Source organism: Electrona antarctica (genome assembly GCF_951216825.1).
Source record: "Electrona antarctica genome assembly, chromosome: 14".
Lineage (NCBI taxonomy): Eukaryota > Metazoa > Chordata > Actinopteri > Myctophiformes > Myctophidae > Electrona > Electrona antarctica.
This window is the reverse complement of record NC_136795.1, coordinates 33,150,376-33,212,519: the sequence shown is the minus strand read 5'-3', so window position 1 is coordinate 33,212,519 and position 62,144 is coordinate 33,150,376. Positions and strand designations below refer to the sequence as shown.

The 62,144-nt window shown below is 42.2% G+C and overlaps 3 protein-coding genes across 3 annotated transcripts in view; 1 reads left to right on the top strand and 2 right to left on the bottom strand.

Annotated features, from left to right (window-relative positions):
- Nucleotides 1-2,909: 2,909 nt before the first annotated feature.
- On the top strand, nucleotides 2,910-6,339 carry 42sp43 (P43 5S RNA-binding protein). The gene is made up of 9 exons (XM_079521635.1): nucleotides 2,910-3,077; nucleotides 3,228-3,328; nucleotides 3,416-3,512; nucleotides 3,613-3,701; nucleotides 3,908-3,981; nucleotides 4,258-4,338; nucleotides 4,535-4,764; nucleotides 5,065-5,118; nucleotides 5,573-6,339. The coding sequence occupies exons 1-9, from the start codon at nucleotides 2,955-2,957 to the stop codon at nucleotides 5,873-5,875; spliced, it is 1,152 nt and encodes a 383-aa protein (XP_079377761.1). The 5' UTR covers nucleotides 2,910-2,954; the 3' UTR covers nucleotides 5,876-6,339.
- A 15,495-nt stretch (nucleotides 6,340-21,834) lies between these two features.
- On the bottom strand, nucleotides 21,835-49,776 carry LOC306937721 (SH3 and cysteine-rich domain-containing protein 2-like; the record flags this gene model as incomplete). The annotated part of the gene is made up of 11 exons (XM_079521634.1): nucleotides 21,835-22,108; nucleotides 22,452-22,589; nucleotides 24,641-24,692; nucleotides 27,605-27,693; nucleotides 27,889-27,983; nucleotides 28,759-28,819; nucleotides 29,931-30,025; nucleotides 31,881-31,965; nucleotides 34,960-35,054; nucleotides 36,602-36,956; nucleotides 49,690-49,776. 11 exons carry the CDS (start codon nucleotides 49,774-49,776, stop codon nucleotides 22,010-22,012), a joined length of 1,251 nt encoding a protein of 416 aa, XP_079377760.1. The 3' UTR covers nucleotides 21,835-22,009.
- A 9,814-nt stretch (nucleotides 49,777-59,590) lies between these two features.
- The window catches only part of fbxl20 (F-box and leucine-rich repeat protein 20), a 14,608-nt gene continuing 12,054 nt past the window's right edge, over nucleotides 59,591-62,144 (bottom strand). Inside the window, exons 12-15 of the mRNA XM_079521633.1 lie at nucleotides 61,683-61,727; nucleotides 61,538-61,594; nucleotides 61,031-61,243; nucleotides 59,591-60,872 (exon numbers count right to left, since the gene is read on the bottom strand). Of these exons, the coding sequence (XP_079377759.1) occupies nucleotides 60,765-60,872; nucleotides 61,031-61,243; nucleotides 61,538-61,594; nucleotides 61,683-61,727 (423 nt within the window). The 3' untranslated portion in view covers nucleotides 59,591-60,764. The remainder of the gene's footprint in view (nucleotides 60,873-61,030; nucleotides 61,244-61,537; nucleotides 61,595-61,682; nucleotides 61,728-62,144) is intronic.

The following is a 62,144-nucleotide window of genomic DNA, read 5'->3' as shown; positions in this document are numbered from 1 at the left end:
AACCGCTTATCCGTAGTCAGGTCGCAGGGGCAACAGCTCCACCAGGGAGCTCCAGACTTCCCTCTCCAGAGCAACATTAGTAACTTCTTCCTGGGGGATCCCGAGGCGTTCCAAGGCCAGTGAGTCGATGTGATTCCTCCAACTGCGCCTTGGTCTGCCCCGGGGTCTCCTCCCAGTGGTCTCCTCCTAATAACGTTATACTTTCCAAAAGATACAAGATCTACAAGCTCACAAGTTGTGAGCTTGTAGATCTGCTATTTCCACTCATTTAGATTTTCTTTTAATATTTAATATTTTTATCATAGAAACGATTATGCAAACATAGTTGTGATTATCTAAAATAATTGCAATTTGGCAATTATGTAATAATAGTGACAGGCCTATGAATATGACGATGTGTCCTTGAGCAAGACACTGAACCACCTAATTGCTTCCGAGCAGGTGGTTTCTGCTGCCGTTGGGGAGAGACAAGGAAGAGGTGAAAGGGATTACATTTGACAGTTCATTCATTATTTTTGTTTTTCTAAAAGAATTATGAATAGTGTAGGTGTTCTATAATAGCCTAACTGTCTCACCTAAGCTGTCCCATGGTTGCCTCTTCCATCGGTGTGTGAATGGGTAACAGGAAGAGTGGGCAGAGATGCCAACTATGGACATTTTTAAATCTAGACTAAAAACCCATCTTTTCTCCCTGCACTAAGGTTCCCCCTAGTTTCAGTGAAACCATTGTTATGTTCACCTTGTCGGGCCTGTGATTTTAAAATACTGTGCTATAATTTTTATTTAGATGATTTGATGATTTATACTAGCTATGCACATTTTACTAGGTTTTTTTCCCATTTCATTTTTTCATTTTCATTGTCCTAAATGCTGTTGAATTTGAAACATTGTCATTCATATGTATACCACGACTTGTCATAGGACATGATAGAAAATTACTCCAGTTATGAATCTGTTCTTTCACTGTGTTCACTGTTAATGATAACAGTGAACACAGTGACCACAGCCCCTTCTTTCTATACTGTAAATTGTTTTTCCTTTTTCTAACCCTGTATATGATATATAACTGGACCCATTCTATACAAACCGTTAATACAATAATCAATGAATCAGGTACAACTGTTGAGCAGGTGTCAGAATGAGCTATATCTAGCTGAATTACATTCTGGTGGGCTACCAAGATGAGACAAAATTACAATATATTTATTTCATCATAACCACGGCAATGTTATATTTACGTTCTCTTCTCCCAAAATGAAACTTATGGGTCCATTTGGTTCCATTTGTACACTCTCAGAGTTAAATTAACATTGATTTTTACAATATAAATTGGGGGTTCCAGAGACAGAAATGCCATCAAATGGGGGTCCATGGACTAGTGCATGTCACACTGGCGGTCTTTGACACTGCTAGAGCCGTAAAAATCTATGGGGTCCCTGGCATATCTCTTCAAATGGGGGTCTGTGGGCTAATTCGTGTCAATTTGGGGGTCCTTGACATGAAAAAGTTTGGGAACCACTGGCCTAGGTTGTGAATATCACCTATACAGTATGTATGTGTGTGTATATATATATATATATATATATATACACACACACCGTATATATCATATCAATATCACATATCAATATCTACAAGGGTGCACCATTTACGTTCCAATTCCTAGGGGGATGATTTATCCCCCTATTCCTTGACACTCATTATGTAGGGGCAAGGGATGAGGGGTAGGGTTAAAAATAGGATTGAGAAAGTTGTATTCTTGTGAAGTGCACAGAGACCCCTTGGGGTGATTTCGTACTATAAATAAAAAATAAACTGAACTGAAGAGTGGGCAACTAAATGTTAAATTCTTGACTTATTTTTCAGGTTGTAAAGTGATTTGGATAAAGGTACTATAGAAACGAAATGCAGGCCAATCACCATTTAGCTTTCACCACCCCAAAAATCTGGTGATGACCATTTCAATTTAAACAGGGAACACCCTGTCATCCATCACATTTTCTAGTGTTTTAGCCTTTGTGACAATCAATCATGACCGGGCCTTTAGCCAGGCTAGACCGGGCCTACAGAAACAACCTACCTACCAGATATTACAGAGAATATATTTAGGCTTACAGTAGGTAGGCCTAAATATATTCTCTGTAATATCTATCTTCCTAAGAACATGAATGTAATAACTGTTCTCAGTGTGTTTAAGGACAGAGGTGTGAAAGTTTTGTTTCTCAACATTAGTTATATTACAGCCAATATGCAATTCAATTAAAAAGTGGGACCAGGTCGGTAGGGAATATAAATCAGAGTAAAAACAAACAAACAAAGAAAAACTATAGCTGAATTGTGTGCCCCTGTAACTTTACTGTACATGTGTGCAGCTTAACAGAGACACACTGACCTCTGCTGAGCATAAAATTGTATCGCAAGTCGCAACTGTCATTACCTTGTAAATGCACGCTATTTGCATTCAGCAACGAAAATAAAAGCTTGGGTACCGATACTAGCCTACGGTGCCCTACACCTAATCTGATCTGAGTTCCCAGAAGTTTTATTCTTCGCCACTAGTATTGTGGGTATAAAAAAAGGTAAACATTAAAAAAAATAAAAAAAAAAGTTCACATCCTGCACTGTGAGCTTGTGGATTGGCTATTTTTTGCACCACGGCTTTTTACATAATAAAGAATATCGGCTACGTGGTTTAGGATCATGTTAAGATCAGACGGCAACGCGTGCTGCCACTCCTTGTTGTTGTTGGGTGACTTGGGTTATTGATTGATTGATTGATTGATTGATTGATTGGGAAGGTGCCAGGCAGGCAATTAAGAAAATGAGCAACCCCCGCCCAGAGCCATAGAGTAACCCCGCCCAAACCCTATAAAAGAGACATTTCAACACAGACACGCGCTCCCAACTAACGTAAGAAGACGTGTGTTCTTAAAAAGCAACGTTATCGGAGAAAAATGAACGGTGTAACAAGTGGGGAGCCACAAAAACTTGCGCTCCCGTGTAGCCATGCTGGCTGTGCGGCGGTCTTCACTAAACAGTGGAAACTGAAACGACACCTGCTGACGCACACCAAATCGGTAAGGTTATAATTTCTGAAGAACATTGTGAAACAATTAAAATGTGTTCTTCGGTAAATATTAAACTTCCAGAAACACCTCGCGTGGGCCTAACGCGATACTATTACCCGGCCGAGTGGGCCGACTGACTAAAAACCATATTATTCGCAGCGTCCATTTCAATGCAAGTTTGAAGGCTGCGGTCGTCGCTTTCGACAACAGTCGCATTTGACCCGCCACGCTCTTCGGCACAGCGGGATAAAGCAGTGCAGGTAAGTGAAGTTAATGGGTTTTCAGACCATCGTTCGCTCATGTCGCATAATATACTTTAAAGTTTAACTGACTTCTCCTGTGTACAGGTGTACAGTGGCGAGTTGCACGGCCAGCTTCTTTGACCTAAACGCTGTGAAGAGGCACGCGCGTTATGCCCATGGAGATAAAGATGTGTACTTCAAGGTTTGGCCACACGAGGGTGCCGTATTAACGTTGTATGTTTCAGAAGCGTCTGACTGCACAAACGATTGATTCTTGATTAAACTTTTGATGTGTTTTTCAGTGCAATCAACCGAAATGCTCGCTGACCTTCAAGAAACGCAGAACGTTTAAATTGCACTTGACTGCGCATGGGGTGACTGCTCAATTTAAGTAGGTTTCCATTTATTGTCTTTATGATTCATGTTGTAAAATGGTTACCCTAAATGCCTATATAACTAATCTTGTCAAATTGGTGACTTCCCTGTGTTTGTGTAGTTGGGGCTGAGTGGTCTAACATTTAATTTAATTAATACAAAATTATTGCTGGGGGGCAAAGTATGAACTGGACAGATTTATGGTCTCGTTTTTCTATTCAGATGCTCAAAGGCTGGCTGTGGTGCCACATTTGACTCCCATATCACCCGCAAATCCCATGAGAAAAGGCACACAGGTTGGTCAATTTCCAGGGCTGCTCTCATTCTCTACCCTAACACAATTCCTATAAATTAAAGGGTTGTATTGAATGTGACATGTTCCTACTCATGATCCTTTCATTTAGTAACAACTTTAAACTGGGGTCCTGATTTAAGGCATGTCATATTTCAATTGTCAGAAAATGGCAAATCAGCCTTTCACTATCCATCATATGCAAAGTATATGGGGTTAATCGGCAGTTAATCTTTAAGCATAACACTGATCATTTTCTGCTCTCTTTTGGTCTCTGCAGGGTACCGCTGCCCCCATGACGGATGTGAGGTCCTTGAACGCACCTGGACAAAACTACAGAAGCACGCAAAGAAACATCCAGGTAAAAAGGCTTTGTAGCAGTCTATTTAGAGACAACTGTTGCCAAAATTTGCTGGTGAAAGGGGTTAAGATGTGGGTTTTCAGGGAAATGTTTATCTGATTGATTTTCATTGAGGTGAGGTATACATGTGACTTAAGGTTTATCTCAAATTCCTTATGTTGGCCACTCCACTAATACTTAATGATTTGTGTTCCAGTCACTTTCCCCTGCAAGGTGTGTAAGAAGGAGTTTAAGAGAGGGGACTCTCTACGCAGACACAGACGCAGCCATGCCTCTCACAAGCCAGTTCTGCTTTGCCCCAGAACTGACTGCCAGGCGTACTTTTCTACAACCTTCAATCTGCAGCACCACATCCACAAAGTGCACTTTAAGCTGCTCAAATACGGCTGTTCCTTCCCTGACTGCCCACAAAAGTTTGCCATGCGGGTGAGTAAGCTGGCCTTCTCTTGGCTTTCTTGGGCTCCACATAGACACACATTTTTGTATTGGTCCACTTTGGGCAATCACTTTTCTGTGGAATTTAAGTGAAATGCTCAGTCGTTTCTTGTGTTCAATTGGAAGTATGAATTTTGTAGTTAAACTTCACATTTCAACTGCTATGCACTTCATACTGTAAATCTCCCAATTTCCTTTTTGCAATAGGCTACTTGTCCTGTAAACTTGTACTGAGTCTCAGTTTTCACAGATGAATGCAGTAACACCTGTATTACTGGTTCTCTCTAACAGGAGAGCATGACCAGACACCTACGTCACCATGACCCAGGGGCCAATCTTCAGAAGGTGAGAAAGTTATTCAATCGAACTTGAACAGCGGGATACTACTTTAGTGGTGGTGGTGGTGGTATTCTGCAGTGAAAATGGTCACGCTGTGACGCAGCTTGTACATGTGCTTTTTGTTTTTTCATGCAAGACACCAGCATGCAACAAAGTAAAAAGTTGAGCTTTGGTGCCCCAGACTGTCTAGCGGTGCTATTGATTTTGGTCTCCCTTTTGTAGTCGTTCTGGTAAATGCCTCCAGCTTTATTCCACGCAGCAACTATTTGACTGAGTCTTAATGCATCATTTTTCTTGTTCCTTTAGTTTGTTTTTCATCTATCATTGCCAATGTTGCTCTCTGGCATTGGCATTACAATTTCTGCTCTTGGATTTATAGGCAGTGACCATTTAACTTGCCTATTAAAAATTCATGTTGCAAACGGTAATGGTAGCCTTGACTGTAAATGTTTGTTGACAGAAGCGGCAGCGGGCAAAGAAGTCCTGGCAGAAGCGTCTCCATATTGAGCATCGGCAGCCTCTGGTGGAAGATGACTTGCGTCACCTCTTTGCCCTGCGCTTGCGCATCTCCAGACGTGCCAAAGTGGAGGCCAACCTCTCGGGCCTCTTCAATGAGCGCAAGATCCCTCACTTTGTTGACCCAGAGGTCAATCTGCGGAACCTCTTCAGTCTCAAACAGCAGCGCCTTTTGGAGCCCAAACCCGAGGTCAAACTTGAGGTCAAACTTGAGGTCAAACCTGAGGTCTTGCCACTTGCAGTTTAAATTATGATGAGGATTTGAGGATGAATACGTTTTAGTTTTCCTTAGGTTTTGAGAATCTAAAAATATTTATTTTGTAGTAAAAGAAAATTTGTTTTGAGAATCCAAAATATTTCTGAATCATAGGAAATATTGGGTCTTTTGGTTACATTACTACATCTTGACCATAGTCATTGATTAGTTTAAAAGAAGATACCTTCTGAAATGTGTATTCTTGGGTCTTTTGGTTAAATTACTACATTTTGACCGTAGGTAATGGTCATTGATTAGTTTAAAAGAAGAAACCTTTTGAAATGTGTGTTCTTGGGTCTTTTGGTTACATTACAAAATTTTGAACTAAGGTCTTTTTTCCCTTTCAAAGGAGAAACTTTTTTTTGTTTGAATAATGTAAAGCTTAAATGCAGCATTTATAAAAAACTTGTCTAAACTGAGTTTATTACATGACCCAATAAAAAGTTTGAACCCAATTTCATTGAACTGCTTTATTCAAATTCAACAAGTTTTTCATCTCCCAGTTGTAATTGAAATGGGGTTTTAGTCCTAATTCTAAGTTACACAATCAGACTGGTGTATTGTAACTTCTAAAATGGCATTTATTAGACACCCATTTACGGTTCAGTTTGCTTAGTCTGACAGATATAATCGTATACAGTAGTATAAGCTCTTATATGCTCATGACACTGATTGACACATATCGAGGGTAGGGTATGCACATGAGGGTCACATAATCATACCCGGAAATGAAAAGTGGCAAACTACTTTCTGGCCTTGGGAAGCCCATACATCTAAACGGAAAAGTCCTATCGGTGTTGAACTCACTTTGCCACTCATTTTATACATGTGCATACTCTATTCCTTCCCATTTTTGAGGGCCGCTAGCCCCTATGCCCAGCTTTCCGGGCACAAACATTGGCTTGTGATTGACTGATCACCCCCATAGGACACATTGTGATTGGCCGGAATGAGATGTATGATAAGAGCGCCCCTCACTTCACACATGTGTTTTTTTGTTTGTTTTACTTTCTGTGTAAAGTTATCTGCTCACAGTTGAGTTTGACTGGTGATTGTAGTTTAAAGCTTATGTAGTCCTTAAAGGGGAATACCACTCATTTTGTATCATTAATATACCTTCGAGCTGAAATAATAAAAAATGGTGAATCACATCTTTATGACGTCAAGATGTGATTCACCTTGCATGTTCTCCCTGTGTCCCCTAGGGTAGGTACCCTCACAAAAACATGCTGTAATCCTGGTCTCTAAATAAACTGCCTCCCCCTGGCCAGCCGGGGCGCCTGATGGAGGGGAAAGGAACTGGTTGGAATAACGTGTTCCTTCCACGCGCTACGTCCAACCAGGGAAACTACCCCCTTTCACGTGTAAAGGAGCAACTTGGACACTCGGGCAGGAAGGAAGCATGCGTTCAAGTCCGTTGCTCTCCCCATGTCCCCCATATATGGGGACTAGGTTGGCGTAGGGTGTGTAGAGAGCCCAGGATCACATTAGATAATTGGCACAGGGGTGAAAAAATGGGTTACAAAATCGAGGGATAAACGAATGAAAAAAAGATGTGATTCACCATGTTAATGATTTTTTGTCAGACCTCCCAGTGGGGAAACAGAATGGGGACTTTTTTTCATTAATAACCTTTCCAGCTCAAAGGTTATTAATGACCTAGTAAAATGTTACGTTAAGTATTTTTCTGTGATTACTGAATTGGGGTAGGTCAGCTTCTGATGACATGTCCTGGCAAAGATTTATAGCCGGTGATCCAGCACCAAAAATTTGAGAGGACCTGTGATGTCATGACATACTTTTTATTTGTATTTTTGAGTGGTGCAACCACTCCAACGAACAGCAATGTCCGTGTTCAACTGTATGTTTGTGTGTGACTATGTGTGTGTGACCAGTACCAAAAGTGCTGTTGTGCCAGAAAGAGAGAGAGAGAGAGAGAGATAGTGCTGCATGTTGCCTGCTAATAGGCCTATCTCACAGCCCACTTTCCACGCCCACTTCCGGTAAATAGTGGTGTCTTTAACATTAGCATTTACACGTTTTTTTTCTCTGGAGAATCTAAGTACATTTTCTAATGTAAAAATGTGACAGACCAATATTATTATGAAGCAAACAAGATGGTAAATCAGCTCGAACAGATAGAACAAACCATACCTTGAGAAAACAAAAGTTGTAGACTTCTTAAATTACCTCTGTTAACATGTAGCGTCTATGGAGTGACGTCACGCTATCACCACTAACCCCGAAAGGGGGCGTATTAAGGGGGGCGGGGAAATTCTGTGAGATAGGCTTATGAGAGAGAGAGAGAGAGAGAGACAGAGAGGGTGGGGGGTGTATTTGCACCACTCAGTTCACACGGGTGTGATTTTTTTCTATTCATAATGAATTCCATTTTTGTATACCCCCACCAAGTAGCATGTGACATGTCAAACTAGGGGGTTTTCATGATTCTGAATCCATTCCAAGTATTAGTTTTGCACGAAAAACACTCCTTGGCCTAAATTCGGCCATATCAACTTGCCCAAATGTGCTGACCTCATCACATTTGTGCTGACGGCTATCGCCGTCAATGTATGCATACTAGCTCAGTGACCTTGAGGTTAGAGTGTCCGCCCTGAGACTGGGAGGTCGGGGTTTGATCCCTGGCCGGGTCATACCAAAGACTCTAAAAATGGGGCCCAGTGCCTCTCTGCTTGACACTCGGCATCAAGTCCCTGCGACATACTAGCGTCACGTCCAGGGGGTGTACTCACGCTACAGAAATATGAGATAGGCTCCTGCCCTATGGGCATCATGGCTCGCCAAGGCTACTTACTATGCATGCGCTAAACAGTTTTCAACACAAGCTGGCCCTTTGTCAACAGAGATGTCTATTAGGAATTTATCAACATTCATCATGTTTTCTGCTTCTAATGACACAGGACAGTACTTAAAGCCTCATTTAAGCTCACTAACAGTCACTGTCAGTTGAGTTCTATTAGTGTTATCACTGCTCTGCCGAAGGTCATTTTTGAGACCCCGTTTCAGGCCATTACTAGCACCTACACCTGTCCCCTGCTTTGACCTGGCCTGTGTAATTTGCCATGTACCCCACATTGGGCCTCTGTTGATGGGTTTGTGAGTCAGTGCACTTATAGTAACACTGTGAGTAACACAAACAATGGGTTATCAGGAACAGCCATAATTACCATGCCTGTGTGTATCTTTTTAGACTTCTATTTTATTTGATACAGAATGCAATTTGCAAAAAGATTGGATCAGGAGAACAGTATTTTGCCCAGCTGCGTCTAAAGCATAATTGAAATGCATTGCATTATTTAGCAGTGTGAGGACCGAGGATAAAATGATGAGAGTGAATCAGGCAGCGTGGTTCAGAGTAAACGTTTTTGAATAATCGCCTGTAATCAACTTGCTGGCTCAAAGTGCATTTTTAGCACTGCTGCTTTGGGGATTCAGAGGCTCTACCTTGCAGCGGGTTTTAGGAATTTAAGCGATTAGTCTTGTTTCCATGGTTATATGGAAATATGGTAAGGAAATAAGCAGAAGAGTATCTTAAATGTTTACTATCTTTGTTCCACATATTTATCAATGGAGCAATTATGCATATTACAAATAGGACTCATACAGTACTTGATTACTGGTGTTCAAAACCTGTGAAAATGTCTTTCCCAATGATTACTGTCAGGTGTTTTTTTGACAACTGCTGGATTCCTAATTGTATTCTTAAGGGACACTGAGACTGAGCCAGTGGCGTAGACCAGGGGTTCTCAACGTTTTTGGCCGGGGACCCCCGGAAATGCTTTGGCAATGTCTCGGGACCCCCGCCCCGCCCCCTCCCGACCCCCAATATAAATTGACTGCTACAATAACCTTAAAGGGGCATTCCACTCATTTTCAACATTTTACTATGTCATTAATATACCTTAGAGCTGTTGTGTGGAAGTAATAAAAAAGTCCCCCCATTCTGTGTTTCCTAGAACTAGAGGTCTGAAAAAAATCATTAACATGGTGAAACACATCTTGATGATGTCATCAAGATGTGTTTCACCATGTTAATGGTTTTTTTCATAATTACAGTTCTAGGAAACACAAAATGGGGGGACCTTTTTTTATTATTTCCACACAACAGCTCTAAGGTATATTAATGACATAGTAAAATGTTGAAAATGGGTGGTTTTCCCCTTTAACCCATTTTGGGCGGGAACCCCTTTTGGTGTTTTAAGCATTATGTTATAATTTAGCTATTGAAAAATAGCAGATCTACAAGCTCGTAGCGCGCCACCGAGTATTTTTTTGAAAATAATTTGGGGACCCCCTAAAATAATTTGGCGACCCTCCGAGGGGTCGCGACCCACAGGTTGAGAACCCCTGGCGTAGACCGTGCAATCAGAGTGGCCACGCCCCACACAGCCTTGAATGAAAGAGCCTGGTTCAGGACTGAAGACAACAAGAATGTACTGTATTATAGTAAACTTGACCTGTGTTGGCTCTGCACTTGGTCATCTTTTTCCTCCTCTACACCAAAGCTCTTCACCAAAAATAGCACGTAGATCCCCCCCCCCCCCCCCCCCCCCCCAGTTAAGGGATGTTAAGGGTTCAAGTTGACCATATCCCTCTCTCTCACACACTCTCACACACTCTCACACACACACACACACACACACACACACACACACACACACACACACACACACACACACCTATCTCTCTCTGGCCATATCTGAAATGCCACACCAATTATCCATATGCAGTGATGACCTAGCCTCGCGTTGCGATACTAATATACCACTGCGCTGGGCTGCGTGGGCATATATGCAATAGGGGCGGGTTTAGTGTGGCTGCGCCAGGCTAGTGATGACCTTTGGAATGGTATGCTGAACTTCATTCAGAGACACAGAGCAAAAGAGCAAATTATAATATATCCATCCAGGGTAAATAGGAAGGCGGTGGGAGAAATTCATTCAACATCACAATGCAGTTGCAGCGAGGAACTTGGATGGGTGGGTGGATTGCCAGTTGTTTTTCTATCAATACATACCGTATAAATGCATGGTATTATTGTTTTAATGATCTGACATTGTATTCAGAAAATCATTAATTTCATCCTGTCTATAGGGAACTCAAAATGATACCTGTCTGATTTAAGGTGGGATGGTTGGAACGAGTGTAGTAGCATTTCTCCATTTAATTTCTTGATTGATTGATTGAATACTTTATTGACAAGTTTGATAACAGTACAGGTAGTACAGTCAAAGGTAATGCTAAAATATTAAATAACAAAACGCTTGTTTCCATTGTGGTCCAGTGTGGCTACTCAATATTAGTAATACACATACTACTAATACAATACAATATGTGCGGTGGATAGCCTCTTCCCACAATGCTAAATCACCTCTGCTGCACTGACCGGAGGGCCGCTGGGCCGGGCCATGTTTTTACATGTCAAATAGCTGTGTAACCTTCATGCCGTCTAATTTGCAGAAGGAAGGAGTGTAATTAAGCTCAAAGGGCGACAGTCATGCACAGTAACATTTTTTAATTTACCTCTGAGATATGTTGTGTGTGCGGCGTGCACGCACACACACACACACACACACACACACACACACACACACACACACACACACACACACACACACACACACACACACACACACACACACACAAACAGGGAGATAAAATTAAGTAGGTTAACCACAACACTGTCATGCCCCGATTTAGTCTGCTTCTTCTCCAGTCCAGAATAGATGACCCAAAACATCTTCCCCTCCTCTTTCTCACACTTCCCCTGGCCCTGTTTAATTCAAGGTTTTTTCTGACGTCAGTGACATGACTCAACTAATCCCAGTTGATTCAAACATTTGTGAAGTAGGCTACTGGTAAGACACACGTGCAGGAAAAGTCTATGGTCTCTCTACTGTTTCACATTAGTTTCCTAAGGTATCTTGACGGTAAAGCGTTAAGGCCTATTCATAGTCTGTATTTTAGGTGGTGAGGTGACCACCGAACTACAACATGACGTCACAAGCCGCGGTGAAGAGCAAACCACCGCCACCGCCCCTTTCTCTGTTTTTACTCACCACCGCTCAACGTTATTTCAGCTCCAGTGGTCACCTCCACCACCGAAAATCCAGACTATGAATGAGCCTTAAGGATGACTGAACTAATTCAGTTGTTTTACATAGAACATAATAAAGGGATTTGGAGTGCTCAACTCAAGTGCCTTTCAAAAGTCTCTGAAAACTCATTCAGTTGTGCAATAGAAGCCAAGTATAATTATGCCTGCGAGGGCTGTTTGTTTTACATAGACTAGACATCAGCCTATGTCTGCAGCTCTCAATAGTAAAGAGAACGAGAGAACGGCTAATAATTTTTTATAACTGTTTCCGGAAAAATACTGTCCGGTTTTAGCACTATTCCGTTTCTCCTACAGTATATACTTTAAATCAGAAACAGGATTCTTTTTATTGCCCGGTGTATGTTGTATATGAGGAATATTGACATGAACAATATGCCACACAAAGAACTCTATCTCTCCTGCCACCACACACAAACATCAAAATTATTGTTCAACCTTCCATAGACATTTCGAGATAATCTAAAAGGAGCCGTCTGCACTTCCAATCTGTTTTTGATTGATAGCTGAAGTTGTTAACATCAGAACAGTTGTCTAGCCTACCCACAGGGAACCAAGAAGCCTTGCAGAGAAAAAATGGCACAATATTGCCCTTTTATTCTGGCAGAATGTGCGTAGCAGTTATAATCTCTCTCTCTCTTGCTCGCTCCTGCTCTCGTAGTCATACCACTCACAAACATCTAAATTATTGTTCAGCCTTCCATAGATATTTCGGGATAATCTAAAAGGAGCCCTCTGCACTCTCATCCTGTTTATCACATCTGATTGAAGTTGATAGCTGAAGTTGTTATCATCAGAACAGTTGTCTAGCCTCACAGAGAACCAAGAAGCCGTGCAGAGACAGAATGGCACAATATTGCCTTATTGCTGGCAGAATGTGCGTATATAAATCAGTTAATTTGGCTCTCTCCATTTCCATGAAGAAACTGGGGCGGGCACACAGTGGTGGTCAGACTCAGAGCTTTGAAAGTCACCCAAAACTAAATAGAGACTGATAGGGCTTGTGTTGAGGCTCTGTGGGAGTAGCCTGGCGCAGCCAGACTTCACCCGCCCCTATTGCATATGCATATGCCCCGAGACGTAGCCCAGCGCAGTGGTATATTAGTATCGCAACGCAAGGCTACCGTGGGAGATTATTGTAGTTGTTTCAATCACCTGGACCACTGATTAACTAACAGTTTTGTTACTTTCCTCTACCTCTCTCTCTCCTTTTCTCTCTCTCTCTTTCCCTAACTGTCTCTCTGTCTCTGCTCTCCTCCTCATGCCTTCAATATTGTGCTGCCACCTATTTTTCTTCCATCATATTATAATGTAATATACATCATTCATGACTTTATCTTACTTCACTACGATTCATATTCATGGACTAACTCTGTCTCGGATACATTTTGTATTTGGCTGTAAATACAATTTGTCATGTGTTCAGACATGTTTATCATTGTACGGTGAATAACTCAGTGCCGAGATATGATGCAAATTATATAGTGTTTCAAAGGTAAGCGTGCACCATGCACCCACACCACCAGATTAAAGTAGAATAGCAATGAGAATCCAGTGACTGTGGATTCATGTTTTGAGTTGAGAAAACAAACACACTGTGAAAGACAATTGCTCAAGAAGGACTCACATTAGATCCTGTAATAGCCTGTATAAACTGGTTTCCCCAAACAAAACCAAGGGTGTTATAATGTTTGCTTGCTAAACACTAACTTCCTCCAACCCCCCCAAGACCAAGCTATACCATGGCTGACCGGACCTTCTGCTCGGCCGCCCCCCAACTGTGGAATGCCCTCCCTGACCAGTGACCACCTGAGAGCAACCGCAGTCTATTGGTTCCTTTGAGAGTGGAGTAAAAATCTACCTTTTTAACAAAGCCTTTCCTTAGTACACTCGTTTTACCTCTAGGCCTTATGCCCTCATGTTTTTAATGTTTTGTTTTAGCTTTTTTTCGTTCTCGGGTTGCCTAGCCAGGGCCCGCAAATGTAATCATAGCCACTTGGAATGGGATCTGAAAAATCTAATTTATACTTCTTGATCACATGACCCCCCGACATAATCTGTTGGAGTAGTAGCAAAACGTAGAACATGGAATTTGGCACAAACAAGGCCTATAAATTGCGTCATGATCCAAGCAATCCAGAGAAACATGGATAGTGATTTTACACCTTTCAAGAGCCAAAACGTGAAGTTGGCTGTTGTAGCGCCACCATGAGATTAAATATGCACACATACAGGGAGATCAGCAGGGCTGCAGCCATGTTCTCTCAGCGGCCATGACATTCCCTGGAAAAGTGAACGATGTGTTCACATGAACCTCACAACATGGGAATATACCTCTATGTAGTTCTCTGTGAGGACGACATAGTTGAAACATCAGGGTGTGGAGGAGATACTGAGAGAGAGTGAGATGGAGTGAAATCAAGACATCTAGAAGTCTAATCAGTCCTTCTGCTGGATAAGCATCAGTTGTTTTTTCTTGATTGGAGCTGTGTGTGTGTGTGTGTGTGTGTGTGTGTGTGTGTGTGTGTGTGTGTGTGTGTGTGTGTGTGTGTGTGTGTGTGTGTGTGTGTGTGTGTGTGTGTGTGTGTGTGTGTGTGTGTGCGACTGAGTGTGTGTGTGTGCGTGCGACTGAGTGTGTTTGTGTGTGTGCGTGTGTGCGTGCGTGTGTGCATGCATGCGTGTGTGCGCGTGTGTATGTGCGTGCGTGCGTGTGCGTGTGCCTTTGTGCATCTGTCTGTTTACAGTATGTTGTCCATTGTGGATAGCACAGCACTGCATGCTAGGATCACCCGTGGCTGCCCAGAGGGAGAGGAGAACATGAGAGAAAGTACACAGACCGTTGTGAAGCTCATGTTTCATTAATACAATGCAGCACACAGTCAGGAGGGGGCAGGGTCACAGACTAGTTGAGATTAATTAGAGGGAGAATGTAAATATAGGTCAAATCACAGAACCACAAGACTGACATTCATCCACAGAGGACTTTCTAATCAACACTGATCACTAATCAGGCCCAGAGCGCTAAAATCACCCGTCACAAAGACTAAAACTGTTTGAAGCATCATCAGTCATAATAGTGACGAGTCACACTTCATTTCACAAAATGGCTTGCAACAGTAGTCTCTGTGGAAGAAAGTATGTTGCCAAACAAAAAAGACGACAAACTGAAAAGTACTGTATATGGGATGTAAATGGTAAATGGTGCATTTTTATATAGCGCCTTTATCCAAGGCGCTTTACATAGATTGTGCATTACATTCACCCATTCATACACCGATTGCGGCGGAAGCCATGCAAGGTACCAACCAGCACATCGGGAGCAATTTGGGGTTCAGTGTCTTGCCCAAGGACACTTCGACATGTAGACAGGAGGAGCCGGGATTCGAACCGCCGACCCATGGATCATTGGATGACCTGCTCTACCTCCTGAGCCACAGGGGACCCCCCAAAATAATTTGACGACTCCCCCCTAGGGGTCGCGACCCACGGGTTGAGAACCCCTGGCTTATGACACATTTGTCATAAGCATCTCCCTGCCTACTTGTCTGCCTGCCTCATTGTTCACATGGCTGCAGCTGCTTAATGGTCTGCATGTCTCAGTCAACACATTTACACTTTGACAGCTTGTTAGCCTCTGGCTACCTTTTTGTTTTTTACAAAGCGCGTTTTTTACAAAGATGGTCGACGTGCTGCACGTACAATATAGTGTAGAGTGGAAAATCAAGTATTTGGACATGCCCTAAGCTTTGTTGGAAATCGTAATATAAAAGAAATTGTGCACTGAGCGGTGCTGTGTGTGTGTGTGTGTGTGTGTGTGTGTGTGTGTGTGTGTGTGTGTGTGTGTGTGTGTGTGTGTGTGTGTGTGTGTGTGTGTGTGTGTGTGTGTGTGTGTGTGTGTGTGTGTGTGTGTGTGTGTGTGTGTGACCGACCTGAATGCGACCCCAATCAGCTGCAGGGGTCAATGGGTTGTCCTCAGACAAACAGACATAGACACTCGGTCACTCATTGGAGCATTGTTTGCACCGTTAAAAAATGCCTGTGGTCCTGGGCAGACCGGGTGTGTTTTTGTACTCGTCCATTTGTTCTTTTCGTGTGTGACTGTATCAGGACATAAAATGTGTCCTAGCTTGTTTGTGCCCCTTAAGCAACATCTTTGTATGATTGAGTAATGATTGGTTTGGTTTGCAATTATGGTCAGTAGGGGGTCTTCTCAAAAGCTGCTTGTCTGCACTGAAGAAAAATCTGAATAATACTGGGAGAGAACATGGGAAGAGAAATGGAATAAACTCCCAGAATAACATACCCTATTTACACACCCCACGCCTTGTGCAGAATTATACTGGTCCCATTATCTTTTCTCTCACCCACCACCATGTATTTGGTTGCATGAGTGCACATGATATCAAAGACAATGTTGTAATGTATTGCATTTGATGCTGTTGCAAGGTGTTAGTATAATAGCATGTTGTACTCTTTGGTGAAGAAAGAAATCTTTATGCAGCCAGTCAGGGATGATGATCCGTGCGTGCGTGCTTGTGGGCGTGTGTGTGTGCGCGTGTGTGTGTGTGTGTGTGTGTGTGTGTGTGTGTGTGCATGTGCGTGCGTGCGTGCTAAAATAAGTGTGTGCATGTGCGTGTGTGCGTGCATGCGTGTGTGTGTGTGTGTGCGTGCGCGCATGTGTGTGTGTGTGTGCGTGCGCGCGCGCATGTGTGTGTGTGTGCATGCGCGCGTGTGTGTGTGTGTGTGTGCGTGGCGTGCATGCATGCGTGTGCATATTTGCATGTGTTTTAGAAACCTGTGATTACCTGCTATTCATAGAGTGGATGTGCATTTAACCAGCCCCTCTGTCCAATTGAAATCACATGACAGTTAGGACTTTAGTATTTGTTTGCATTGCTTCCCCAGATACAGTGAGTGGGATAATTGCATGCTGGAGGAAGTAGAGTCTGTGCTGAATGGAATGGCCATGTTCTCCTGGGGCTTCACGTGTAGTAATGGCATGTTTTTGTGAGCTTGGCAGAATAGAAGCCCAAAGCACCTCTGGACTTACAGGTTTCAGACAATGCACACCTCTTGACTTGAGTTCCCATACAAAGAAACCTCATTTTGAGTCTTTACTTTGAGATTCAGAATGGAAGAAATTAAATATTGTGTACAGCGGAAAACAAAGACAGATTTGTGAATTAATCACCGTGCCGCATCTCAGAAATAAGGAGATTTTAATGGAACCTTGATTATCTCCCGTTCAGCTAACATTACTGGATGAGTATGAGCAGCCATCTGAAATATGAGCCTTTTTGTTATTGGAAGATATTTTTTTTTGCTTTTTGTTATAATTGCTTTTTGTTTTTGTTATAATGTAATCATTATGCCATTTACCCCCAGATATTTATAATCCCTGTCACTGCAGAACCTTACTGTGTTGTCTGTCTGGGGAGGGTGTTGACCAATGATTCTCAACCTTTTCCAGCAACGACCCCCTCAAAATGATCAATAATGTTTGAGGGGAATGTTTGAGGGATATTTGAAGATTACATCATGTGGCAGCCAAGTCAATGGACTTTTTAACGTTAGTTTAGAACACTTATAACATAAATCGTTTGCCAGCAAAGTCTATGGACTTTATGTTTGTTTAGAGCACTTAATAGAACTAGAAAGGTCGCAATTTTAAAAAATTGCAAAGTGTGGTTGCCGCAGTGGCTTACATATGCCCCTCCCACTAATATTGCCAGCCAATTACAATGTCACGTCACCCCTGCGATCATGCGTAAGAAATTCGGAGGGGAATTATCCCCCAAAAACCATGTTTTTGCGACAAACGGTTACATTTCTCGCATTTGCGGCGCCCCCTATGGATGAAAATAGAATTGCTTTTGGTACTTGGTTGATTCAACCACCCACGACATGTGCTTCAAATTTGGGATGGATTGGACATTCCGTTAGTGATTTATGGCATTTTTTGTAAAATAGGCCCCTCCCACTATCTTCGGACGACGATTACGGCCGAACGATACGCACTACCAAAATTCTGCGGATAGGATAGGTGTGGAGATAATGTGTGCCGATTTTTGTGAGATTTGGACAAAATTTGTAGGAGGAGGAGCCAAAAGTGTGTTTCGGAGAAAATTCAAAATGGCGGAAAATCTATCATGACGCAAATGGGCGTGGCCTATATGGGGAGATGCGTCATAACCCAAGAAATCCAGAGAAAAAATAATTTTGATTTTACAACCTACGGTTCAAGAGTTATAAGCCAAAACGTAAAGTGGGCTGTTATAGCGCCACCATGAGGCCGACCGATAACATTATACGTTGATTAATTTTAGTAATTATTATGAACCTAACCTCCAAGTTTTGTAACTATAGTGCTTACAGTCTCTGAGGAAAAAATACTTGAATGTGAGAAAAATCGCATTTTCCCATTCATGTCAATGGGGAAATTTAATTCACTAATAAATTAATATCAATTAAACTATACAACATTTCTCTTAAAAAAATACAAGCACATCCTTCCCGATAAAGCCGGTCAATTTGACATATGGCTCAAGTGCGTACAGTCAAAACTGTGGGAGGAGTAGCACATAAAAGACTAAGTGGAATAACAAGTAAAACGCGCAAACGCGGGAAGCGAACGCAGCTCGTAAATTGCAATAACAACAATTAGAATAAATTACGTACTTTTTAAGGTTTTTTTTAAGTTAAGTTTTTTTAAATTAAATGTTTTTTCAAGTTTTTTTTTAGTGTGTGTATGTGTGCGTGCGTGCGTGTTTCTTTTTTAGGTTTTTTTTTTTAAGTTTTTTGTTCAAGTTTTTTTTTAAGTTAAGTTTTTTTTTAAGTTAAGTTTTTTGTGTGTACGTTTTTCCTTTTAAGTTTTTTTTTTAAGTTAAGTTTTTTTTAAGTTAAGTTTTTTTTTAAGTTAAGTTTTTTTTAAGTTAAGTTTTTTTTTAAGTTAAGTTTTTTGTGTGTGTGTGTGTGTGTGTGCGCGTGCGTGCGTGCGTGCATGCGTGCGTGTGTGTGTGTGCGTGCATGTGTGTGTGTGTTTTTGTGTGTGATACAGCTGCGCCCTCTGGTGGTGGGCGGGTGGTGTTACAGCGTGACACACACACACACAGACACACACACAGACACACAGACGTGATCTGCTGGGTCTCATAGTAAATGCTCACTGCGTTCGCAATAAAGTGTTCCAATTGCAATAGTCTGGTTGCCCTGTTAGGGCAACCACACTAATTACTTATTTTGTGGTCTGTTAAAGATATAATTGAATAATGTATAATCTTAGTAGAGAGTGTAGTTGTTTGAACAACACTTTTTTTGTGGAAATATTCTATTAAACCACATCTCTTTTTTCTGGCCTGTCAAATCTGACAGCTTTAAAGTATTTATTTGGGCCTCTGAGCATGAGCATTTTCTATTTTAGGTGGTCTCTCAGTTTTCTGCTCATCTAGACAAATTTAAGCTGCCCAAACACATGAAAATTCCACTCTTCCCAACCAATGCACGTAGAGCAGAATAAGCCCTTCTGCTCATGGGAAGATAAATCGATAGAGACTGAGGTCACTCTCACAGCAGCAATGTGACACAAATTCCAAAGAGAGTGTGTGTGTGTGTGTGTGTGTGTGTGTGTGTGTGTGTGTGTGTGTGTGTGTGTGTGTGTGTGTGTGTGTGTGTGTGTGTGTGTGTGTAGTACAGTTGATGAGACACAAGGGCTGTACTGTCATATATTTTTATTGAGGCATTAGGTCAAACAATGACTCAGAACATACAAGGTACATCCACCAAAGCCTTTTTTTCCCCAGCTGAAAACGCAACGAGCTCTTGTCCAAACAGACAATAAGAGTAGACAATATTTCAACTCTTGGCGCTGCTGGTGTTTCTTTCCAGCATAACATGAGTACACACAGCTCCCATTGCACTCAGGAAAAATAACACATCGGTGGCCACTGTTGAGAACATTAGATGCATTGCTAGCAAATATAAAGTGGGTGAAATTACATGGGTAAAACTAATAAGCAATCTGGTTTTATTTTCACTCCGTACAGGGACGGATTAACCCCCACGAGGGCCCCTGGGCCTGTAATGTTTGCAGGGCCCCCATAGGGCGCGTGACATTTTTGTGTTTTTCCGTGTTTTTATCATCTTTTTGACCTACATTTAACAAAATCAATGGCCAATGAAGGGCCCCAGGAGCCCTTTTCAGGGCATCAAACCCAGTACCGCGCGGTCCAATTTCCCTGAAGGGCCCCTGAGAGCCAAGGGCCCCTGGGCCACGGCCCCACTGGCCCAATGGCTAATTTGTCCCTGACTCCGTAGCTGCTGTTTATTCCCATTTTCTTTTACTACTGCTCCGATTGACAATTGTACCTGACAGACAAAAACATTCAGATTAAAAAATAACGTTATAATAAATAAATAAAAATAATAAAGTTGTAGGTAAAATACTCAATGACAAGTGTAACAATAAGATATGTGTTGATCAAATACTGAAATAGGAAGGAACTAAACATAAGCCAAATAAATGTATTGTTGTAATGTCATTAACATAATGGTGTTTGTGTGCTTCAGCACCACTTTTTCTCTTTTGCTACCTCACAGAAAAAAACATTCTTTCTAAAGCCTGAAAGAATAAGTCAGTTCAATCAATCATATTATGTGATGTGATTATTTCTACATACCAACAAAGGTGCTTTCCACTCGCCCTTAAAACTGCCCAGACTAATCAATAACACAGGGGATAAGAGAAGGCAAACAAGAACGGAAGCTGGAGATGACAGTCTGGCATTCGATCAATAATGAAGTGAACACCCATGGGTAAAACACTACCTGCATGCAGGCATATTGATTCATGGTTTAGCATCAACACCCCCCTCTCTCTCCACCTGCCTGCTCCTTCCCTCGAGGGGCCAAGAGGAACCCACACTTTGTCATGTTAAAAAAAAGTTGTTTAAATGTGCTCCTTCTCTGGGAGTGTTTGACACAGGCTTATTACAGGGGACGTAGAGACATCCCATACATCTGATGTAGTCAGACCCTCTGTTCAAGCATCCATATCTAACCAAAAGAGCTCCTTCATATCAAAACATATAATTACTTCCCTCACCACCATGCATCGTCTGGATGTCTACACTCGTGAAAATTGGGAAAGAAACAAGGACATGTTGTTGTTTGTTCAGTACTCACAGATATTTGCAATCCCGCCACAAATAATTGAGGTTTTGCACACTGTACTGGTATTCTATTTCCTTGTTAGATCTGAAGAGATGACCAAAAAAGGTTTTTCATTTAAAAACATAGCATTGAAGCCTCCTCCGGCATGCAATCATAACCTCTTTCATACAATATCAATGGAGACCTTTGAAAATGCAAATGAAGGCTTTCTGTTGTGAAATATGTTTGATCTGGACGGATCTACTGTACATTGCTTTGATAAACCTAGATAGACGATTTAAAAGGAAGGCAAAGACCTACAATACAAAATTAATTCAAAGAACCAATGAATAGTCACAAGCTCTTCCTTCCTGAGAGCTCAACTAAAACAACCCAGGAAATAAAACAGCCTGATTTTAAAACACAACACACATGGTTACTACAGTGACTACAGTCTGTGTCTGTGTTCTTTCAAAAGGTTTTCATTTTCAATAAAAAAGAAAATGTGTTTCCCCATGCAGTTCATGTGTTTTTTGAACATATTAAATCACTAAGGATCGATGAGAGAGACCGAGGCTGACATTAGCCTATAGGAATTGGGGAGTCGGGTATATAGGAATCCCATCAGGAGCGCTGATGGAAACAAATGTATTGATGTGCTTGCAGAGGGAGCCTTAAGCCCAATTTATGCCTTGTCACACGACCGTGTTCATAAGAAAAAGTAAATAATAATAATGCTAATAATTACAAACTAAAAAGTGCAACACGTTGTTTTGCTTGTCGACCAGTTATTTTCAGTGAGTGACACTGTCATGTGACAAAGAGTAAATTAGGCATTAATGTTAGATCTCCTCTATGGACTCAGCTGGGACAAGGCCTCTCTTCTTCCCACTGCTCAGCTTCATATAGCCTTCATTGTCGTCTCTCTTCCCCACACAGATCTGACACACACACACAGAGAGAGAGAGAGAGAGAGAGAGAGAGGATTTAGGATTGTGATGGAAACTGCAAAACATGAGAGATAGATGAGTCGGATAACAGTGGCTGTGATATCATTATATAATTCAGTCTCTTGATATAGTTGACTGGTTTATCTATTTTTCATTTAATATATATATATGGATATATGGAGCGTGTCTTGAGTGTACAGGGTTTCATGAGGTCACATCAACATAAAGTCAGAACAGGTCAGCTCCATATATGGAGATCTGAGGGTGACAGCGGGGGCAGTGTCTTGAGTACATGGTTTGATGAGGTCAAAAGAGTGAGATTGTCTTATCTCACCTGAGATTCTTTTACCACCATGTGACCCATCTCTCGGTTGCCATGGACATTCTGGGTGACCCTCCACACACTCTCTCCTGGTCGGACCCTCTGGACAAAGTTAGAAGGGAAGAAGCCCACCTTATCTCCACTTTTCCCCTGGAATGCACAGAGCACAAGACTTTATTATAATACTGCCTTTAGAAATGTTCCATGGCATCGCCTATTTTTCACAGGTTACTTTCATTTGTATGTGAAAGGTTTGTTAGAGTAGACCTACAGTAGGGCTACCAGTAAGACGCCTGAGGGCGAGAAGTGACCACGCCCTAAAGGGCGAGGCCGCGTGCACTGGCCATATATGGAGCGTATCTTGAGTGTAGGACACACAGGACTCGAGACACCACACTCACACAACAAGATCAAGAACACCTCAACACATACGAACCAAGGTGTCTGGCCTTACAACCCAGACCCCTTCGTACCGTATACGACTCCTACACTCAGAGGTATCTGGCTTTACAACCCAGATACCTTTCATAGCTTCACCAAGACCACCGTTCCAATTACCGCTGCTAAACATCCCGGTTTAAGTTCTAATCAGACACCACTGAGCCGAGCCCTAACCTTTGAATAACATCGATCCTATTTAATATGCCTGCTGGGGAAGATCGGCGTGTGCATGCATCCGCCTGGGTGACGTCAGACTGCTGTGAGGTCGCTTTGGGATGGAATGAACTTTGACCAATAAATCACAATGACCTGGGCACCATATATGGGGCTGATGTCACGATGACCTGGCACCTGGGGGCTTGCCTGGGGTGACCAGGGGGCTGATGTCACGATGACCTGGCACCGGGGGGCTTGCCTGGGGTGACCAGGGGGCTGATGTCACGTGATGTCACGATGACTGGGAGCTTGCCTAGGGTGGGTGACGGGGAGAGTGACGGGGATTGTGGGTTAGGTGTCAAAAAACGCAAAGTTTCATAGTTAACTGCGACCTCCGGTCGCAATGTCATTATAAAACACTAGTTAAAATGTTCTACAATCATTTTACAACATAGTCCCAGTCAACATTGCAGTTATTGCAGTCAACTTCAAGCTTTGATGTGGCTATCATTGATTCATGAACACCGGATTACCCATCAATAATAAATTGACGATACTCAAACTATAAATACTTTACAATTGTGTCACTACCAGAGGATACATGCACTTGGTCACTTTCACTTCACTTCCCTTTCAATGTTTTATTTTGGTCTTCAGTTCATGTACAGAATGAAACAGTATATAAATAAAGATACATTGTTTTGACCAAAAAAGGTGTAGGCTGAAGCGAATTAGCTTATTTTGCCTTCCCTTACCAACTACAAATAATATACATGATAAACAGAGACAACAAAGTAATAAGTCTCTGTAGGTAAACAGGAAAAAAACTAAAAACAAAGAGGAAAAAACAGAACAATTTTTCTTTTTTAACAGTGGTTATCAGATCATGACAATACATGTATTGTTGTACATGTATGTAACATGATAAATGATATATCTATGTATGTACGTACATATACATATCATAATATATTTATAATAGTCCAAATATCAAATACAAGATCATAAGACGTGTCTATACTTATTTATCATCTTGTTTTTAAACATTCTTTTAAACACATGGATTGAACTACATGTCCTCAGTTCCACAGACTTACCCCTTTCACAGATACACAGTGTTGCTTTGTATTTGTTCTTGCAAAAGTTGTATCAAACATGCCAGCATTTCTAAATTCATATTTGGTTTCTTTTGTCAGCTTTTGAAGACAGTATGGAAGTAGCTTGTTATGAGCTTTGTACAGAATCAACAGGGTTTGCAGATTGACTAGATCCCAAAATGTTAGTGCATGGAGATCTATAAATAGGTCTGTTATTTAGAAAACATTGTCACCCTGTTGGAACACATTTACTTCCATTTGAGGTACGTAGTACCTCAAGTGGAAGTGCATTAGTATGCATTATGCAATGCTGGATAAATTCACCCCTTTAATCTGAGAGGAAATTATGTGCTATATTCCATCAGCGTGAGCCTCCAAAAAACACAAACACACACACACACACACACACACACACACACACACACACACACACACACACACACACACACACACACACACACACACACACACACACGTACAAACAGTTGCAAATGATTTATTACCTACCTTCCACCATTCCTCATTAGAGTCGTCTGTGATCTGCACACGATCACCAGGACTAGAGATAAGAGAATAGGAAAAGAGAATAGGAAAAAGAGATGTGATGGGGCACGAGAGTAAGGAACAAGGAGAGGAAGAGGAGGCGGGGAGGAGATGACATGAAGGAGAGAGTGAGTGAAAGAGATAGCATTATCAAACCGCTGCAGAAATGTGTTCAGACAGGTTGAAAGGCAGATAAACCCCACACTTCCCTGGAGTGGCAACTAATCAAATGACACTAAAGTGTAAAGGTCTAATTAAAATAGGGCCTGCATGCAACAGCGTGGACGTGTGGATCTGCTCTGGCCTAGCATGCAAGTCATACTGTATATACCACAGACATACTGTATATAAAGGCTAGATGGCTCAAGGCGGAGTCTCCGACGTAGTTCACCCGGCGGCCATCTTGCCTCGGGGCTACAGTGTACTGTACAATGTTCTATGGCAGCTCAAACAAAAATAGTCATAACTCCCTCAAATCTTGACGGATTTACAATCGGGTTGGTTTATTACAAATGTTATCAACGTGGCTATGCTTATCTGCTTAATGTTACCATTAAACTGCTGTAGAAGTCGAGCGACAATTTCTGTAAGCATGTTGATATTTAGTAGTCAGACTATTATAGTTAAAATAATCCTGTACCTGCACCAATGACCATGAATAATTCTTTCCATGATAATTCTTCCTGAGTGAAGGACCGGTAGGTTGACTATTTGAACCACAGAAGATTATCTGTGCCTGCACAGTGCACACCCATATTCAGCAAGAGATTTCAGCAGTTTCTTAACATCTCTCACATCTACACAATTGAACTGAAACACCATTATCTGGATTTACCATCCATTATTTCATTATTTATCAGTTCACAATGATTATGATCAGTGCCACTTTAGGTTCTGCCTCAGATTGTTCATCTTATTGTTGAAAAAGTTATTAATACTATTAATAGAATTAATTCTCTGCTAATAATATTCTTATTCCGTTAATTCAAATAGTTACTTGATTTCTTCCCTTACAGTTTATGTGGCTTAATAATTGCTATTTGATACATGATATTGTAAACACTGTACGCCTAAATGAAGTCACACTGCAGAAAGGGCAAACACACTGGGAACATAATGTTCTGCTCTGAATCTGTCAACTTAAAAATAAAGACAACGGTATGAATTTGCCTCATGTCTATAAGCCCAGTTATGCATCCTTAATTCAAAAACAGGCAATATATTGCTGAATAGCCTGTCTTTTCTTTTCTTTTTTTGCCTTCATGCATGTTTCCACACGCATATTCAGGTCTCAGAGTGTTGTGTGCACCACCAACAAATTCAGCTAAGAAGAATGATGAATCAGAATGCTTGGGGAATTGTTTGCAGCACACGCATTTTAAGATCAAATATGATCGTAAGCACATTTTGTGAATAATGCCCAATGTCTTACACGCACCCTCACACAAACCTACAAACCTTTACAAATCCATCCTTGGTTTGCTTCCCTCCTGTTACAGCATGTTTTTGCAACAAACGTTTGAAATTTCCGCATTTGCGGCGCCCCCTATGGCTGAAAATGGAATTGCTTTGGGCTCCCCGTTGATTAAACCACCCACGACATGTGAATGAAATTTGGGGTGGATTGGACATTCCGTTGGTGATTTGTGTCATTTTTTGTAAAACAGGCCCCTCCCACTAACTTTGGATGCCGATTACAGCCGAACGATATGGATTATGAAAATTCTGGCTGTGGTGTTTTCATCGGATAGGTCCAGAGATCATGTGTAGCGATTTTTGTGAGATTTGCACAAAAGCTGTAGGTGGAAGAGCAAAAAGTGTGTTTTGAAGAAAATTCAAAATGGCGTAAAATCTATCCCCGCATATGGGAAGATGCGTCATGACCCAAGGAATCCAGGGATTCCTACGGTTCAAGAGTTATAAGGCGAAATGTAAAGTGGGCTGTTACAGCGCCACCATGAGGCCGACTGATGTAATTATTCATTACATTAATTTTAATAATTATTATGAACCTCCCCTCCAAGTGTTGTAACTGTAGCTCAGACGGTTTCTGAGCATTTTCGCATGTAAGTGGATGGGAATATTTAATTCACTAATACATTCGTTATTAATTTATACTTTGTTAAATTGGAAAAGGGGCCTCATTAAGACCTCCATATTATTATGGTCAATGCCTGTGTGAAAAGTGGGAGCGATTGGTGCAGGCAGTGAGGAGCTACGGCAGTGTTTCTGACACACATTCATTCATTCAGACATTCAGACATTGAGTTAATTATAGTATGATATGATGATGATGATAGTGTGGTATTATTTATCTTGCCTTATGACTCTGTTTGTACTTATGACTTGTTTTATGTTGTGTATGTTGCAACTTTGTACTGCTGCTACCCTAAACAGGGCTCCCTTGTCACAGCTACTACTCACTAGTCGCCACAGCCACTACTATTATGCAAACAGGAGCAGCTGGCCCAATTACACTAGTTCTGTATTTCATTGTTGTCGCCAATCGTCCCTGGCATACACGTGTGCATGGGCCCACGCACGCACGCACGCACGCACGCACGCACACGCACATGCACACAAACATAAAGGCACACCACAGGTGGCTAACTCTCTTCTAGACATCCTGTCTATCTGTGCATGTCTCAAGCTGCTCTCTCTATCCTGTCTTCTTGTGTGACTGCGCTCCATTTCATCTCTCATTTATTCAGTGCCTTTATCTACCTCCCCAAAGGGAGCCACGTTAGCTAGCAGCTCAACGCGCTGACGCCGATTTCAGAGGGGTTTATAATTAGCCGTCCTTAAGGGCGCCCCTGCTCTGTCCTCTGCAGATGGCAGGGACATTTTCACGCCCAAGAAAGACATGAGAGCCGCAGTAAAACACGCACAAGTACACGAGCGTGTGTGCACACTCTTTCAACTACTTACTGTAGTTCCAGGTCATTCTGCTCCTGAGGCAGAAACCTGTAGAGTGCTACATAGGTGTGTATAGAATGGACTTCAATACGCCTGGGCACCTGCAGAGGAAAACAAATGGTGAGGTGGTGACAGTGCTGTGTGCCTGAAAATAGCAGACCTACAAGGTCACGAAACGTCCCGGATTTAACGCCTTATGAGCTTGTAGGTCTGCTATTGTGGCGTCCTTCTGCCAAGTATAAATCGGGCTTAATGACTAGTACTGTTATTTATATAATCTGGGTGAAATGTGACACCTTCACAGCACTGTCCTCTGCAGGAGGCTGAGCTTGTCCAGTGTCCCCGTCATCTTCCTCGTCCACCCCCGTTTCGTTCTCCAGGACAGAGGCATCTGGCAGTGGTGACAAATGTGGTTAGAAATGTGCCAGTCCCCACACACACACGTGCACACACATGCACACAACTGCTCCCAATAAGTCTCACTCGCATGCATGCACGCATGCACGCACCACACACACACAATCATTTATTTATGTCCACATAAGAGATACAATATGGACACATATTGACATGGTGCTGTACACAATACAGTCAGCAAATCTTGGACAAACACCCACACACCCTTCAGGGGTAGAAGTAGCAGCGTCTTCGCCATATTTGGCAGCTACCGATAGTAGAAGAGATTGCACAGAATTTTGCAAGCCGTTTAGCTGCTCTTTTTGGCATCCCAAGTTGTTGGAAGCCTCTTACAACCAACCTATGTACATGTCCTAGGCTGCCAAAGATAAACACAAAAGATTGCACCTATACTGTATAGCCTAGCTCTGTGATGGTCTGGAAGAGCGGCTGGTATTTAATGGCCTTGGTCATAAAGGCTTCTTCTAAGCTAGAAACAAAGGTGCAGGCCACTTCAAGAATGGAAACTGATCTGTTTCCGTCATTGACAACATCTGGTGTATTAGCAGAGAAGCCAAGATGCAAAGATTTCAGGATTTTCAATACAGAGTTGACATGGAAGGACACACACACACACACACACACACACACACACACACACACACACACACACACACAGTGTCGCTCACATCGATGCAGGCAAACAACGCATGCACTAAAGCACATACACATGACTGTGTGCACGTGCAGAGAGATACAAAGATGTTTACCCCCTGTTTCCTGAGATATCTCTTCATCCATACTGCCATCTCTCTCTTCTCCTCCCTCCCCCTTGAGAAAGAGATATAAAGAGAGGAAGAAATGATCAAAGGATACATCAAAGGAGGTTTACTTGGAAGTGGGATTTGTGATTTGTGTTGTTCACAATGATATTCTCTTGCTGAATTTCCCACGCCAACAGTTGCAACCCATTTTTGGCCAGGGAGCAGAGTAAATATCCAGTGTTTTTAATAAAAAAAATTCAAAGCTAAAAATAAAGCATAAAGCATAAAATTAAAATAAATGTTCCGGAATAGTGAAAATAGTAGATCTACCAGCTCATGACGTGGTTGTCAGATGGTAGATCTGCTATTTTTGTTATTTTTGAAATAGGGATTTGGTTCATTCATAATGCTGGGTCACAGGAAGACACCACATTTCTCTTGTGAAAGTTTGCAAACTAAAAGGTTTGCAAATGTGTTAATTAGCAGAAAATGTCCTCGCGCCTAGTTCACACCATCACTTGAATTCCATTTCCGGTTCCATACATACGTCTATGGCGAGGAGTGAATTCTCTTCTGCAGGAGGCAGAGCCAGCAAAAAGCAGTGTGAAAAAGTTGAGGAAAGTTAAACTTTCGTCCTGAGGTTTGCGGGGAGGCAAAGCGGCAATCAGAAGATTGCTGTCGTCTAGGTGTGAACTAAAAGTGACAGGGTTTTGGACATTCTGGATGCATCTATTTAGCGGAAAAATACTATTGCTGTTGCTGTGAAATACAATAGGCGTTACAGCAACATATCCATATCCAACATATGTCCATAGTCTTCATATTGTACACCATTTTCTATCTTTTGCAGCGCAGGAGCCAGTTATCACACTTAAACTTAGCATATAGCTTAAATGCCTTATGCATTACTGTATGCATATATACAATGCATAGCCATTTAAGCTATAACTAGTCTAAGTTTGAACTTAGTGTGAGGTGGTGCAACTGGCTCCAAGGGTTCAGGTCACATCGGCAGATACTTGGATATATTAACCACGATGTCACAATAGGCGAAAATTGTCGGGGGAAATGCGAAAGATTGCGGAAAAAGATCTACAAGAGACACATACTGTATATAGTGAGCTTGTAGATTGACAATTTTTGCGATTGAAGTGTTTAACAAAACATCCATGTCGTACCAGGCTGCGGGTGGGTGACTCTGACATACTGCCAAAACTGGAGCGGCTCATCTGTCCCAGGGACGTCCCGAAGCGCAAAGCGGCATACACAGGGTCTACACGTGCACACACACACGCACACGCACACACACACACACATCAAGCTAATACTGTACATTAACGTGCAGCTGGCAAACGCGCACAAATGCACGCATGTGTACTACGCACACACACTTTTAGAAGTAACACACAACATTGATCTTATTTTGTGCACCCTGCACTAAACTAAATATAGCTGTAGTAAGTCAGTCCTGGACTGAAGTGACCCACTTAAACACAGAAAGAGGACAGTAGCAAAACATGGAAATAACAGCCAGAGGGTTACAGTAAATAATAATAAGTAAATAAGTAAACACTTTAAATAATAGCATATTAGCTGCTATATTTCAAGTCTGCTTGCAACAATTAAGTAACATTCGTTCTCCTGGAAAGAGGCACCTGGTAAATGTGGTTAGAATGTGCCACTGCCAGCCCAGCACACACACACACACACACACACACACACACACACACACACACACACACACACACACACACACACACACGCACAGATTCAGAGTCTGAATCCATATTATAGTGAATTTTGGATGTGATAAATAACTATGTCATTGATCCGTGTTTTTTAATGCTTTATAGTGTAAGTCAAGACTTCCACCTCTTTTTCACTCCCTGGGACATTTTCCCCAGATCTTTCCTGCCAGATTGTGGGATTGAACTGTCTGGGAACCTTTCAGCCACAAGCGTGCTCCTCTTATTATTGGTCTAGAAATGAACCACCCTGTCCTCAAAATGACAGATGGCTCAGCTATTGAGCAACTCAGACTTAAACCGTAAGTTTAATGTTGTCCCTAAAATATCCTCCACTCAGGGACAATGAGGGTGCATACCGTATATTATGCCAATGCATGTAAATTGTTACTGCAGAGCTCAAGAACCTGATGTTAGATAGGAAATTGTGGAGGGCAGCGATCCAGGAATCCTGAGTTGGTGTTGGCTAGACCTCACTCTCGCAGTAACTAACTTAATAAGCCTGCTATCAACCTACTGTACAATAAGAGCACAATACAGCTGTGTGTATGTGTGAGTGTATGCTGTATGTCCTTACGAAGAACGTGAATCATATCACTCCCGATCTCAGATCATTCATCATACTGGCTTTCTGCCGTCAAAGAATTGATTTCAAAATTCTTCTGTTGGTTTAGAAAAGCATTGAATGGTTAAGCCCAAAATAGAAAAAAAACTATCATGAACCATCCAGACCTCTCAGGTAATCTGGGACATGTCTGCTTTCTGAACCCAGAGTCAGAACTAAAAATAGAAAAGCAGCATTCAGTTTTTATGCCACATCTCTGGAACAAACTCCCAGAAAGGTCTACTACAACTCGCAGTTCTTTTAAGCACATGAACCCCAGCATGCCTACTCTGGGGGGAACATTCTCCACATAATAGCAGATCTACAAGAGTTTTACTGAGGTTTTAATATTGTGCGCTGTATTGTTTCTCTAATTTCGTGTCCTTGCTTGTCCTTGTTATGATTCCGTTTTCATTGGTCTTACTCTTAATATGTTCCGTAAAGCGCTTTGTATTGCCTTGTTGTTTAACTGTGATCTAAAATGATCTTGCCTCACGCTCTGTGTATGCGTGCGTGCGCAAGGGTGTGACAAGCAATAGTCTCATGTGATCCTGACAGAGGGCAAAGCACTATGTTGCTGTGTGTGGGGCTCAGTAGGAGATACTACTTCTTATTCATTGAGGTGAGGACAATCACCAACCCATTTCAAGGTATATGGCAAAGTGTTTTCTACTCAACAAGCACGTACACACTGCTTTTGTGCGCACGCACGCACACGCACACGCACGCACGCATACACTGACACACACACACACACACACACACACACACGTGCTTACCTTGGCTGGACTGGACTTCTTTTACGACCGCCAGTTGGTCGTTGGCTACATTGGGCGAGCTGAAGTTTCGCTTGAATGCCCCAGACTAATGGAGGAGAGGAGAGACTAGAATGATCTACCGGTTCCATTATTTCCCGTTTGAGCTGGAGGGAGGACATGCAATGAACTCGTTTCGAAATTAATGAATTGGAAAAACAGGAAGATTCAAGTGTGCACACACACACACACACACACACACACACACACACACACACACACACACACACACACACACACACACACACACACACACACACACACACACACACACACACAAATATAAACAAGATAATTTATTTCTGTCAACACACCATCTACAAATTATGCTTGCAACCAGAGCTGCTGTCTTCTTTTGCAGGTACTTTTTTATTTTTTTAAAGTTCTGTTTATTGAATAGCACTTAATGACATTCAACATTTGCAGGTACTTTTAAGCCATTAATTGACACAAACAAACCTGCAGTGGTACAACCCTTAATTTCATCACCATAGCATAACTTGTGCGCACATGTATGCTGGTTCATACACAGCATGAACATGAGCATTTGGCAGCACATTTGCAATTTCATGCTCAATTATGCAGAGTTAGAGTAAGTGTTTCGGTGGAGATCAATTTGTCCGTTACCGACTAGCAGATGAAACACTGAGAGCCACACATTGTGGATCAATGCTGTATGCTGCTAACTAAAACAATTCTCAGGCACAATATTCAAACTTGTGTAATAAAGCTTCCCATATGATGCTAAATCAGATTTCCTTTGTAAGAAAAAGGCTGAGGCATTTTCTTAATACCCTAATACTATATACGGAGTACTGTATTCTATACGACAAGAGCACCGAAGTCTGATCACTGCCGCTAGAGGTTGCTATCCCCAGTCACAGGGTTATTATTTTTTGACATGGGGAATCCCATAGTGGTAAATGGTGCATTTATAGGATTTAAATGTCAAGTGTCTTTTCTTCCTAAGCCTAGTGCTTATATGCGTGCAGTTTCACCGCAATCGGACGCTGTGTTCATGATTTGCGGCATTTTGTACATAACTGAAAACTTTGGAAGCCAATCGTAGCCAATCAGGATGGATTATGAGAAATCAAACAGACCCATATTGATCACATGACTATAGAGATCATGTGTACAGATGTGCATGATATTTGGATAAAATATGAAGGAGTAATATCAAAATATGTGTTTTACATAATTAGGCCTCCTGGTGGCACTATAAAGAGCATATGTGAAAAATGCAGGTGAAAGGTTTTTCCTTTGCCTGAGTCTAGGGAGTGTGCATACAAAACTTTACACAGATCGGTGCAGTTATAGGTAAAACACGAAAGGGCCAGTTAGGTTGAAGTGTACATTTTCAAGTGGCATTTCTTCCTCTGCCTAGTGGAAATGTGCATAAAAATCTTCCCTCAAATTGCACTCTGCGTTCATGATTTGAGGCCTTTTGTTCAAAACGGACCAATCTTGCAAACTTTGGGAGGCAATCTTTGCCAATGGGTATGGCATATGGGGAAGTGGGCAGGTCCGTGTTGATCAGATGACTATAGAGATGGTGTATACCCATTTGTGTGATGTATGGATAAAATGTGTATGAGTAATATAAAGAAATGTGTCTTGCAAACATTGGCCCCATGGTGGCGCTATAACAGGCCGTTCTGAAGAACTTGTGGCAGAGGTTAGTCATTGGCATCCAGGGAGTGTGTGTGCAGAGTTTGGCATCGGCTGGGCCAACAGTGCCAGACAGACGTACGTGCCTACGGCCTACGGCCTGGTGGAGACAAAAATCAGCCGGGCTAATTTACTCATAGGATATGAAACATCAACTGACAGTGAAAAAGTACACATTTATCCAAAGATATTCTCCAACCACGACATCATAAACTACACAGTGATCGTGTCATTATATACCTGACAAAATCGCCGGGCTGATTTGTTTATTTTTGGAACGCAGTGGGAATTTAAATACAAAAGATATTTCCGTGACCCAGGGGTAAAAAAAAAACATTGTACTTTGATCAGTTTCTGACGAGCCCCACACACTCCCCCCTTGCATGCTATATTTTGCCCTGCAACAGTGGGTGAACACAAGGATCAGACCAGGGGTTTAGATGGATAACCAGTATTTCAGTCTGGTCCCAGAGGATGCTGTTGTCCACTGATTAATGACTCTGTTTCAGTCATATCAGCACTCACCATTGTTCATGCACAATGGACAATATGGTCCTTACTGTATCTGTGCTCTGTTGGCATTTTGCTGTTATTAATTGCAAGCCATGGCCATGACCTTTTTGAAGTACTGACTCAGGCCGTTTGTTTCTGCCCCTCACCACAAAGACCAGCATTTCAAATCCTTCACGGTGCCTCTGGCTTGACGGGGCGCTTCAATGAACAGTAAACACAACTGGCCACCATGTTTGAGGTTGGGAACTGGGAAGCCAGACGGGGAATGCAATATCTGCCGCTGCACTAGCGACTGCTACGGGTCAGGGCGCCTGTTCAACAAGGAGAGAACTGGGGTGGACGACGTGTTCCTCTGTATGAGCAACATACTCCTCACTGTCGCTGAAGTGGCTGGCATGGCCTGGCGACTTCATGTATATCGGAGGAGACACATCCTCGTCTACACCCTCCTACATGACCAACCGTAGCAGTGACGGAATACACACGTAAGTGTGTAAAATTGGGAATTGACATAATAATTACTTAATTGGGAGAAAATGGAAAACGATTGTGGAAAAAAGGTACTGACTCAGACCTCGAGATAGGAGTACAGAATTAGAAAGAAGCCACTCACCACTCAAGAAATCACTCACCTTCTTTCATCGACATACCCAACACAAAACTGTGTCAATATTTGAATAGGGACAACAGACTATTCTTTCCTTCTATATATTTATTTTATGTGTGTGTGTGTGTGTGTGTGCGTGCGTGCGTGTGTGCGTGCGTGCATGCGTGCGTGCGTGCGTGCGTGCGTGTTTGCGCGTGCGCGCATGTGTGTGTTAGAGTGTGTGAGTGTGAGTATGTTGTAATCAACACACACCTTCCCCTGACACGGCTGCTGAGACAACTCTGAAGTGCACCATAGATGAGCAGCCATCTTGCAGGTCTTACAGCGTAGAGCTTGTTTTGAGTTTCCTGCAGAGAGTAGAGGGACACTACAAGAGTGATCAAATAGACACAGCAGGGAGGCAGAGAGTGCTAATAAACCATGGCCCCAGATTATATTAGCAGGTCCCTCTTCTGACGCAAGTTCTTCTTCTTCTTTTCCTCAGGTATAGTGAATTTAATCAAGTACTGACCCAGTCTTATTAAGGTGCCAAACACCATCGATTTAAAGATGGTGACACTGCACAGACTGAACTGAATTTCTCTCTTGTTTTAGTAGAGACTCCTTTATACATAGGCTACATCAACTACTATTTATTTTGATATGCATACATATTGTATCATATAGATTAGTCATGTACTACGCACTTTATGTTTTTCTCGTTGAAAAATGAAAAGGGCGTGGGGGTTCACACAATAAAAAGCATGCAACACACACAGTATGCAAAACAGAGGACACAGAATGTAATCGATCACAGTGACAGAAAGTGGATTTAGCAGAGGAAGTGCATAGCGTGGATTTGGAAGTGTAGATGACCTCCATTCAAACAGCAAATCAGGAGCAACGGCATTCAACACCTGAGTCTCCGGAGCTGGCATCCTCTCACACCAGAAAACACCGGTCTGAAGGGAAATGCAATAAAGCTTCCCATTGTTTGTTGTTCAGTGCTGATTGGATTTGCATGATTGCAATATTTGGTACCCGCTGTGGCTGATATAGTAGGTTGAGTGACATATAACATAGCATGTGTCTTTAATCGTTTCCCCATTGTGCATTATAGCAGAGGCTTCCTAAACCTTATCCTTCCTCTCAATAGCCGAAAGGAAATATCGATTGCCTCCCTGTGAGCGTGTAGATCGGCCAATTATGCTATTATTGAAAATGTTAATATTTTTTATTATAGGCCAGTCAATCTAAGCTACTAGGGGGTGTGACCCAATAGAAATTGCAATAATAATCGTTCAAGGTTTTTTATGATCCTCATGGTCATCCAAATAACATTAAAATTGCCCTGACAAAGATGTAATAGACACATCGAAATGTTGTCACTTTTTACCTGCACCCTGATAAGGGCCTAAATCGTCTGAGCTGCTCCAGTGCCTTCTTGTTAACATTAAAATTGCGTTCCATTAACAAGTTACCAAGGCCAAATGTTCACATTTTCATTATGCTTTAAGCAGCATGTGACGTGTCAAACTAGGGGTTTTTCATGATTATGAATCCATTGGGCTCCTTGGGCTAAAAACGGCCTTAACCTCAACGGCTAAGGCCGTTTTTATCACATCACATTTGGGCACATTTGAGCAAGGGGCTATAGCCTAATTTAGCCCAAGGAGTGTTTTTTCTCTCTAGACCTTGAACGATTACTATTGCAATTTATTTTGGTTCAAACCTTAGATTGACTGGCCTATGTCTCCACCAGGCCGAAGGCATGGATGGATAGAGCTTCTTTTGTTTTTGTTTTAATGAAAACCTGACTATAAAATGACGAATGAAGATGATGAAGGTGGTATAGGGCCTGACATGCGGTAAACACAGAGGCTGGCACCAGGGAGTAGATTTGACGTTATCTTACCGACTATCATGTGCTTGCAGTGCTGACAGTTAGTGGGCTTGCGGAACACGTGCTCCTGGAAGCTGTGGTTTATCTGCGGCCGGGCCAGCTTAGCGCACAGCGAGGGGGAGTGGCTGAGGGACGGCGAGCGCGAGCAGAGAGAGGGGTTGGGGCTGAGCGACGGCGAAATGGATGGCGAGCACTCGCAGACGAGATCGAGAGGGGAGCCAGGCGGCAGAGGCGGCGAAGGTGGCGGAGGGTCAGTAATGAAGTCTGGTGGTGGAACAGCATCGCTGAAGGACCTCTGGAAGAAATTCTCCACGCTTTTACTGCGCATGATGGACTTGAAAGACATGGAGCGTTTCAGCCTCTGGAGCTATACACACACGCACACGGGCACACGCACACACACACACACACACACACACACACACACACACACACACACACACACACACACACACACACACACACAGAAATGAGAAATATTGAGCGAATAGACATTGCATGGCACTATAGGGAACAATAAACATTATTCGCCCTCAGGAACCCACATGCAATATACAATATAATATCCATAAACACATCACTTTCGTATTTACCTCTAGACCTTCAGTACAGGATGACTCATGATATAATACAACATAATAGTATTATCCCACAGGAAAACAACACAATAAAGCATAACTACCTGAGCATTGCTTCTGATGGGAACAAGTCTGTAATTTTCAGTGTTGCCAGATGGGAAATGTTGAATTATCGTACCATGGAGGCTTAAAATTATTGTATATGAAAGAAAAGCCAAAAAAGGGAAAACACACGTGTAAATATGTAATTTCAACAAAAAAAGACGTATTTAGTGTACGAAACAACATCGTTTGAGACAAAAACGCATCACATATGCTGCGTGGAAGCAGGCAACTTCCTGGACCTTACACAAAGAAAAGGCTGAAACTGGACTGGAAAGACGCGACCGGTGCCTCTAAGTACAGATCTAGCCTTATCATACAAATACAATAATTATCGTACATCTGGCAACACTGGAAATTTTGCACAGTCAAAAAGGGTTTTACACTGAGGACCATTGCATTGTCCATGTGTGCGTATATTTGGAATTGCCTCTGTACCAGTGTTTGCTTGAGGGGTTTTAGTAATGAACAGAAACACAACCGTTTACACAACTGTATCATATATCAGCAGCCTATCCTGAGGCCTCCTGATCTCAGTGATCTGATGAGAGCTGTTAGTGTGTCTGCATGACATCACCACACACACACGCGCGCGCACACACACACACACTGTCCCCCCCCTCCCAGTGAGCTGTGGCGTTCCACAAGGAAGCATACTAGGGCCTCTACTGTTCCTAATATATGTTAACGACATGACTTCAGCTTGTGACTGCAACTTGTTCCTGTTCGCAGATGACTCGGCACTGCTGGTCTCGGACAGGGACAAACTGCAGGTTGAAAATGCCCTCAGCTCTGAACTCGGTAGAATCTGCACCTGGCTCGCTGATAACAAACTATCTTTACACCTGGGAAAAACTGAATCCATTCTCTTTGGATCTAATAGTAATCTCAGCAAGGCAAATGGCTTCTTGGTTAGAGTGGGTGACAATGTTATCACACGTAAAGATGAAATTACCTACCTAGGTTCCATCCTGGAGGCTAATCTTTCCGGTGATAAAATGGCCACCAACGTAATCAAAAAAGTCAACCAAAGAACAAGATTCCTTTACAGGATCTCCTCACTGGTCGACAAAAACACCTTGAAGACCTTAACAGGAGCCCTTGTACAAGGCTTCTTTGACTATGCATGCACCTCCTGGTACCACAGCACCTCAAAGGCCCCCTTAAAAAAAACTAGGCTCCAGACCTCCCAAAACAAACTGGTCAGGCTCCTACTTGGCCTCACCCCCCGAACCCACCTCACCCCTGCCCACTTTGACAGACTGGCATGGCTTAGGGTCGGCGACAGAGTACAGCATCTTGCAATGGGTCTGGTCCACAAGATTCGATACTCCACCAAGATACCCATGTACCTGTCTAGATACTTCCTTAATGTTAACGAAGTCCACACCCACAACACCAGAGGGAGTGCAACGAATCATGTTCAACCCAGATTCGGCACAAACAAGGGACTAAATTATTTTTGCTCCTATGCCACCAAAATGTGGAACGCCCTACCAACAGTCATTAAGACATGCAAATCCCTTGACTCCTTCAAAACCGCTCTCAAAGGGCACCTACGGATGGCTGCAATTCGAAACTGGCCCCCGTAAAATCTGAATCCCCCCCCACCGCCCCCCCTTTTTTCCCCTCACTGTATATGTTTCTTTTCCCTTTTTACCTCCATTATGATGAATTCCTGTACTGTTCTTTGTCTATATAGAAGTGTCTATTTGTACGTCTCTAAATGTTTTGATGAATTGAACATGGTGGACCCTGTTGTAAACAAGTGTAATGCTTAATTGGGTCGTCCACTCACAGTTAACAGCCTTTGTATTGAGTTTGTGCTTGAAATGTACTGTAATTCTGCAAACTGTTAATAAAATTTTCAATCAATCAATCAAAAAACACACACACACACACACACACACACACACACACACACACACACACACACACACACACACACACACACACACACACACACACACACACACACCACATGTAATAACATTGCATCTCACCGCAAGTTTGTGGTAAATAGTAACGTGACTGCCCTCGCGTGTGTCTGGTTAGATGTATTGATCAAGCTGTCAAGCATGACTGATGGACCTCAAAGGACCACATTGGGCCCCCGTCGCTTTGTGCTGTATATCCATCTAGCCATTGATTGGCTGGATGAACACGTGCCCCCTGAGAGCAGCCCGTGGTTGTGGAAATACAGTAGATGATAGTATTTTTCCGTGGGTGTGTGGGCTATTTGTTACCCTGACAATGCAGTGACAGGTGAAGAGGACCAGTGTATTCTTTGCGGGGCGTGGCACTGTTGCTTGGGAAGAATACAAACGGGGATCAGAGGAGGAGACCGACAGGGGGACAGATAATCAGTACACCACAGACACTCCCCGAGTGCACAATCTGTCTGCCAGCCTGTCGTTCACTTCAGTTCAGCTTGGGTTTTAATCACTTTATCCGCAGCCGCCGTTTACGACACTGTGTCCCAGGGAATAAGAGATTAAAACAGTTTCTCTAAGTGTTTTACTGCATGCGTATTGTGTGTGTGTGTGTGTGTGTGTGTGTGTGCGTGCGTGCGTGCGTGCGTGCGTGCGTGCGTGCGTGCGTGCGTGCGTGCGTGCGTGCGTGCATGCGTCTGTGAGCGTGTGTGAGCGTGTGTGAGAGTGTGTGAGTTTGGGGGTGTGACAGGCAGACAGAGACAGTTAATAATGTTATGACGTGAATAACCTCTACATACTTATTGCAGGGATGCACCGATGTATCAGCCACATATGGCCCGTATCGGCTGATATTTGCCCTTATCGGTCAATATCGTTATCGGCAAATAAACTGACATTAACCGATGGCAGTAGCCAATATTTATCTGTTGATAAGCATACATTTTTCATTGGCTATGTTGGTGTGTTGGTTATCTGCAACCTACCAAGCTGTAGATTCTGAACATTTATTTCTTGTATTGAAGATGTAGCCTATTTGTTTCCCTGGCACAAAAGGGGGAATTAAAAACAACAAAAACAAAATAAACATATATTGGTATCAGTATCAGCTATCGGCTAAATTGTTATTTTAAACATCGGTATCGGCCAAGAATTTCGTTGCATCCCTTTTATATTGTTAATATCATATCAGCTACACTGTTTTTCATGGGAGCCATGAGCTCGAGGCCACTCTGTCTTTTTTAATCATGTTTTGATTGATTGACTGAATACTTTATTAACATTTTTCAAAGCATACAGAGGTACAGTTCTAGAAAAGGATAACACAAAAAGCCCAGAGGGCTTGTTTCCATTGTGGTCCTGCGGTGTTGGCCTGTCAGCAAAGTAACGCCACGCTGCTCCGACACTTACGTCACCCAGTTCTCTGTGTGAAGCCTCACGGAGCCTTTTACTCTGAGCTCTCTCAATCAGAGGAAATGAGTGTTGGCGTAGCATCTCGCACTACACAGGAACACATGTCTCAATTAAAGCTAATCTAATCGTCTGTCTCTGTATGCAAGCTTGAAGGGAATTCTTTGGTCAGTTTTTATATCAACTGATTTGAGCATGCTTGTAAGGCAAGGGCAAAAATGAAACGCATTTGATTCCAATAAACTGTGTAATTAATCATACTTATCTCTTTGTAACAATCAACCCCACCCAAGGCTAGCAAAGACAGTATCTTTTTAATTAAATAAGACACAAGCCACCTTTTGAAATTACTTTGTTTTTTATTGTTACTATGATTATTATGATGATTTTTTGCTGATCCATGTTCTATATAAGTGTATTTATCCAATGACAGTTGCTGTGTTGTATCATCTTTGCGACAGGAATGAGTTTCTAATGGTGTAACTCGACTGCAATTTAACGATAATATCTGTCTGTGATGCTGCTACAACAGTCAGACATGCCAGGGAAAAGTATTAACCCCATGGCTTTATGTGACAATATAATTATGTGGCTTATTATATTATATTATATTATATTATATTATATTATATTATATTATATTATATTATATTATATTATATTATATTATATTATATTATATTATATTATATTATATTATGTGGCTTATGACAATACCATTTAAACAATATGACAATAATATGATAGAAACAATGCAAAAGCAAACATACTGTTACATACATACTGTGGATTCATGATTGTACCTGATATTTAAGGTACAGACTACTACTGTGGCTTTTAGGTGACCCCAAAAAAGATATTAACCTTAGTGCCTCGGGCATGCCCTTCTCTCAGCACATTATTTGCAGACATCACAGAACATTGCACTGACTCACGTCACCTCTGTCAATATGTCCCCAACACCAATCACACCACTGCATACCATGGATTCACAACCTGTCTCTGGGAAAACTTAGATGCCCGTATTTCAAACCTTATCGATCCATATAACAACCACCATACATTCTCTCGTATAACTGTCCGAAATCAATACTTTATTGAGACATACGTCAAAGAAGCAGCTTTCTTGTCACTGGAATGCATGGCTCTTCAACAGAGAAATTATTGAAGCCAGAAAAAAAGATTTTGCCCTGTGGGGTTTGAAAGGATTTACCAACAAAGGCCTATTGATGTACTTACAGTGACTTACTGTGAAGGAGCACATCAATAAACCAAAAAAGAATTATAAAAGCCCTGCTAGCTACTCCCACTCTGATTAAAGTGGTGTGGATTGACCTATATATTACAACCCCCATACTACATGTGGGGCTAAAAATGAAAACAAAAGAAGGCAAATTTAAGATAATTAAATCCCAAAGGATTAGCACATTGCAAACAACAGCTTGCGACAACAATGCAAGTTTCTCACGTGTGTTTCAACAAGTTACAATATCCATCATGAGAATTCAAACTACTACTGGAACTACTAGACACTATATACCAGGGGTGGGCACACTTTATTGACTTGAGAGCTAATTTAAAAATGACCAGCTCAACAAGATCTACCCACCGAAACAATATATCATTGCTGAAAATTGTTTAAATATGTACAAGATTCAATTCAAGATTCAATAAATTTGCCATGTCAACAAGTTGATAGGAATTTGTCTTGGTTCATATTTAACATACACAGACAACCATAGATACAAAAACAAGAAGGACAATACAATACAAAAACCAGCAGCATAGGGAATTACATTTAGTTTTTAAAAGTGCTATATGCATATTGCTACATACATACATCTATCAGCCCAACTGTGCCTAATGAGTCAAGTTCAGATGTCTAATGGCTACGAGGTAAGAAGCGAGATGTTGAGCTCTTGATGATTCTATATCTCCTGCCTGATGGGAGGAGATTGAAGAGGTAATGTGCAGGATGAGAGTTGTCTGCAATGATTCTTTTTGCCTTCCTAATTATTCTGGTGGAATAGAGTGAGGAAAGTGTAGGGAGGCTACATCCAATGGTTTTTGATGCGCGACGTACTACTCTTTCCAGCTTCGATTTGTCTTGAGAGGTTGTGTGACCAAACCTGAGGGGGCTTTGGAATAGCGGAGCTGGCATTACATATAAGATAAATGCACTTGGAATGGGAAATAGAGTAGGAGAAATGGAAAATGTAGGGTTTTTTGTATTTAATTTGTAATGCTACCAACGTTTCTGTGCACAGCAACACTCTTGAAAACAGAATATTGCACTATGGCCCTTTTGATGTCAATCAATCAAGGTACCTTAATTCAAATGGCCAAATATATTTTTTTATATATATTTGAATTAAATATTCTTTAGGGGCATGTCATGTGATCTACCAGCTGTTTTGACAGGGATTCGAACATGGGGCTAAATACGTCTTTATTTTACAAAAGTATTATGGCGATTTCATTTTTTTATTATTTTCCTATAGTCCTACTAGACCCCAAGAAATTACATCTGGCCACAAAAGATCACGGGATCTACTGAATGTGAAGGAGAAGGTGACCTGATATTTAGCTTATGACACACAGTATGGCAGTCCCCTAGTACCTCCTCCTTCACATTCAGTAGATCCCGTGATCTTTTGTGGCCAGATGTAATTTTCTGGGGTTTAGTAGGACTATAGTGAATAATAAAAAAGAAATCGCTATAAAGTTTTCCAAAAAAGACATATTTAGCCCCATGTTCGAATGCCCCCGCCCCATGTCAAAAATAGATAAAATCGCTAAAACGAAAGAAAGCAACAAATGAAAAAAATGTACACTCATCTTTTACTTACCTACAATTGCTTAAGAGACTAATCGTTTTACTTCGCAAGTGTTCATTGCCTCTATCCTTAGTATCCTCCATTTGATCATTTCTGTCCACATAATGTCAGACTGTCATCAACTTTTTTTTCCTTCAGGGTACCCGTCTTCACCCAAGGGTCAATTTTACATTGACTCAAAAATCTAAATTAATTAAGCTGTTGTGAGGAAAAGCTATTACAAACAGTCACAATTAAATGAATGATAGTTCGCTGTCCTCAGTCACCCACTGTGACCTTACCCGTCAACCTCAGCATGACAATTGATCATTCACTAATCATCCCCGACCCCAACCACAATTCACACGACACCAAGCAAAGCAGGTCGGCTATCAAATGTGTCAATCTAGTGGATTTGAATGTTATCAACCCATATCAACCAGTAGGTTAGTTATCAAGACCATGAAATGGAGCCAGAGTAGACTCTACTGGAGCGGAGACGTTGTTGCTGTGTTGCCTAACCCTAACCCAAACCCTAACCGTAGTCTTAACCGGCCAAGTAAACATAAAGCGAAGTTGTTGTATACCGCACTTTCACAATGTTTTCGCTTCTGTGGCAGTCATTTCACTTCCGCGTTTCCTAATCCTAGAGCCTACTGGCTCCATTGCATCGTCTTGATAAGTAACTAACCTACTGATGATTATGGCATGGGTTGATAGCATTCAAAATGGGTGGTCAATCTCAGACAGCGATGGACACCAATGGTATTGACCATATTCACAAAGTGACCATTTTTGCTCTTACTCACTTCATACTTTGAATGAGTATGACAAGAGCAAAAAGGCTGACGTGTGCATATGGTCCATGGTGGTGATTATTGCGAATTGCGTATTGCGTCTGTCACACCACCATGTGGTTGCCAATCCATCATGCCTTGTGACATCACATCAGGATCATGGAGACCCTTATATCTGGATCTGAGCTCATGACATCACGTGATATCATGGAGACCCTTAGATATCCATATAGTCACGCCTCATGAGTCATGACCTCATGCCTCGTGACACATCACGCCGCCATCTCCATATATGAAGATCATGACACTGACCTCATCTAACCCTGGATATCCATACATGGAGAAGACTGGATCATCACCTAGATCTGCATATATGGAGCCGGCCAGCAACTCTTGTTGATCTGATCTCATCAAACCCTGTACACTCAAGACATGCTCTATATATGGCCAGTGCAGAATTCATTCCATATGTTGATCTGACCCCCCAGGTCAAAGCACCAGCGGTCGCCCAGCCGTCTGTCGCCTGTAGTCACCCAGGCCCTTTGGGGACGAGGTTGCTTTTCGCCCTCATGCATGTGAGAATGAGTATCAGATCAGTTGTGTGTAATGTGTAATATTCATATACAACTACATTAGAGGAATGCTCACACGTATGTACTGTACACATCAATAAATGGAATGTCCACAGATGTTTTTCAAAGACAAAAAGTATTTTGCCACTAAAACGTGCAGTCAATAATAGAAATGTGTTGATTAAAAAACATCATCAGTCTGCCATCCATACAAGTTATACAACTATCATAAATACACTTCTCCTTTTTGAGCATTATACAAACATCATTGTAATTTGCGACACTTAAGTGTAAATATTATTTTGCTGTGTTCTTGCCACCCATGTCATGTCACAGCTCACACCCCTGTGGATATGCAGCGAAAGTGTCACATTAATAAGCACCACAGCAGCAAAGGTGTTAAATCAATTAATTAAGACTTTGGTCATCTTCAGCCTGTCCGTCTGCTATTTATGATTAAAAATATACCTTCTAAATAGAAGGAAATATATTTTGAATGGCTTGAAATATTTTTGTGAAGAACATAACATCCACAGTTTATTTTTGCACTATGGGCAATAGGGGAATCATTGCTCTATCTTTTCCCCATGTCCCTGTTATCTAACGTGATGACACAGATAAGTGAGACATAATAGAGCGCGCGCACGCACGCGCGCGTGTGTGTGTGTGTGTGTGTCTCAACACGTCTTAAAGGACGACTTCACCCATTTTCAACCTTTCTTTATATAATTTGTCCTCACTAATGCTCATTATAATATAGTACCTTTTTTCTTCTCCTGTACTGTATGTGACTATGTGTCTCAGAGCAGGGTTGTGCATGTACTGTATGTGACTATGTGTCTCGGAGCAGGGTTGTGCATGGCCCTGTTCAGAAACAGAAACCTATAGGAATCAAAGCTATTTGAAACTACTGGATTTATATTCCTGGAAAGTTAGCATGCTATAATGGAAGCCATTGTTCTCGCATCAATAGAATATATAAATAAAAATGTGAAATAAAAAGTAGGTAGGAGTAGGATTTTCTTGAGCTTATTTCTTTCAGATGTACAACCTGTGTACTTTCCTCAGGGAATAAGAAGCGTGAGTGATAGAGCAGCAATGGGTGCAGTGAGTGCACACTGTTGGCTTGTGCCTGCAAGCGAACCACAGTGAGACTTGGTGCTGTCGCGGAGTGCCAGTGGCAACAATCAAGATGCCTGCACACCTTCCCACTTCACTCTCTGGCAGAATTTCCCACTATTTTATGTTTTTGATATCCATCTCTTTAGAGAGTCATTACTGGCAGATTTCAAGATGTTTTATCAGTGAGTAATTCCCTCTTCCTCCTTGCCATCCTTATCCAAGTAACATCTCTTGGACACATGGTGGGGCTCTAGTCCCTGCAGCTCCTTATCTTTTGAAGCAGGGTTAATTAAAATGGTTCGCAATAGATTTGCACAGATAGGTTAAGATGTCGATAGAAATAGAATGATTTGTTTGATGTGTATGAGGAAGAGCTAGGACTATCTAGACTAAAACCCAGGTCTAGACTTGAGACTTGAGTTCACATTAATTGCAGTGTGGTCCTAATTGATTTTGGAATGGACTTTTATGGGCAGGTATTCCCACTTAAAGGGACACTTCACCTTTTTCGTGAAAAAAAGGGGGAAAAAAAGACAAAATGTGTAATTATAAACACACTTTCCTGGGGGTCTTTATGTGAGTAATATGTGGTTTTAGATATTTTAGATTTTAGCAGTGTCTCTGATGTCATGGACACTGGGCTCACTTACTTCCTGGACTACAATTCCCATAATGCTTTGGTGCACTGCTTCTGCTTGTGGATAGGGGGAGGGCTGTCTTACTGAGACAACATGTAGTCCAGGAAGTGAGCCCAGTGTCCATGACATCAGAGACACTCGGCTCACTGCTAAAATCTAAAATATCTAAAACCACATATTACACACATAAAGACCCCCAGGAAAGTGTTCTAAATTTCCTAAATGTAATTAACATATATTTTTTTGCAAAAAGAGTGAAGTGTCCCTTTAACTTCTAGGTATCCAATAGAGCTCGAATTATGCAGCAATTAAAGACATCGAGCTTTTTAATAGAACCAAAGCCAATCAATGTTGGTGGGGGCTGAACGGTGAGAGAGTCAAATCAATATGACACAGAGCTAAGCAGTGCAACACCACCGCAGTCTATTGGGAGAGCAGAGACTGAGATAACAACGAGAAACTGAGTTGGTGACTAACCACTTAAGCCCTGTAAACACATCACTTTGTTGAGTTGTCCCAAGGGTCTGTACTTTACTCCCCTGTCCCCCCCGTCCCCCTGCACCAAATACAATTTGCAGACAATAGTGTTGAATTGAGTATGTGAGGAAACCAACGGAAACAAGTCAAAAGGCTTTTCTGGATTCATCCTTTTAGCAGACTTTGTATTTGTACTGTCCTTGCAAACTTTCCAATGTGTAATGACCTTAAGAATGGCTCTATTCTTAAAAGTCTTTCATATGAACACCTGTGTGGCTGAGAAAGAACTTTTAAACAACATTTTATGTAACAGGCCTTGGATATTGTGCGCGCCACACCATGTACAGAACTTTTCGGTGGAATTGTGTTGCCAGGGAACTGCTTTGGTCCAAGTTTGTCAGCTACCGATATTTCCAAATATTGGAGAAGGAAATGAAATTGGACCCATTTAAAGAATGATTATGTTGTCAAGTGTGAAAATGTCTATGACAACTGATATTTTGCCAGAACTCTCTCATCAGACATTTGGTTGTGTGTGTGTGTGTGTGTGTGTGTGTGTGTGTGTGTGTGTGTGTGTGTGTGTGTGTGTGTGTGTGTGTGTGTGTGTGTGTGTGTGTGTGTGTGTGTGTGTGTGTGTGTGTGTGTGCGTGCGTGCGTGCGTGCGTGCGTGCGTGTGTGCGTGCGTGCGTGCGTGCGTGTGTGTGTGTGTGCGTGCGTGCCTGTACGTGCGCACAAGAGTGCACATGTGTGCGCTCAGACATTCACCCTTCAGTCCAGACTGTCACTTAGGGGCTTTGTCCACAGAAAGTGTTTTTGAGCGGAAGAACACTTTGATATCATCTCCAGAGTGCTCCAGAGTGCTTCTTAATAAGCACAAGGAGCTTGATCGCTGTGTCATCTGCGTTATTAGCACAAATGGTGTATAGCTGAAATATATGGTAAACATGGACTTCTTAGGTTATGATGATAACAGCTAGGTCATAAATGACGGGGTTGTTGTCAGCCATATAGCCAGGAGCATCAAGCTCATGTTTGTTGATCTTCCGCACAGGAAAGGGGGCTCTTCTCCAAAAGCGTAACTATTTTTGACTTGAAATCTCTCTGCAGGATGCAGAGGGTGGTAAAAGGTGATTGATTGACTGATTGATTGAAATATTTATTAACAGTTTGCAGAATTACAGTACATTTCGAGCACAAACTCAATACAAAGGCTGTTAACTGTGAGTGGACGACCCAATTAAGCATTACACTTGTTTACAACAGGGTCCACCATGTTCAATTCATCAAAACATTTAGAGACGTACAAATAGACACTTCTATATAGACAAAGAACAGAACAGGAATTCATCATAAACATAAACATAAACATATAGCCAATCTACAAGCTCACATGTCGTATTGCAACGTGTTGTGAGCTTGTATAGATCAGCTATTTTTGTCTTGTTCACCCCAGAATAGGGACGCTAGGGTTCATGTGGTTAATTACAGTCCCTCTATTATACATTCTACTGTATTTAAGTCAGATACAGAAACAGCCCCAGGATAATATACTTAAATATTAGAAGCTTACTTCAGAAATTAAATTAGGCTACATGATCAATCATGTATCAGAACCGGAATATATCGGTTCTGCAGATGGATCCTGATATTTTGGTTCTCAAAACGAGTGTTGTGATTTATTTTGTATGTAGCTCTAAAGAATTATAACAGCTCTTTTATAGAGTATATATTGTATTGGAAGGGGCGGAGCGGTGGTTATATATTTAACAGGTATCTCTCTATCTGTTGGCAGCGTACCGCTTGTACCCATTGTACCCATGTGGTACCATACAACTGATCGACCATATGGAGACACGGGGTTCCTGATGTCTGATGTTGTGTTGATGATACTTTGAACAACCAGACCCACAGACAGATAAAGGCATTTCCGGCATTGCCCTGAAAATAAAGGAAATATTGTGCAGGCCACCCACCACTTATTGTAACTAATTGGTGCAGTGGCACACATATATCCACACTATACAGACAGTGGACACTGGACAGACACATACAGACATCTGTGGCACACACACCAATATGTGTAATGAGGATCCAATTTATAAAATTGCTGCTCCTTCTGCCCTCAGAAGGATGGTGTAGCCATACTCACCATTGTATACTGTGTGATAAGGTGGGATGGTCTTCTCTGGACGGCAGAGAGGAGGGTAATAAACAGGCCTGTTTATATTATTAGGCCATTATCGGAAGGCTGTCACCCATATGCAATGGTGCTGGATTTGAGCTTTGAACTTTCTAACTGTCCCCTCATTATAATAAATAAATAGATAGATAAATAAATAAATAAATAAATAAATAAATAAATAAATAAATAAATAAATAAATAAATAAATAAATAAATAGATAAATAGATAAATAGATAAATAGATAGATTAATACATTAATTATCTATACCCGATAGTTAATAGGCTATTTTTTTTAATTAAACTGCAATCACTCCTATTTGAAAATGACATTGTGGAATAAATTACTATAACATATAGCCTAAGGACAAACAATATAGGCTACATTTAAAGCAGCTACCGGTATATGCCTATGCCTATGTTTGCCCCCGTGCATGGCAGAATTCTGTAGACATCTAAATGACAAACTGCACTTGCCTTGGATGCATGTGTCGGTTGGATGGTCAGGGCGCATGGAGCGCGCTGGAGCTGCGACTCGCTCTCCATTTCATTGTTCTCTGTCATCGCCGGTCCGGTCCGGGACCCTCCGAAATAGAATGTCGATTGATGAATAAACACTCCAACTTTAAATTCCTTAATTGAAGGCTTGTGGTTTGGGACAATCCGTTTTTTCCGTATATTCTTTAACGAGTAGCTACTATAAACTATACATTACAGGGATTTAAGCGCAAACGGTAGATGGCCATGTGTCCTCTCCACGCGAGCTGCAGTGCCAGTGGTCTATTATCCGATAATAATTTATACACACCGGTGGTTTTAAATATTTCAGGGGTAGTGTACGGACAAGGATTCAGTGAAGCTTTAATCTGAGCTAGTTGCTCCAATTAAGTGCCAGTCCCTTAATTGTTGCGCATCACAAAGTTCCAGTAAAACACAATCCCACCAACACCATCCTGCAGCCAAGGGGTTGAATCAGCAACGGGAAGACCTGAAGACCAACATAAAAAATATAAACATGACCAAATCCAGAGAACGGGTAGAAGTCGCCAGATATAAGGCTAAATCCGCACCAGTGGCACCACCATCACCACTCTAGTCTCCACTACAGCAGCATGCACCGCTGATGTGAGATTCAATTTAACCGCAAACGGAGGCACGCCTTCCCGTGACGTCTGAGACGCATGGTTGGAGCAGTTTTACAACCACACTCAAAATGATTATTTTCGACATAATGCAGGATTCGTGGCTGACTGTGTGGGCGGGGCTTGCGATAAATCTAAATATAGAAACTCCCCGATGGTTACAAATTACACACGCGCAGAGCTGATGCAGACATGCAGTATAAGGTCAGGGTTATTAAATATGACGTCCCAGTTCCCGCCATGGGATGATTGGGCTATTGTTTAATGGATTTTATTTCAACTGTGGCATATGTATCAGTAGTCTACACAGTACAAATGTCACTGACTTGTCATATGAGGCCTGAGACTTTTTGATCAAATATCACTGGTTTCTATATTCCAGTGAGAAGAGCTGCAACATTGATTATCCTGTCCTGAATAGAAATTATGGCCCACATGGTGAGTTGGACTACTTAGAATACGGTATGTCTACACATTTACCCAACTGTTCTCATGTGTAGCCCATGTGTTTGGTATTCATGTTATCCCTGGCTACTCCTATTTCCACCTGGATAAAATGCAGAATACAGCTCCCACTCCAGAGCCTTAATTGGTGGCCATGGTGACAGCCAAGCTCAGCAAGACTTTTGTCATGGACAAGCTGCACAGTGCACACTGCAAAATTATAATTGGCATGAAGTAAGGACTAAGGTTACCCAGTAGAGGCACCGCTGACTGCAACAACTTATTCCCCGTCTTATATGTGGTGTGTGTGGATTTGTATTGATTGTATTTCATTGTCCTCGACCGACTGCACTACCAGCACTACAGACAGACATAATAGAAAGGTATAGGCCTCTGTGGTCACACAGTGAGTGAATTCTACAATAGTGTGATGAAGGTGATAAGTGACAGCCCTTAGTGTTAAACAGCCCCACTTTCGCCCCACTGAAAGAAACCATGCACTGCAGTATTTCAACAAAGCCCTACATCAAAGTATGTTCCACGCTCTCAGACTCCTTTTATGGTGGAATGAAGTTGGGGCACGGAGATACTGCATGTGCAAGGGGTCTCTATCAATCCATAGCAGATTCTAGAGGATGGATTTCTGGAACATTCTCCAGAATCTTGAATTGAAGTAGGCTATTCTTGTGTGCAAGGATAAACTAAACCGTGATAAATCGTCATTGTCCATTTATCCATGGCCATTGGTAACTAATGTAACCACATGGGCCTGCGGTTACATTTATACACTCTAATCACAGTGCACAAATGTACTTTAAAAAAAAAAAGTGTACGGCTTTACTGTGTAGTTACTACTATACAAAACAAAGTATAGTTTACAGAACTGAGAGAAGCACAGTTGTCCTTTAGTTTCAAACGTTGACAGAAAACCCCTGCAGCCAAGATCACTCTGGCTTGCAGCCTGCCTGTTAAAAACAAACCGCAAAACAACCAAAACAGAGGAACAACATATTCAAGTACAAAACAAAATCTGTGTAGCTGCAGGATGATGAGAGAAAAACGATTCCCATGTGTCCAGAGAGACCAATCACATCTCAGCCTAGATGTGTTTTGGCTGGGATGTGTTTGGGGTTTGGGCTCTTCTCCAAATAGCACGAGATGTATTGTTCCAGCTTGTATTTCTCTTTATTTTTAACCGACTTGAACCCAGCATCCCTAATCTGGGGCAAACATTTGGCGAAAATTATAGCAATCTACAAATTACAATCTCACAACACATTGCAACGTGACAGGTTGTGAACTTGCAGATCGGTTATTTTCTGTAAACCTATTTTAGTTCAAAGCAAAAACAGGATCGAGTGTCCCTATTATAGAGCCCTGGGGGACTCCGGTCAACTATGTATAGTATTTAAATCAGCTTACAGTTACCGGGGGGCATCAGCTGGAGGGTTGGCTGGAGAGTGAGTGGCATATTGGAGGAGGACAGGAACCCCTTTTTCATATTTTTACCTTTCAATCCTGGAACCCCTTTTGGGGTAGTTGTTGCTATAGGTACAGTAGCATCTGCAAAATATATTTTTTAGGGGAGCTATCCCCTCCTATATTCAGCTATTAGTGTAGATTTTCATCTTACGCAAACATTAAATTCCCATTGAAAATTAATGGAGAATTTACGTCATATGTGGACGAGCAAATCGGTATTTTTTAATATATATTTGAAGTTTTTCAGAAAACCTAGGCCAGGATTTAGAAGGTGTTTTCAGAATCGGCCTCAAGTCTGAATGGGTTAAGATCTATCATAGGTTGAAGAACAAGTGTGCTTCTCTCCTTGTGTATTTCTATAAACAGTGCTTTGTTGCCAGGTCATTATATTCATGCAACACATCAAGGTTCTGTCACAGAGAGAGCCCTGCTGCAAATACAGTATTCACAGAGTCATTTTGCTCTTATAGTTCTATTCATTCATTGAATTCTGTGTGCTTCCAACCTTTCATCATACTCAGAGTGTAGTCACACAAAATATAGCACAGTACTACAAAATCGCATACAGTACTTACATGCAAACAAACTCAGACTTGATGCTAGTTTTTAAAATATTACCCTCTTGCAGGTTTAAATTACTGAATGGGCCTACCTAGCCCAGGCCCAGTAGCTATAAGCCAGAGAGTCTGCTTGAAGTTGTTGTTATTCAACTTTGCATATCTTGTTGCATAGTCAAAGGGCTTAGTCCTTCATATCAATAACAGAGCCCCTAACCTAGAGAAAAGCTGAGGGAATATAGCCTAAATATTCACTTTGAAGATGTCAAAGAAACCGCCATGATATCTTTGAAGTGAGTTTATCCCTTCCGTTTATTTAAGACTGTTGAGGGGCTGAGCACTATGGGCCCTTCAACTACCCTGCAGCTGTGTGAGCAGAAATCCAAAAAGAAAGTTTCAAACAGCATTAGAAGATGTCCCCCCTTTCCACAAAGATCCCATTGTGTTCTTATCCACACCAATCTGTCTGAATGGGGCTCCTCTGCCTCAATAATATTACATAATATATAACACTTCCTTTCAAGAACATCTCTCTCTCTAGGTCGTCCTCAGACGAGCCTTCCATCGGCGCTTCCATCCCGGTTCTCCATACATCCGGCCAGCTTGTTGGTGCTTTGCGCTCCTGCATCTTTCTTGAGTACATCCACATGTTAGTGTGGTCCTTGTGACCGGTGCCCATGTGTTGGTTCCCGCAGCACCAGTTTGCTGGCTGGCAGCTCCTGGTGTCCTGTAAGTCTCATTCTCCTGGCTGCTATTTTGTCGCTCACCCTGAATATTCCAGCATACAGATTCTCATTGGAAACATGTGTACTCTTGCTGATGTTGAGCACTACACGTAAGATTCTGGTGTAGCACCCGTCTAGAGTCTTCTGCAGAGTTGGCTTCAGGGTCCAGCATTCACTGCTATATAGGAGAACAGATTCTACCGTCGCATAGAAGAAGCTGAGTTTGATTTGTCGGGGGAGGTTGGAGTTCCATACATTGGCCATGCCATGCAGGGCCCTCCATGCAAGTGCCTTCCTCAAGTTCCTCACTTTTAGATCTTGCTCTGTTGAGTTGACCCATGAGCCCAGGTACTGAGTTGACCCATGAGCCCAGGTACTTGAAGTCCATGGCTTCATTCAGAGCAGTGCCTCTCAGTTGTTGTGAGAGGTGGATGTTCCGTTTTGATGTTATAGGTGAACACCTATAATCCACTCTGCTCAAGAGCTCCTGTGCTTGCATGTGGTTGGAGAGCAGGCTGATGTCATCCATGTAGTCTAGGTCTGTCAGGACTACTGCAGGGTGTTATCTTGACCTTCCTGGATGTAAGAGTGAGACCAGATCTTGCTCTCGTCCACTGATGGCCTTCCTGAGTGCGTAGTCCAGAACTATAACAAAAAGGAAGGGGGCTAGGATGTCTCTTTGGTAACAGGTATGGTTGCCCCTATTCCATCTGGCCCCCGCTTTTTTTCCGCCGACCTGACGCCGACCGCTCGGTGTGGCGATTCTTGTATTCTTTATTTTGTTTTACTGAGAATAAGGTTAGAAATACGTTTAGGGTTAGGCATAGTTTTACTGGGGTTAAGTTTAGGAATAGGGTTAGTTTTAGGCATAGTTTTACTGAGGTTAAGGTTAGGAATAAGGTTAGGTTTAACCTTTTAAGCATAATTTACTTAGGTCACTTTAGGAATACCAGGCCCCGCAATTCCGCCCGCTGTACACCCGAGGCGAGTTGGTAAAGGGGCGAGTTGTTTGGTATTCATCTCCTTGCATTACCCCAGCCAGGATGTCAAACTCCTCACTGTTGTCATCTGGGGTCACCACCTTGGCCTGTGTTCCTGCATACATGGTCTCTATTGCCCGGAGCAAGTTGGGAGGGACACCGTAGGCCAACGGAACATAGCAAACATTCATTGCAGATAATATATCATTAAGCCTATTATCGTCATTTTTCAATAAATTAGGCTACCAATATAGAAACTGGTCGATTGAGGGCGCTATCACACATGAGGTCACAATGAGGTCAATCTGTGCGTGACCTTGACAACTGCACACATGGAGCATCGTCCCGGACGCTAAGTAGCATTTTCACCATCACATTACTTCTATCACACCCTATGGCACCCTGAGAGGTGTCATGTTGTAAGTGCACCCCATTTGGACAAATATTATTATTATTTTCAGGAAAGGGAAGTAAACCACTTGCAATAAGGAACATACCTGCGTACATAGCACCTCTTACACACCTAACTTTGTATTTACAGTCCAATATATTGTCCAATCTGTATGGTATAGAGTATGTTAATACTATACTATTCTATTGAGACATTTTGTGTCAAAGCTGGTCATGTCTCACCTAGACACAGGATCTAACACAAATATTGACCTGATTTATCCTTTAGGTTCTATTAGCTCAAATGGTAAAAAGAAATGTCCAGCACTTGCGCAGGAACATATGTGTGTACTGTGTATATAAATTATATACACACAGTTGTAACTGCTATTTTGCAACTTTTTTTGTGAGAGTGTAATATGGCAAAGTAGGACATACATTTGAAGTGAGGGGCGCTCTTATCAATCATATACAAGATATATGAAACGTAAGATGACAACTGAATTTGCTCGTCCACATATGACGTAAATTCTCCTTTCATTGTCAATGGCATTTAATGTTTGTGTTGCCACAAAGTATAAATTCTCCTTTCATTGTCATTTTCATTGAAAATGTGACACGTGTTGGGATGAAAAGCTTTATATTATTTGCTCAAAAAGCAAAAGTATGGAGATAAGGTTTATGTCCAACATCCATCCATCCATCCATCCAACTTCAACCACTTATCCGTAGACGGGTCGCGGGGGCTACAGATCCACCATCTTTCTCCAGAGCAACATTCGTAACTTCTTCCTGGGGGATCCCGAGACGTTCCAAGACCAATAAGTAAATGTGTTTCCTCCAACTGCCTTGGTCTGCCCCGGGGTCTCCTCCCAGTGGGACGTGCCTCGAGGACCTCCCTAGGGAGACGACCCCCGAGAGGCATCCTAACCAGATGCCGAACCACCTAAGCTGGCTCCTTTCGAGGTGAAGCAGCAGCGACTCTACTCTGAGTCTCTCTCGCGTGACTGAACTTCTCACCCTATCTCTAAGAGAGATACCAGCCACCCGTCGAAGAAAACTCATTTCGGCCGCTTGTATGTGCAGCGACCTTATTCTTTCGGTCATGACCCCCACTTCATGACCATAGGTGAGAGTAGGACCGGAGATTGATCGGTAGACAGAGAGCTTTGCCTTCTGGCTCAGCTCTTTTCATCACAACAGTGGGTACAACGACTGCAATATGCTGCTCCGATTCTCCGTCTGATCTCCTTCTCCGTCCTTCCCTCACTCGTGAACAAGACCCTGAGATACAAGTTAAACTCCTTCACCTGGGGTATGTCCAATAGCAATGATATAAATAGGCCTATACTATAGGCTATTAAAACATATATAGGCCTATCATTTATTTTAATAATAATAAAAATCACACCCATGTGAAGTGAGGGGCGCTCTAATCAACGTACATCATCATCAAGAATGGTGGTCCCTTATTGGCCAAGGGTTCCCATAACCTCCAATTTGGCACGTTTTTGATGAAAACATGAAAACAAATGGTGTCTGTCATTCTTTAGTGCTGGATTTATGCTACATTGTGCCGGGGGTCTTTTACATCATAATCCATCTATGCCCTCCTTCTGTGTTAATGAATCAAGTAGGTTAGGTTTGTTCATTCATTATGAATCCTAGATCCTGGCTGTGACCACCTGAGGACCACTGTTCAAGAAAGAACAACCCACCTCAAGTGGCCTGTTGCTGCCCTCTAGTGTTTACAGTTAGGCAAGTACACTTGACTGGGACAGTGAGTGAATTTTGGCCTATTCTGCTCTTAGCGGCAACACACAGTATCACAGATGAGTAACAGACTTATCTTAATAATATAGGTATATATTTATTCATACGTACATATTCATTTATATCGGTTATTGTAAAAAAAAAAAAAAAAAAAGAAAGAAAAGAAAAAAAAAGGAAAAGATTTACAGTCATTGTCAAAGTTGTATTTGTAATTGCTCAGGCATCAAACTACCAAGAACACATTGTAGATTCACCTCTTGCCCTCTGCCCCCAATTCTAAGCCTTACTCCAGTGTTTGGGACCACAAGTGTACATGAAATGAACTGACCAGAGTGAAAACCGGTGGAAGGTCACAGAGAAGGACGCAAAGGAGTTATTGTTTTATACGATAGCATATATGTACCGAGACCAAAAAGACAACGACCCAATGTATACAGTAACCGTGTAGTGTATATTATATGTCACTGAAGACACTGCACAGAGATTTCTCGTTTTTTGCAAAGCCAATAGAATCATTTAGGAGCTGTGTGAGTGTGGTGCTGTAGGTCGATAGAATTTTGAGATCCTCTCAGTGCCAAGAGTCAAAAAGCATGTGATTCAGGCTTAAACCAGCGAGAGATGCGGTTGTATGACGAAGTTTAAACAGGCTCTTTCACAGAGTCCAGTCTTTTCCCTTTCCCTTAACTACATTCATCTTGGCGTCCCTATTTTGGGAATTTTGTCATCATAGGTGAAAGTCTTCCAAAACCTTTGCCATTTGTCGTATGACGCAGTAGGGCATAAGTGGTTAAATTAAATTAACCCTCTAACCCCAGAGCAGTTTGTAAAGCATTATAGCAGTGGTGTCTGCTCTTGTCTGCAGGCAACACCATCATACAAACAAGTTTATAAATCAGGCTTTATACAGAAGGAGACACATCTTTACCACTGGCTCCTGGATGTTCGCTAATCTGCTATACTCCTGTTCAAACACAACATGATCAGACTGGATTACACTGGATTCATCTACACTTGCCCTCCTGTCAAGATCATGAGCTGAATAGAATTGTGATTCAATGTTACCTGTTGGCTTGCTTCCAGAAATAGGGAGGGGGGAAATGGGCATATTTGAATTTCCAAATATGCCCATTTCATCTTTTTTTTGTTTTGTTTTATGTAATGTATAGGGCACCTTGAGATACACAGACAAATCTGGAGTGTTCATTTAACTACCTTAGAGTGTATAAATGTGCTGGTACATTTTGACACTCACAATTAAATGAACACTTTTGGGATTTGAGATGTGCAGTTTAGGGTATCTAAAAAGTATATTAAGTTAACCACTTGAACCCTAGCATCCCCACTCTGACTGTGCATGTCTTAATAAGCAAACATTCTGCAGAAAAAGCAGACTCACAATGCGTTGCTTTGTGAGCTTGTAGATTCAGCTAAGAGATTTGGTGTAGCGGGGGGGAAATAGGGGACCAAGTATAGAGCCCTGGGGGACACTGGCCAACGAAATATTTAAGGTTGAAGTGGTTAAAGGACAGCACACAAGGGGATGAATCTGGTTCTGCGATAGCGGCACACCAAAAAGTCCACCTGAGGACAAGTCCTTGATGGAAACACATTCAACAAGTATACAACCTCCATTATTCCATCACCACTCATACTCAACTCACAGTCAATGTCAACCTATCATTTAACACTTATTACAATTGCACTGGCTCAAACCCTTCCCCTGCACAAAGGCTACACTCAAACATTAAGTAACAATAACTCATAATAAACAAACTGCATAAGACTGGAACAGGGCTTAAAATCAACCGGGAGACACTGAACTCATGACTTCAAACACAAAAAACAGGCCCACCCCAAACCACACCAAAAACACAAATGCAAAGGAGGGAGAGTGGAGATCTAGATTCCGTGATGAACAGAAAAGCGAAAGGAGACAGAATCATAAAAACAGAACAGGAGAGACACGGAAGTAGCAGGTGCATGTGCAGGAGAAGATCATCCATAATAAAGGCTTCAATACTTCATCGTGAGGGGTGGAGGGGCTTTAGTCCATAGCCCTCCATTGCAACATATCATTCCAACACATCTGTCAGCAGGCCAGAATTGTGCGCTTGCTTCAGCTCAAGATTCAGTCGACTTCCTCTCGCCGGGACTCCTCTTGTCTGAACCCCCTCCCAAGTCACTGGTCCGAGACGGACAGAGGAGGTCACAGGTGGCTGGGTCCGACCCACCATCACTCTGTCCAGTGTCTGTCCAGGCCTCATGGGAACCGAGGGGACGTCGACGCTACAGAGTGTGTTCCACTTAGACGTTGCACAAGTACTCCTCTCAACTCTGCGCGTGGCTCACCAGTTTGCCATGATCAGAACTGTCACTGACGCAAAAAAAACAAACAAGAGCAACTAAATAAAACTGAACTCAAAATAGAGATGCTTTTGATTGTTTTCAGTTGGCTTTTTCCTTCCAATGTCCTGGTCTGACAACACAAACTCTTAATGTGATGTCCAACATTTTTGTTTTCTATTTTGCCAAATAGAGTGTCTACTCTACTATATTTTTTATGTTGTTGACATTTATGATCAGATGCCAGCTTCAGTTCTCCAATGAAAATCCAGGTGTTGTACTGGCACAATATTCACACTCGAGTCTACTTGAGTACTACTGTACAAGCTCACAATGTGTCACGCTGTGACGCATTCAGCTTGTAGATCATAGACGTGCGACACCCACGCACAGCCAAGTAGAACTCATTTTATTCTCCAACAGTGGTTCACCGTCGTCCCAGTGTAAGGCTCACTGACAACAGTCCCTCCTTCACACCATCATTTGCGGTGTATTTTAGCTGGCTTCGGTGCTTGGATTCCCACGGTCCTTATTATGTACAATTAGATTTTAAAAAACTAGAGTTGTTACATGCAACATTTGGCATCTTCTCGAATCCCCACTTGTAAGTCTCAATTGGTGTCCATTTTAGAAAAATATTAAAGTTTGTCTCTTTTTTCTTAAGTACAATGAAGCTTCTGATTGTAACAGAGAGAGAGAGAGGCAGGGGGTGTAGTGATGAGCATTTATATGTAGGTTTGCGTCTTTGTGTGTGTATGTGTACTGTATGCATTTGTGTGTGATGTCAGTAAAATATCATTCAAATGTCATTCTGAGGCAGTCGTTAAAATTCTCCTCATAAAATCATCATTTCTCACTGTCAGTGCAAAGGACTGTGGGTTAACATTTTGATTGCACAGTAGTTCTTGTTATCAACACTTATATGCACACGTCTATCCGAGTGTGTCTGTGTATCAGAGTGTGTGTGTTTGTGTGTGTGTGTGTGTGTTCGCATGTGCTAAGGGGCGGTTAGGCAGTTCATGGCTGTGAAAGACACTATGACTTCTCAGAATTACATAAATCTACTAGCAAAGGGCAGTCAGCACAGAGCTAACAAAGCACTGCTCCGGATCATGTGCAAACACCCTCGGACAGTCTTTGATGTGGATGTACTAAGTACTTGTAAAAAAAAAAAGAAATTCTAATGCAACTGCAAATTTTGTTTAATCTGTTTGATTAAAACAGATTATTGATCCTGTTCTGTATTTAATGAAGCGTAATGTCTTAGGAATGGTAACATTTGTTTGTTATGAAACCCTATATGATACTGGTGTGTCTAGTGTAGAATGTATGCCTAGGGACAGCAAGGAATGTACAGACATTCTTCTGTGGTGGTCTATGTGTATACTATTGTATGTGCATATGTATACTGTGTGTGTGTGTGTGTGTGTGTGTGTGTGTGTGTGTGTGTGTGTGTGTGTGTGTGTGTGTGTGTGTGTGTGTGTGTGTGTGTGTGTCAGCTTGTGTTAAAGGCTGTTTTTGGGAACTTGGGAATGTTGTTGGGAAGGTTGTGTGAGACCCTATGGCGTCGTTTGGCTCTCTCCCTCTCTCTGCAGCTCCGAAGGGGGAACCACACACCAGCATGTACTCAGTAAATGGGGACGAGGGGGCAGTAGGTCAGGGTTGGCAGGGGTCAGACGACGGGGCCGCGGGGAGGGGAGGGGTGTTGTCTTTACATCATAGCAGGACGCAGCAGCGACAGAACCTCTGGCGACTTCCCCCGACAGAGGGAGGCGGAGTGACAGGGGCGAAGTACGCGTGCACTTTGATGTTAGGCAGATGGGTCTGAAGTAGAGAAAATGAGAGAACAAAAACAGAGTTGTGAGACTAGCAATGTTTCCGGTCAAGTGTAGACCGGCTGGATCAAAGTGCACATTTATAGTATGCAGTATGTGCTGTGTATAAATCAGTGCTCATCCACCACATCGCCATGCGTAACTCACCCTTAGTCTCTTGATGCCGGCACGGGTGATCTGCTGGCAGTCGTAGAGCTCGATGCGGTCCAGGCTGTGGCAGTTCTTCAGGTGCTCCAGGGAGGCATCAGTGATCAGGGGGCAGTTGTCCAGCTCGATCACCTCCAGGCGGTCGTGAGCACAGGGACCACTGCCCAGGTGCCTGATGCCATCGTCAGTGATCAGCTCACAGTGAGACAGACTCTAATGGGACAGAAAGGCAGCGAGAACGGAGCTCTGTCACTCAGCTGTGACAACAGAACCAGCTACTGTTGTTACTGCAGATACAATAACGCAAGGGCCAAAGGGGAGTTCCCGTCTTGCAGTACCTGAGTAGGCCGCGGGGATCGCAAGTCAGGAATGCATGCCTCCCAGTGTATCCATTGTCAGGGTACCTGTTGTACCCGTCAGTCTGTTTGTGTAACACCCGTCCCACAAGTATTTTTTTAAATAAATCGATGTTAAGGGGGAAAACATGTGGTCATCGCTAGCACTCACCAGGACTTGCAGACGAGGGCAGTGGATAGACAACTGGATAAGCGTTCCATCTGTGATCTATAAGACAGAATAACAATAAATATAACAATAAACTGCCTCGATACAATAGGCAACAGTATGTCTGAATATGTTGAACTTAACTAACCTGCACACATTCCTCTAAGTCCATCTTCTCAAGTTCATGACAATTCTGCAGGAGGGCAAGAGTGACATTATTAGTTGACCTTCTTGGAGTGAGCGATGAGGCTGTTTGTGTATGTTACATTATGTAGGAAAGCAGTGCACATTTCCCAGCATACAGGGAAACACAAACACATGCCGACACCCATCCCGTCAGATTGCTCTCAGGCGATTAGTGCTCGATTGGATTTGCGGGAGGGACCAGGAAAAATGTCTGCGTTGTTCGCATCAACTTGTCTGTGTGTTGCAGTGTTTTGAGACCTAGTCTATGGATTGAGGAAAGGCTCATAACATGCACCTTTCTGATGGGACGATAGCCTACTCATCAAGTGTGTGTGTGTGTGTGTGTGTGTGTGTGTGTGTGTGTGTGTGTGTGTGTGTGTGTGTGTGTGTGTGTGTGTGTGTGTGTGTGTGTGTGTGTGTGTGT

What these genes read in the sequence shown, in the direction of transcription:
- 42sp43 (XM_079521635.1), top strand. Translation starts at nt 2,955, where the DNA reads ATGAACGGTGTAACAAGTGGGGAGCCACAAAAACTTGCGCTCCCGTGT. An exon ending in CCATGAGAAAAGGCACACAG is followed by an intron (nt 3,982 to 4,257) that starts GTTGGTCAATTT and finishes TGGTCTCTGCAG; the next exon opens with GGTACCGCTGCCCCCATGAC. An exon ending in GCACGCAAAGAAACATCCAG is followed by an intron (nt 4,339 to 4,534) that starts GTAAAAAGGCTT and finishes TTTGTGTTCCAG; the next exon opens with TCACTTTCCCCTGCAAGGTG.